Source organism: Aethalodelphis obliquidens, unplaced genomic scaffold, assembly GCF_003676395.1.
Source record: "Aethalodelphis obliquidens isolate GAN/ISIS:26980383/991018 unplaced genomic scaffold, ASM367639v1 scaffold59, whole genome shotgun sequence".
In the NCBI taxonomy this organism is placed as follows: Eukaryota; Metazoa; Chordata; class Mammalia; order Artiodactyla; family Delphinidae; genus Aethalodelphis; species Aethalodelphis obliquidens.
The window spans coordinates 3,308,524-3,374,118 of NW_020838003.1; the positions used below are offsets into that span (position 1 = coordinate 3,308,524).

At 40.1% G+C, this 65,595-nt stretch overlaps 1 protein-coding gene across 1 annotated transcript; it reads right to left on the bottom strand.

Annotated features, from left to right (window-relative positions):
* Window positions 1-20,806: 20,806 nt before the first annotated feature.
* BTC (betacellulin) lies at window positions 20,807-60,331 on the bottom strand. Its single transcript, XM_027087613.1, has 6 exons — window positions 59,969-60,331; window positions 36,712-36,810; window positions 29,703-29,820; window positions 24,237-24,383; window positions 22,358-22,468; window positions 20,807-20,917 (listed from the first exon to the last, which is right to left on the bottom strand). The coding sequence occupies exons 1-5, from the start codon at window positions 60,030-60,032 to the stop codon at window positions 22,360-22,362; spliced, it is 537 nt and encodes a 178-aa protein (XP_026943414.1). The 5' UTR covers window positions 60,033-60,331; the 3' UTR covers window positions 20,807-20,917; window positions 22,358-22,359.
* Between the last annotated feature and the right edge of the window lie 5,264 nt (window positions 60,332-65,595).

The window sequence follows — 65,595 nt, forward strand, 5'->3', positions numbered from 1 at the left end:
GCCACTCTGGAGTGTTTCACTCGGGGACAGAATGAACAAGCAGGGCTTGTGCAAGGCAGGCTCTGCAGTAGCAAGAGGGTAAGGTGACCCCTGGTTCCTACAGAAAATGTGATTGGCTTGTTTTAATAATCCTACAGGCACTGAAGCCTGCCAGTGAGGCATAAGCAGGCCCTGTGCCTGGCCACTGTAATTAGGAGGTCTGTTTGGCCAGTGGACTTCCTCCAGAGGAGGGGCCGGGGCTTGTGGTTAGACGATTCAATGCCCTCCCAGTTTCAGATGTCAAAGCAGCAGAAACATGAAGTCTCAGTTTCAGACCTTAGACCAGGTCTGAAAGGGAAGGGAGTCACAGCAGGTAGTAAGGAAGTTTTGGGTCATTCAGATAATCACATTGAATCAGCTGGTAAGAAAGTTACTCCCTTTTCAGGTCTCATTCAATCTGCAGATTTTGTCAACAAGGAAGTCTGGGGTTAGTGCCAATGTACGTTTACCGCCCCTGTAACACGTGCTAATCTCCCTTTCTGACAATAATTAAGCGAGCACCATACTGGTTCCTTGGGCAGCTAACACTGCCTGGCCAGAATTTGGAAATGTTTTCTTTTCATTGCATTAATATTTGCTGTTTACCTTCCACTTCTAGTAGGTGATACTGATTTTTCAATGATGTGATAGAGGTGCCTTTTAAAATAAATATAAATTTAAAATGCAAGTATTAAAGAAGTATTGAATAAATGATACTATAGACAATAGTACAGATAGAAGTAGAATTATTAAACAAACAAATTATTAACATTTAGGAAATACTTCTGTGGGGCTTGTGAGTTTCCTGGTCCATCCACTCTGGGCACAGTGCTAATGACCCTAATATTTTTTAAAATTGAAGTAAAATATCATGTTAGTTTCTAGTATACAGCAAAGTGACTCAGTTATATATATATATTTTTTTCATATTCTTTTCTATTATGGCTTATTACAAGATATTGAATATAGTGTCCTGAGCTAAACAGGAGGACCTTGCTGTTTATCTATTTATATGTAGTAGTTTGTATCTGTTAATCCCAAATTCCTAATTTATCCTTCCCCCCAACTTTCCCCTTTGGTAACCATAAGTTTGTTTTCTATGTCTGTGAGTCTGTTTCTTTTGTAAATAAGTTCATTTGTATCATATTTTAGATTCTACATATAATTGATATCATATGGTATTTGTCTTTGTCTGACTTGCTGCACTTAATATGATAATCTCTAGGTTCATTCATGTTGCTGCAAATGCCATTATTTCATCCTTTTTTATGACTGAGTAATATTCCATCATGTATACATATCACATCTTCTTTATCCATTCATCTGTTGGTGGACATTTAGGTTGCTTCCATGTCTTGGATATTGTAAATAGTGCTGCAATGAATATTGGGGTGCATGGATCTTTTTGGATAATGGTTTTCTCCAGATATATGCCCAGGAGTGGGATTGCTGGATCCTATGGTAGCTCTATTTTTAGTTTTTTAAGGAACCTCCTTACTGTTCTCCATAGTGGCTCCAATTTACATTCCCACCAACAGTGTAGGAGGGTTCCTTTTTCTCCATACCCTCTCCAGCATTGTTATTTGTAGACTTTTTAATGATGGCCATTTTGATCGGTGTGAGGTGATACTTCATTATAGTTTTGATTTGCATTTCTCTAATAATTTGTTATGTTGAGCATCTTTCATGTGTCTATTGGCCATCTGTATGTAATGACCCTTAATATTAACTGAGTCCATCAATGATGGGCAGCAAAACTATGTGAGAGAGCTATTTTTAATTCCAGACACTCAAAGACTAAAAATCACACAAAAGAAGTTTACTTGAAAAGGCTAGCACCCCTACTATGTGATTAATTACAGCAAATAAACACATACGTGTGTGCACGTGCATGTGCACACACACACACACACACACACACACACTTTTTCTATCTCCCTCTCACAATACACAGAAGTAGTTCAAGTATCTCCCAGAATAGAAATAAAGACTAATTTGGAGTAACAGAGGTCAAGTCTCTGTCCTGGTTCTAATCCTGTTGTCCTTAAGGCTACACTTTTTACTTCTTTGTCATATGTTTTGTGCACTCTTTTCTTTGTTTCTGAAATGCTACAGCACACTACACAGAAAAGAAGTAGAACCTTGCAGCTAGACAGACAGCTAGACAGGGTTCAAATTCTGGCTCTACTAACCATTTGCCAGGTGACATGGGCAAATAACTTAACCTCTCTGCACCTGATCTCCTCATCTATAAAGATTATTTGAAGATATGCTAGAACTAATTCTTGACTAATTCTTGACAAGGGCCTCAGGGACTTACTGTGGTAAGTCCCTGAGAGCTGGCAAATGCAACCAATTGCTTGAAGTTTGGGCTTTAAAGTATATTGCTTCTCTGCCTGGACTTTACATGACAGCAAGTGTTTCACTCCCTGTATTTCTCTTATTTGCTGCTGCAGAAACATGACATCCGAGGGCCCTGTAGAAAGGCATCTCCTCCTTTGGCATTCCCAGCAAAATGCCTCCTAGAAAAATGCCTGTTCAAATTACAGTGGTAATGAGAGGAGTCCTGTCAACCAACCTGGCTATAGATAAGGAAAAGTCTCTCTCCTGAGCTTTTATCCAGGATGAGAAAAGGGCCCAGGGCTAGAAGTTTCTGAAGGGCCCACAAAAAGTTTGAGACTGGGAAAAATATATTGGTACCAACACACAGAAATAAAAAGCTTACTAAATCAAAATTGATAAAAATTAAGTTGAATAGCTACAAAATGTAATACTGTACATTAGTGGGCTGAATAGCGGCCTGCAAAATATCAGATCCTCGTCTCTAGAAGTCTATAAATATTAGCGTATTTAGAAAAAGGATCTTTGCTGATATGATTAAGTTAAGGATTTTGAGATGAGGAGATAATCCTGGGTTATCTGGGTGGGACTTAAATATCATCACTAGTGTCCTTAGAGAGATAGAAGAGTATACACCTAGAGATAGAAGAGTATACACCTAGAGAAAGAAGAGTATACACCAAGAGATAGAAGAGTATACTCCTAGAGATAGAAGAGTATACACCTAGAGATAGAAGAGTATACACCAAGACAGAAGAGTATATACCTAGAGATAGAAAAGTATATTCCTAGAGATAGAAGTGTATACACCTAGAGATAGAAGAGTATACTCCTAGAGATAGAAGAGTATACACCTAGAGATAGAAGAGTATACACCTAGAGATAGAAGAGTATACACTTTGAGATAGAAGAGTACACTCCTAGAGATAGAAGAGTATACTCCTTGAGATAGAAGAGTATACACCTAGAGATAGAAGAGTATACACCTAGAGATAGAAGAGTATACACCTAGAGATACAAGAGTATACACCTAGAGAAAGAAGAGTATACTCCTAGAGATAGAAGAGTATACACCTAGACATAGAAGAGTATATACCTAGTGATAGAAGAGTATACTCCTAGATACATGAGTATACACCTAGAGATAGAAGAGTATACACCTAGAGAAAGAAGAGTATACACCTAGAGATAGAAGAGTATACTCCTAGATATAGAAGAGTATACACCTAGTGATAGAAGAGAATACACCTAGAGATAGAACACTATACACCTAGAGATAGAAGAGTATACACCTAGAGATAGAAGAGTATTCTCATAGGTATATGAGTATACACCTAGAGATAGGAGAGTATACTCCTAGAGATAGAAGAGTATACTCCTAGAGATAGAAGAGTATACACCTAGAAATAGAAGTGCATACTCGTAGAGATAGAAGAGTATACTTCTAGAGTTAGAAGAGTATACACCTAGAGATAGAAGAGTATACACCTATAGATAGCAGAGTATACTCCTAGAGAAGAAACGAAAGTGAAAATTGGGACAACGATTAGAGTAATACAGCCAAAAGCCAAGGAATGCTGGCAGCCTACAGAAGCTGGACGAGTCCAGGAACGGATTCTTCCCTAGAGTTTCCAAAGTGAGCATGACCCTGCCAACACCTTGATTTTAACCCAGTGAAACACATTTTGGACTTTTGGCGTTAGCAACTGTGAGATAATATATTTCTATTATATTAAGCCATCCAGTTTGCTAAGGCAGCTCTAGGAAACTCATATATATGCCAACTTGTCGTACACACCTCATTCTCTTATAAATAATAATAAAGTTTATATCATAAGACCATAAATTCTTAACAGTACTCAACTTTATAAAAATCCTTTTGAGAATTTTATAGCCCAGAACAATATGGCATTTGCAAAGTGGGTATATTTTAATATATTTGGTATGGTGAAGAATGGAGTCTCCTGGGGCTTCCCTGGTGGCGCAGTGTTTGAGAGTCCGCCTGCCGATGCAGGGGACACGGGTTCGTGCCCCGTTCCGGGAGGATCCCACATGCCACGGAGCGGCTGGGCCCGGGGGCCATGGCCGCTGAGCCTGCGCGTCCGGAGCCTGTGCTCCGCAACGGGAGAGGACACAACAGTGAGAGGCCCGTGTACTGAGAAAAAAAAAAGAAAAAGAAAAAAAAGAATGGAGTCTCGAAAAATAAGAGTTCCTAAGAATGTGATCATCTGAAAATGCTCCTGGGTCTGTGGATCCTGAGTTGCTCCCTAATTACTCAGAGACTCTCCAGTGGCATCTTCCAGGATAAGTAACCGGGGTTAAAGACTAATTTACTCTTCCTCCCTCTCAAATATGTAAATAGTGAGATCAAGCACATGACTAGAGAAAAAATAAAAGTACTTTTGATGAGAATAACTTTTTTGCCGAGGCCTACCGGGTTTTTTGTGAAGGGGGGGGGGTTTCGTTTGTTTTTTGCCACTCCGCTCAGCTTGTGGAATCTTAGTTCCATGACCAGGGATTGAACCTGGGCCCTCGGCAGTGAGAGCACAGAGTCCTAACCACTAGACCACCAGGGAATTACCAAGCCTACTATTAATTAGTATTTTTATAAAGACAGTCCAAATTATAAGATGCATTTAGGTCATTAACATTAGAACAGTCCCAGCTTTGTCTGTAACACAGAATGTGTGTTTGCTTTCTGCAAGTTGTTGTTCTCTGAGAAATCTTGGCGATTGGAAGACTTAATGATTTCCCTGAAATAATTAGAAAACAAAATGAAATAACTGAACACAGTAATGCTGGGCAGAACATCCTGCATGAGCAGTCTGTGATCTTGGGTTCACTTGGCTGTGTGGGCTCAGCACAGACTCACCTGCCTAAACACTGTCCTCATCTGTAAACCAAGGGGCTGGCAACCTGACTTCTAAAGATACCTTCATCCTTCTTAAAGTCCAATTCTACTGCATCAGAAAAATGTCAAAATCAGTTTGACATCACCTCTGGCTGGTGATAATGGATGATTTTTCCCTGTCTTATACTTTTTTTGTGCATCTTGAAATTTTCGACGATGAGCAATCTTCCCCTTCAAAATCAGAAAACAGTAAGAATAAAGGGGGTGACTTAAATTGCATTCAATTTGTACGTATGTTCTAAAACGGAAATCTGGGCCCTGGTTTCTTCACTTCGGTGCTTACTTACCATCAAAGCCACCTCCTTTGCCTTGAGTGAGTCCCAGACCTGATCCAAGAGTCACTGTTGAAGAGCCTGGCGGCACAAACTGAGTTCCCCTAACTCTGCAAGACTCCTCTCTGGAATCATTAGGTCTGCGAAGGGCATTTACATTATGGCTTATTAATGTCTCCATCACAGTGAAACCGAGCAAGCCAGCACTGCAAGACAGCTTCTAATATAACCTGCCATTTATACAGCAGCATCTTTTTTAGCTGAGATTAATTTAATTCTTAGTCTCTTTTGACTTGCGAGATGGCCCAAGGAACCTTGTTTTGACTCAGGATGAATTCTAAATAACTATAAATCTTTATTATCCTTACCAAGCCCTTGCATGTGGTCTCCTATTCAGGCAGAGACTAGGTTTGGAAGCTTACCTATGGAGAAATGGCGTTTACCTTTATAAAGAGTTTCAGTTTTATCATCACAAGCACCATTAGGTTCACCCCTGAATATAATTAAGGTGAGGCTCACCCAGCTGATAATTCAACATCCACAGACTCAGCTCTGTGTCCTTTCTATTTCTTGTGAAACACAACCTAGCTAGTCGTGAAACACACCCCCCGTAAACATCTTCAAAAGCTGTCACAGGGCTTCCCTGGTTGGCGCAGTGGTTGAGAGTCTGCCTGCCGATGCAAGGGACGCAGGTTCGTACCCCGGTCCGGGAAGATCCCACATGCCGTGGAGCGGCTGGGCCCGTGAGCCATGGCCGCTGAGCCTGCGCGTCCGGAGCCTGTGCTCCTCAACGGGAGAGGCCACAACAGTGAGAGGCCCGCGTACCGCAAAAAAAAAAAAAAAAAAAAAGCTGTCACAGATCATTGTCTTAAAAAGTACTCTGAAAAGTATCGTTGCCATGGGGATAGATTCTTATCATATCTGTCTTTTCAACTAAAGCCTAACTGGAATATTTTTAGCCGTGGAGAGCAAAGTCTGTTTATTAAAAGTTGTTAATAATTTGTGCAAACAAGTTTCTGTGGGTTTAAAGCAACTGTGAATCACACATATCCATGTTGGCTAGAATTTTTTTTTTCACATCTGAGCTTCTAGATCTTTTCACTACGTGAGTTATTTCCTTGCAGAGCTAATTACTAAAGGAAGCAAGACAGGGTGAGAAGAGAGAGTCAAGCCAAGTGAGAAAAAAAGGAAAAAAAAAAAAGACAGGTTAAGCATTTTTCTTGGGATCAGAGAAATTTCAATCCGTTTTTTTCCTCTTCTCTGAGAAAAACTAATTTCACTGACTTAAGAGAGATGCTTAAGAAGAGAACTGGGTTTCTCAGCAAATCATGATTGGTACCCAGTCCTGCAGCTGCAAAGGGGGCCTTGGACCACCTTGGTGGTTTCCATGATGCACCTGGAAGAGTTTGGAGGACTCCGAGCACATGCCTTAGGGGCAACCTGGGGTCTCCACCCCCCAGGTTTTATTTGTTATATGCATTAACCCACATAAGATTTTGCTAGAAAGAAGTAGGATTTGGGGCAGGGCGTTATTGTTTAAGAAGAATTGAAAAACGGGACTGGTTAATGGTGGCTCTAATAATAAGGTGTATTGTATTGATGTGTTGCCCCATCAATACTTTATATCAACATTCATCACTTCTAGTCCTCCAACAGCTTTGCCGGGGAGACAATATTATTTCCTTCCTATAGAGGAGATCAATGACCACACACACAGTCCCTCTCCCTTCTCATCTTTTAGTCAAAATGTCACAAGCCATTGGTAAGTGAATTACAAGGAAGCCACTTCCATGGCCAGCACGTCTACTTTCCCACATAGTTTCAATATTTTTCTCAATCCGAACTTCTTACGTATTTGCTGCTTCTCTCTCTCAGGAAACTTAGGATACAGAGAAACAGTCCCTAGATTAACTCCCCTCACTAAAGGTAAATCAGTGACCTAAGACAAACCCTGCATACACAGACTCTCCTATTTACTCAACATTCGTTCTTTCCAAAAAGCCTTCTGCCGAGCAGGAACTGGAGATACAGCGGCAGTCAAAACCGAGGCAAGCCCTGTTCTCACGGGGTCTCTGATCTGTGCCCCTGGAGTACTAGCCCCAGTCTTTTCAACATCACATCAAGAGCCTTAATGCTGACTTCCAAGAGCAAAAATGGTCACTTCCAAAGGTCTCCACCATGCTCTCCTCAGCAGGCCCTTTTGTTCTCCTTGCAAAGGGTTGCAACTATTGTGACACTTATTGAGCCATTGTTTGTGTGGTTCAGTCACCAAACAGCCTTGTCCTCCAAAACAGAGTTCAGAAGCAAAACGGAGTTTGAAGTCATTGGATTTGCCAAATCTTGGGAAGGGGACATATGAACCGTGACAGTGACAACATTTCCATCTCCCAGCTGCTTCTCTCACCTCCTGTCTGCCGCACTTCTCTTACCAACGCTCCCTGGAAAACTCCTTCCTCAGTTCAAAACTCCTTCCCAACTCATCCCACTTCTCCTGTCTATGTCCGCTGGATTCTTTATCACAAAAGCCCAAACTACCAGCTTAGCAAGGCAAGAACCTCCCCGGAGACAGGAGAGGCAGGCAAGAGAGAGAGAAAGGTCAGGCACATCCATGAATTAATCACGTCACCACCCCATGATTGTACAGAAGATTCCTGCCCATCTGCCCTAGTGGGACACATTCTGGAGAGAAGCATTTCCATCAGTCTCATCTATATTTTTTTCCTCCTGGGTAATAGACAGACAGATAGATATATAGATATCTATATCTATATCTATATGACATGTATGGATATAATATATAGATAGATATTTATCTATCTATTTATATATTCCAGGAGGAGAAATATATGTTTATATTTAATATATTTTATCAAATATATTAATAATAATAATAATATAATTATCTATAGTTATATTTAAATACCCAAAATGTTTTTCTATATATCTACATCTAGGTCTATATTGCTCTGTATCTCTATATCTAGATCTCTCTCTCTATATATATAAAAATATAGGTATATAAAAATTTATAAAATATGTAGAAATAGATATATATATAGAAAGAGAGAGAAATATGTATCTATAAACATAGATATATGAAGAATCTGCTTCCAAATGTTATTCAAAGATCACTCCTTACACACACAGACACACAGCTCTGGTAAACAACCATGACATGAGATACAACCTCTAGAGATGCCATCTCTTTTCCAGCTTAAAGGCATCATCTGCAGTGCTGAGCACTTCATTTATGAAATGGCCTCCAGTAGATCATAAAATAACAGTTAAAATGTGAATGGCCTGAAAACTCTTCCCCAGTTCTAACAACAAAGAACTCTGAAAGCCACGTCAAAGTTCCAGGATGGAAAGAAATTTTTGTTTAAGATAAATTAATTCACTCTGGGCCCTATTTGTCAGAGGTGGTCCAGATATGACAGATCCATAGTTGTGGCACCTTTAAACCTGGAAGGGTTATTAACAATATTGAAACCAGTCCCCTCAACTTACAGATAAGGAAATGGAAGACAAGAGAAGTAAAGTGTCTTCCTCAAGGTCACACTACTAGTAAGGGGAAAGCCAAGACTCAAATCTAGTCCAGTGATATTTAAACAACCATAAAATGCTACCTCGCAGCTCCAGGCTCATCTAGAATTAGTGTCACCTTTAGTGACAAGGTGGTCTTTCTTTGGCTAGTTGGTTGCATTTTATGAAGCATCCTAAAAAGGATATGAATAGTGTCTCATTATGCATAATAGGCAATATGGCCTAAATTAATGAAACAAAGGTTTTCCCCAGTAACATGCCTATCGTGAGACCTTGCCCACCCCCTTCACTTTCCACGTCTGGATCCTTCTATATCTAGGTGCCTGTATCATAGTAGAAGCCAACTTTACTGATTGTACTCAGATTCAGCTTGGCTAAGTCAAGAGCTAAATGTCAGTTTTAGTATTGGGAGGGAGATGCAAGAGGGAGGGGATATATATACATACAGCTGATTCACTTCGTTGTACAGCAGAAACTAACACAATATTGTAGAGCAATTACACTCCAACAACAAAAATTGTTTTTAATTAAAAAAATTTTTTTAAATAAATAAATGTAGCTTAAACAACAGACCTTCATGTTATTGTATAGCGTCTACTTTTGTAACTCACAAAAGCTATAATCCTGAAGTTCGAATGCAATTGTACCTTGATGTAAAAAATTGAAAACATAAAGGTTAGTCCAAAATTGTCTATTTCACTAAAATCTACTTAAACCAATTACTTTCAATTGTGTCTGTCTCAATGGAACATAGGAAAACAATTTTTAGACCTAGCTCCACCACCCATAATCATGTGAATTGGGACAATCCAATCCTCTATGGTTCCACTTTCTTTTCTGTACATGAAGGGAAAAGAAGACTAGAGTTGATGATCTCTCAGTTCCCTTCTAGCCCTAAAATGCTATGTCTTGAGGTCCTTAACCCTCTATACTCTGCAGGGGAAAAAAGTGAGACTTCGTATGTACTCAAACGCTTAAATGTAAAACTTAACTCTGAGCATACATCCTGAGGATATGAGTGTTTGTCCTATGATAAATGTGCTGTAAATTCCTGTAAATTCCTATACCCCTCTTATCACAAACAGTAGGTAAATTACATGTGTTCAAATAGTATAAGCCACCAGAAAAGAAGAAACAACGTGTGTAGCAGAACAGTTACCTGCCCTCAGGAAAGAGCATGGCAAACGCTCTTCCTCCACTGCTAGGCTCACTGATTCTCAAGGAAAAGCCCTCAGAGGCTCCATCAGCATCTCCTGAAGTTCTCGTTAACATGCAGAATCCTTACATCCCCCGTCCTTCACCTAAAAATCAAATTGGTGGCTGTAGTGGGGAACAGGGGAGGTTGTGTTAGCTCAAGTTGCCATAATAAAATACCACATACCAGGTGGCTTAAACAACAGAAATCTATTTTCTCACCGTTCTGAAGGCTGGGAAGTCCAGGATCAAAGCGCCAGCCAATTTGGTTTCTGGTGAGAGAGAGCTCTCTTCCCAGCTTGCAGATGGTTGCCTTCTCACTGTGTCCTCTCATGACCTTTCCTTCATTTGTGCATGTAGACAGAGATCTCTCTCTCTTTTCCTCTTCTTATAAAACTACCAATCCTATCAGACTAGGAATGCGTCTTATGACTGCATTTATCCTTAATTAGTTACCTCCTGAAAGCCCTATCTCCAAATACAGTCTCGGTCAAAGTTAAGGCTTCAACATACAAATTTGTGGAGGACATAATTAAGTTCAGTTCACAGCAAGGAAGAGTCTGCAGTTTTAACAAATTGTCCAGATTATTCTTTTGCACACTAATATTTGAGAACCACTGGCTAGGCTCCAAGAAGAATTATCTTACCTTCAAACAGCAAAATTTGAGATCACCTATCCTTTCTTATTTTCAGATCATGATGAGTAAAGGAAGCGAAACGAGAAAGAAGAGAGCCAGAGGCGAAGAGAGACAGAGGCAAAGGCAGGACAGAAATAGAGAACACACCAAGTTAAAATGAGCTTTAGCTAGAGCTTGTCATTCAAAAACTTATGAACAAACTAAAGACCCCACAATGATGAGGATAGGTCAAACGGTCACGGGTGTCAAATGAAAGAGCTCCCACGGCCAAACCTAGAACAATTTAAGCAACAAAATAAGCAATAGTGTTAGATTATAACCCAAAGTATGAAATAAATATCCATGAATCCATCCTAATATAAATGGTTAAATAATTTTTAAAATGAATTAATTAATAGGGGGAGAATAGACAAATATCTCATGGAGAAGAATTTCAAATAATTTATGTACATACTCCACCCTCAAGTTAGTGGAGCATAACTTCTCACCCCTTACGTGTAGAATACACATAATGACTTCCTTCCAAAGACTATATTATGGAAAATGTGAAAAGAGGAGTAACTTAACATGAGGAAACCTGGGAAAACATTACCTCAGCCAGATGATCAAGGTCAACATCAGCAGTGATAAGTTACGTTGATGGTATGTACCATGGATACAATGTGATGAAAATGGTACTTTACTTCTGTGTTTTTCACCTAACAACACATGATCCCAGTCTAGTCATGAGAAAAATATCAGACATATCCCAGCTGAGGGACATTCTACAAAATACCTTATTCCTCAAGACTTCCCAGTTCAAAAACAAGGAAAGGCTGAAAAACTGTCACAACCCAGAGAAGCCTAAGGAAACTTGATGATACAATATAATGTGATATCCTGGATGGGAACTTAGGACAAAGAAACAAAAAGAACACTAAGCAAAAGCTATGGCAATCTGAATCAAACATAGATTTTAGTTTATAGTAATATATTAATATTGGTTCATTAATTATAACAGTCATGCCATACTAATATAAGACGTTAATAATCGGAGAAACTGAGTGTGGAGTAAATGAGAATTCTCTGTTCCATCTTCACAATTTCTCTGTGAATCTTTATTTCATTCTAAAAAATAAAGTTTATTTTTAAAAGTGACTTAAATGAATCAGACTCTAAATGTGAAGAAATTTTAAGAATATTTTAATTTATTAATTTTTACCTAATTCTTAAAGAACTCTTTCAATAAGAATAAAGTAAGAATTCTATATCAAAAGGGAAAATTAAAAAGCTTGAGTAACTGCAATGCCTCTTCAACCTCAAAAGCAGAAAAGGATAATAAACTGCAAAAATCAGATAAAAGTATTTCCTTTATAGTAGATGCCATATTGCAAGTGCATTTAAAATTAGCAAGGCATAACATTTATTTCCTTGACATTTGTCTTCCAAAGAGTTCACAGTGCTTGAGTGTCTATTAAAAAATGATTCATGTGAAATTTTTATCAAACCAAATTTACTGTGAAATTGCTGCCCAGATAAGACTTTATTTTGATCTTATTGAGTTATTTCCTTATTATTGAGCCCTTAGTTAGAGCTTCCAAATATAGCAAATGCCTGAGAAAGTAAATTTTTTAATTACAATTACAATACACTAATGGAATTACATATTGTCTTCCTTTGCCCAGTTACGGCACACAATAGACATCTAGTAAATATTATTGATTGAAAGAAAGAAATTACTTCTGATTGTTTCATTCAGTACACTAAGTTTGTCTCTTGACTATCTCATGGGTGTGATCATCAGTTGGTTTGTTAGCTTAGATTTCTTCTAAATGCATCATCTCACAGCATGATCCTCACTGGAATACCTGATTATTATAGATAGAGATCTCTGTACATTCTGGATTAGCATAGTTTTGTGTGTGTGTGTGTGTTCGTTAAATCCAGAAGTTGGAGAGAAAAGCTGCTACAGCGTGTAAATTTCCCTGCGTTGTCTTACAACTGCTACTCACTTAATGCTATATAATTAAAGATAGAAATGGAACTCCCTCCTCTCTACTGTCTATATGTGCAAATCCAACCAACATCAGTGAGCTTTTCCTGCATAGCAAACCAACTCAAAGCTTAATGATTTAATACAACAACCATTTCATTTAACTCATGATTCTGTGGGTTATCGGAGCTCAGTGAGGACTTTCTTCACATCAAATTTTATCCTACAGGAAGTTAATCCAGGCTTTTTCACATGGAGGATTCCCAAACAAGAAAGAACAAATTTAATGAACAAGAATTTTTCAAGCCTCTGTTTTCTAGAGCCCCATTGGCCAAAGCAAGTCCCATAGGTAAATCTACATGTAAGGGTGGAGAACAGATTCCACCTCTTGATAGAAGGAACTGCTGAATAGTGTGGCCATTTTGTTTTCATCTATCACAGTCCATTCCCAATGCAAAATACACTGAACTCCCCATAACTGTTCCCAAAGTCTGATCCAACACAGTATCAGTCTCAGGATCTAATACCTTGCAATTTGTATCCTGTTCAAATGTAGATGAAATTCTCGAGTGTGGCATCTTCGGTGCACATTTCCTTCATTCAGAGACCTTTAAACTTACAAGAAGATAACTGCTTTTGACACACCTAACATGCAATGAAAAAACAGGTACGAAATAACCATAACAGGACTCTCATTCACAAATGGAAGAAACAGGACAACACAGCAGTCACTTTTCCATAGCAATTCTGAAATCCAGCTGAGTATACATCGTCAGATATCCCTCCTGTGAGGAAAAGGAATGATCCCTGGTTAGAAGGCAACTCTGCTCCCAGGGAGTGGTTACTTTGTCCATTGTTTATGTCTCTTGTTTCCATTCCCTACACCCTTTCCTCCATCACTTGAGATGTCCTTCATTCTCCATATGAAATTACACATTTGCAACTAAGCAGATTTCTCAGACTGCTTCCTTCCTACTTATAAAAATTTGGGGACTGAGATAATTTTTTTTATTTTGAACTATCTCTGTCCATTTTAGTCCAAATTTGTCTAGTATAGGGTCTCAGCAAAGACTACTAGAAGAAACAATGTTTACATTGAGACTTGAAGAATGATGAGAATTTTAACCAGCAAAGGAGAGGGTGAGCAGTAAAAGGAGAATATTATAAGCAAAAGAAATAATTTCTGCCTGTGAATCATAGGACCACAGGCAAGTTCCTTGAGCTCACATTCTGAACCTAATTCCTTCTCTGCACCCAGTTAATAGTACCAATACCATAGAGTTCTTATAGGTATGAGAACAAACAGGAACAAATTAGATTTTATTTGTAAAGTGCTTAATACTGTATCTAGGAAATTAGTAAGCACTAGTAAGTACTTCATAAATATTTTCTAGTGATGATAAAAGTCTGGAGCCAGACTTCCTGCATTAGATCCTGGATTTGCCACTTAACAAGGTGTGTGATCTTGGGCAAGACATTCACCTTGTGTCCTCCAGCTTCCTCTGCAGGAAAACACTAAGTACTTGTGCGTAAGGGTGTTGGGAGCATTCCATGAGTTCCTATGTGAAGCATTAGAACAATTCCTGACACATAATATATACTATATGAATGCTGGCTTATCTTAGGAATAAAGAAAACCTGCAGGAGTCCAATTAGGCATTTAGAAATTATTCTATGACTTATAAGAAAACTGAGACTAGAAAAGCATAAGTACCTGCCCGAGTTCATTTAGCTAACAAATTCCATGGTCTGAAACTCAAATATGCAATTTCTGGTTCCAGCCTCACCGCATGATGCTTCCCTAAGCTCCAATGAAACTTGCCTTCATGGAACCTCAAGAAACAGCCCTTGGCTACTTGACATAGTAATATTACCATTGATAATATTATCCCTTGGTCTTTTCAGTGAAGATGAATTTCCTGAGAAGTTTCTGAGCTGTGGAGAAATAGGTAGGAATTCTCGTCACTCTGAATGACTTGTGTCAGAATATTTTAACCATAGCACTAAGCAAATTATGCTCATTAACAGGAAAGGAGTCTCAGATTTGAATATGAACGATAAGATGTACAGAGAAAAATGCACTGGTCCTTGAAGCACTCTTCATCTTTTAAAAACAAAATGAGAGCATTTCAACTTACAGAATAAAGTGTCAAGATACCCTAGGTAATTAGAGCCTCCAGTGTCAAAATGCTGATGGGAAAATATCACCATAAAGCTGAGATGCACACCCAGGTCTATCTGACTCCAAATCCCTTTTCCTGTCCACCACACCACTACCACCAACGCATGCTGCCACCAGAGGTCATTTGCAATCGCTCTTTTATGAGCTCCTGGGAAGGGGAAAAAGGAAGTAGAGGAAGGGCTGGTGAAAAAGCACTAAACTGCACAGAAACTAAAGGTTTAGGGATGGCTTTAGGATTCACCTGGTATATCTCTGAAAGGCAACAATGGTTCACACTTTCATAGACCAAAGAATTTTGTTTTTTGAAAAACAATGGCACTGAGGCCAAACAAATCCTTAATATTCAACCTTATCTCTCTATTCTCTTTTGGTTTGGTTTCCATGGCAACCTATATTTATTGGGCAATTCTGTGTGTATTTGCTGAAGACAGGTGATTGCTTTTGCTCAATTTAGGGGGGGAAACAGTCTAGAGGGAGGTCATTTAGAAGAATATTTTTATTTTGTGGGAACTCTTAGTCTTTAAAAATAACAGTTAATTTCTTAAACTTTGTGGTAGGCATTATCTGAAAGATGAGTGAAATTAAAATCGATTATAAGAAGAAGCGGAGAAGGAGGAAGAAGGGGAGAGAGAGAAAAAGAGAGAGTAGATGAGAGGAGGATGTGAGGGAAGGAGGAAGGGAATAAACACAAGTGTGGTGTGGGGATAGTCTCAGAGGACCCTGGCTAAATTCTAGCCATTTCCACTGCTTGCCTTCATACTCCGAGGGTGTCTTGTCTCCTCTCTCCATCTCTCTCATCCTTCTGCACCCTGCCTTCTACCCCTGTCACTACAGTGAAGCGGAAGAGAGAGACTGGCAGGCTTGCAGGAAGCCAGGTGCCAAAGCCACCACCACCACCTGGACGTCAGCTCCACAGATCTAGAAACACTACTTTCCCACATCACTTGCCTCCAATTCTGTTTCTCTGTCCAGAGGCTTTCTCCAACATAGCAGAGGATTTCTCTACCTGTGAGTAGGACAACCCAAATGTATAGGGCATTTAACCCTCAACCAATGAGGGGCAGATGTCTGTAAATAGAAAGTCCATCTTGACACAAGGCTTGGTGGGACACTTCTGAGGGGCATTCCACATGGTTCCTCAGTGGATCCAAGTGGGATTAATCCCACTGTCCACAGCAGTAATTCTCTCACTAACATGCCCTTCTGGAGCTTCTCATGCTTCTCTGCCTCATTTTCCCCTCTTGCTGTTACTTGTATATCCTGGAACTGTTTCCCAAATAAATAGCTGTTCCCATGTGCTCATCTCAAAGTCTGCTTTCAGGTGAAGGGAAAATAAAACACTCGGGTATCCCTGTCCTGACATTAGCTCTCTGTGAAATAATATGAATAATTCAATTCAATTAATAGTAATAATTATAATATTAATAATTAAAGCCAAAGAAAGTTGACGTTTTTGAGGGTTGCCACTGCCCTGACGCCTCATTCTGAGTTCCATCAGGGAAACGGAACCTCCCTGGGCTTCCACGTAGAAGAGTTCTTACTAAAATCCAGCATATGACAAATTGTCATCCAGCTTGGATCACAGAGCTTCAAAATACTTTATTATTCTGCACACACCTCACAAGAATAATTACACTTTCTGTAGCAAGCAACACTGAGTTCCGTGTTTGTGAAGAATTCTGTTTCCTTGACTTCTTTTAAATAAGCTGAAGAAAGAGATAAAGGAAAACACCTACTGAAGTACCTCTGTTGTGCTTTTTTTCTGGTAACTTAAACCTGAGTAAGTATAAGAAAAAAATGGAGGAAAAAGTCTTTAAAAATATGTTTGGCTAACATTTCTTCTATAATACAAGTACTGACTGTAATTGTTGCTTAAAGTTTCCTAGGTATCCACATTCTGAAATTTCCAATAGCATAAACATAATTTATCTCTTGGAATTCATTGCTGATACAGTTTTTGGAGTTGTATCGTTTATTTAGTTTCCTAATGTAGAATTTCAGACACCAGTAGCTGACAGGTCCTGAGGACGAGTGAGCTTACAGAAGTGTCAACTAGATGTTATTATAAGATACACATTCTCAGGGTCCAGTAACACTAACAGACAGACAAGAATAGACTATTCGCATGTTATGTTCCGGCATCAACACTCAGCTGCCAAAGTTGATCACATGGGAACAGGTTTTCTTTGCAGAGAAAAATGCCTTGAAGCATAGAAAATTATTTGAAGAAGAACAGATGCCCAAATATAGCACTCATATTCATCAACCACAACAAAAAAATGTATAAACCAAGATTCCTACACCAAAGAAACATAGTTATACTCTTTTTTGCTGACAGTCATTATTAAAATATGTAAATTATTTGGTGGTCAAAAGAAATCTGCTCTTCCTACCATATACTGAGTTCTGTGAATGCTCATCTTGAGTTTCATGCTGCAAGACAGTGGTATAGGTTGAAAGTCTAATGACAATGTCCTCTGGATAACATGAATTCTTGGATAAGCCTTGCTTTAAATTCAGTGCTATGAAAGAGTATATCCACTACAACGTAAGCTGGTGACCATGCGGTCACTATTTGTCCACTGATGAGGTCCCAGAACTGAGGTACTTGGCACTTAGTAGGTACTTAATAAATATTTTTGAGTGAATGAATGACAGCAATGCCCCAATATATTTAGGCTCTCATAATATAGTATTGCAAAATATACTAAAACGAAGGTCTCATTAAGGCCATAGTTTGGTCTTAAAACCATGAGCGCTGAAATATGTCCTGGACTTCCTTCACAGAATTTTGCACAAACCAGGGCCTTATCCAAATAGCAAGTTATTTGACCCAGAACAATTTACTCTACTCTCTATGTAACCTGCCAAGTCCATGGGCAATAATGCAGAGTGGAAAATGTAGAAGCCCAAATAATCACTTCAGGAAAGAAAATAAAAGCTCTCCTCCATCTCAGCCCATCGCTTAATAATATAACAGTATTGGAAACGGGAACATCTCACCTCACATGCCCAAATATTTTACCCTGTCATGCACAGGACATTCTGGAACAAGGTACGAAGCCTTGGTTCCATCCCTTCTCACATTCCCTTGTAGCAACACCCACTAGCCCCTCCACTGCTAGAGCTTTCCAAGAAATTCTGTAGAATTTGACAAGGATCCGAGAAATACCTGGCTTTACCCAGGATTTGGGCAGAGACCTTTATTTCTCAGAGCCAGTCATCGGATGTAATTTCCTTCAGGAGCCTTTCCTGATTCCTTCTAAGCTGGCTAAGTCACCCTCCTCTCTGGGATTTTAACATAATGTTTCATAAAGGATGTCATTTCTGCTTTAAGCAACTGTTGTCCACAACCTCATGATGCACCAGAGTTGGTCAGGATCTTGGTTCCAGGTTACAGAAATCCAAATAGAATTAGCTTAAGTCAAATGAGGAATTTATCATAAAGATACCAGCAGGTCTCGTGGAGGCTGCACACGGGAATGGAATGAATCTAAACTTTTGAGAATGCACGGGATACGAACTCAGACTATCGGGAAACTCACCTCTCACCTCTGTTCTTCTCTCACCAGCCTCTTTTGCTTTTCTGGTCCACACGGAGCAAAATATGACTGCCAAAAGTGTCAAAATGCACGTCTGTACACCCCACGAACCCAAAGAAGAGTAACTTTATTTCGAGTTCCCAGTTTCCCTGGGAATGACTCCAATTGGCCCAATTTCATCAAGTGCCCGCCTTAGACCAACCAAACGCAGCTGGAGGTGGGAGCTGAGGTTAAAAAATATGGCCAGGCTGTTGGGCAGACAATCTCATAGGTGTCTACCACACCTCCAAATTCTTTAGTTTCGAAGGAAAACACGTGGTCAGAGTAGACTATTTCAAACGTATTAATGATAGTTGCTATAATATATAAGGTTTTTTAAGGCAATAATGTTCAAATTTATTTCTATTAATAATTCATGGTAACAATAGAAAATTCCTAAGTGAACACATTTGCTTTGTTTTAAAAATAAATTTATTTTATTACATGATAATACTGACAGTTTACATAAACAAGGTCATTTAACATAGGCAAAACAATTACAAAATACATTTTGAAAAGATACGAAAATCTCTGAAGTACTTTCTTGGTAGTTCGATCTACCAAATTTCAAGAGACACCATTAATATTGTAGCATCAAAAGAAAATTCCCAAGCTTGAATTGTCTTGAGAGAATCCACTGGTCAACCAACCTCTGTTTGTTTCAAGCACTCTTACTATCAGTGAAGACTGAGAAAGAGAAAGAGCGTGACGGAGCTCAGAGGAGGCTTTTGAAAATAAAGTGTATACGACATGGATTGGTTGAAACTGATCCTATTTCAAGAGTGGTCACTCTCAGGAGAAAAAATGGATTTAGAAAATGATCAGTTGTCTCAGTTAGCTCTCATGGATATTTGAGCTATTTCTGTGTTCTACGTAAGCACAGCCTCAGTCTCACTTGAAACGTGACACGTGATAAAAGGTAATAGACAACTTCACCTTTTCTCTGAATTCTCTGATTCACTTTGGGTGTGGAGCCTACACTGCAAAGTAAAATTTACAAAGATTCTGGAAAAGCTGCTTTTCTGACAGGCACAACAGCCAAAGTGTAGCCATTTGAGGACATCTCATCATTTTTTATAAAAATGTAGGAAATTCCATATTCTATGGAATATTGGCTCAATGTGCATTCTGCTGTTTCAGGTTTAAAAAGAATCTTTATTAACCGTAATCTGGAGTTGAAGGAGCATTTGGCAAGATGATCCCAAGTAATAGATGACTATGGTCATAATTTGATGGCACCAAAATTCACCTGAGAGCAATCACGGGTACTGTTTGCTTGGAAGAACAAATGAGGGTATGGTCACAGCCAGTGTCTGCTTGGGCTCTGCTGTACTGTCACTGACCATTTACCCCGGGATACATAGCCTCTTCCAGTGCTATTATCTATCCTTTAGCAAGCATAGACACTTACCTGGGGCTTAAAGACTTCAGGCATTTACTTCCCATCTCTGCTCATTACCCTAGCTATGGGGCAAATCTGTTTGCTTTAGAAATGTAAGAATGTGTGCATATCACTGAGAATTTATAAAGGAGCAAAGAAGCATAATGAAAGTCAAGACTACGGAAAGCATGATGGTAACAATAACATATATCCAGGACTCTGCATTCTGAGTTTCTGCAGGAAAATGCACCAGTGTCTCAGAGTCATGGCAAAACACAGTTTAGGGTGAAGTCTTGGGTTATATTGTGAGTTAGGTTGCAACAACTCCAATGAAAAAACAATGATGGTTAAGAGCACAAACTTTGAACTTGGGTAAATCTTGGTTCCAGTTTCAGCTCTACCTATTCCTAACTCTGTAAAACTGGGTTAGATTATTTAACTTCTTAGGGCTTGTTTCTATACATGAGAAATGAGGATCATAGATCCTTAAAAGAATTAAGGAAACAATGTATTTCAAACTCTTAGCACATAGTAAGTTTGGGATAAATAGTAGCTTTATTATTAATTCAATTCCTCGGATCTAAACTCCTTCCTACTCTTCTTTTTTGTTTGACTAGTAATCCCGGTGACAAAACTTAAGTGGAAGTTTATTAAAATTTCCCTTCTTAACTGGGTGCTTTTCCCAAATACTATATAATAATAAAATTACTTATTATTATTATTATAAAAACAACAGTAAACAACACAAATTAACATTACAAACAAAAAGTAAATACATTATTTAAAATTCATTTCGCTAGCTGTTTTCCTGAGACACAGTCTGTCCATTTTCAAATGAGTAAGGTATTTTGTAGTTTGCCACCAGCCTGGAGGTACCTTCATAGACTGCAGGAAAAAGGAAAAAAAGAGCAAGCCATTGAAAAGAAATGTACTATGTAATTACAAAAAATATCTAGAGCCAGCATTTTTGTTTTCAATTCATTCGTGTCATTCTGGTAATAAGTTAGGAGAATATTATAATTTCTTGGTAAGCATTTACTATACCCTATTACTCTGCTGGGCGTTCCTGGGAAAGGAGATTCTTTGCACTGTGGGGCGAGCTATAGAAAGTCATCTTTCTCGCTTGCTGGATGGGAACAAGAAAGTATGTGGCCTTGATTGCTACCGGCCTCTTCTATGACCTAAGAGGAGTTAGCCAAAGATGAAGCCAACTCTTCAACTGGTGAACAGAAGGACAGAAATAATTGTTCTCTGCATGGGAACTCTGGTACAAGCAAGTGTGAATGCTACCTTCCCTCTGGACTGCCAGTGCGTGTGAGCCAATACACTTCCTTTATTTTAAACCAGTTTGGTTGTGCTTGATGCCCTACAGACAAAACTACCCCGTCTGACTGAGCTAGTTATGCTCCGTCTGCCCCCTTGAGTCTTCCTCTGTGCTGCTGCTCCGCGCTCCGGGGTGGGGCTGACCTACAGATTGCATCACAAGGGCTCCCTTTTCCTCTGGATTCTCATTGAGTTTGGCTAGTGGGAGGCACCTGCCAAAGATCTGAAGGCAAGAGGAGAGAAGGTTTGGGGGCATTTTTCTCCACTTCCTGCCTCCTTCATTGTTTAGGTGCCGGCTGTGGCTATTTCCATCCACAGCTACAGCTCCTGCCTGGTGGGGTCTTCCAGCACAGCCAGATTCTCAAGGCCAAGGTACCTCTTCCCCAGCATTACAGCCTCCTGCAATTGCTAGACTCTGGGAGCCTCAACGTTCCTATGGGTACCCTCACCCCTGCACTCCCAGCCCCTTCATCGAAATGTCTTTTTTTGGATCATCCGAGAGGATTTGTGATTCCTGCTGAAATCCCAAATGATAGAATATTTAAAAGAGCTTAGAACAGTGCTTGGCATGTGGTAAATGCTCAATAAATGCAGTCATTAAAATATTGCTTTTGTTATTTCCTTTCAGTGTGAGATGTCTAAACTAAAATTCTTCTCTCTTGTGATATATTGGAAAAATATATCAAGTATCTTATAATATTTTATAAGAATATAAAATAACGACCACAGCCATGCAGAACTAGAAAGCAGACTGATCTCAGTACATTAGAAAAAGTATATAAAAGTCCACATTCTATCTCTGTGGTAGAGTGACATCCAAAAGGAAGATATGAGAAAGTCTTTTATTTGGCTTCAGATTCTATGAAAAAAAAAAAGTCAATTTATTTTTAGATGTTTTTAAACATAATCAAATCCCAAACAATGATTTACTTGATGCAGTTAAGCCCTACTTCACCAGGTAAATGTCACGTGTTCCCCATCTACCAAGTTTATCACACTTACCATTAAGCAATACTAGTCTCTTGAATGTCATCATTTATAGGAGTTATATCTTTACCTAGAGTTTCCATTTCTTCTTCCTTCTTTATTCTTTCTCGATGTTTCCGAAGAGGACTTGGAAAACAAAGTGTTAGAAATTAGTGTGGTCCTATTAGTTAATGCAATCACAAAATTAATCAAGAGAGCCCATGATCTTATTTCTAGACTGTTAAAAATGTATAGGTTCCTTTTTTAAAAAAATAAAATTTAGGTTCTCGCTTTATCCATCCCTTTCTCTAGGCTCACATGATAGCTACAATAGCATCAGTGTGGATAGGGTGTAGTTATAGATACATAGGAAAAATATGGTACCTAACTGTTGATAGATCTTGGTGAGCACAAGAAACGTTTTCAGGCCAAGCCATTTTACAAAATAGACTGATAAGTATTGTTTAATGTGTAAATAAGAAATAGTACAAAATGGAAACAGACAAAAGAAAACCAAGAGAGTGAGGGTAGCCTCTGGATATGTTAATTAAGTTTCTAGATATACTAATTAAGAAGTGTGTTAGATATTCTGGGCTGCAGTCCAGTTTTCTTAAAGTAAAATTAATGTAATAAAATAGGGCATTTCCCAGCTCTGCCCCAAACTTGGCCTTATAAAAAGTCCTTTTTGCCATCAAGTAGGTAAAATCTTGAAAAATACCTTCCAATTTTATACCTAGGAGGAATCCTACAGATTATTTGGTTTAATCCTCTGTCTTACAGAAAATAAAATCAGAGTTTAAAGAGGTTAAGAAACTTGTCCAAGGTCTCAAAGATGTCTAATGACGGAGCTGGGACAAAAATCACTCTGGACTGCCGATAGCTGTGCTAATGCCTTTCTACCCAGAATGCTGCAAAGAAAGGAATCATGCAACACCCTCCTCTAGTAAATACCACAGCCCGAGGGTAAATGTAACAATTTAGGAGGCTTCTCAGGACAAGAAGGTAGCATTTTAGAAAATGCCTTTTTAGCATGCTATGTGGGAGTCCTGGCCTGATAAAAAATTTGATGAGTTTCCAAAACTAACTTAAGAATTATACCAAGCCATTCTGTCTCAGAGAAAAAACAAGGTTTTTCTTAATTACCAACGATGAGGTAAATAATGAAAAGTAAAGACAGGAGGAACAGTGCAGTCATCTTTCATAAATAAAATTCATTATTTTAATGGGACCAAGAAAAAAATATTGTTGTTTGTTTCCATCTTTCAAAGTTGTTGTGTCATGGTACAGTTTAAGAAAATAAAAGTATTGTTTGGCCTATTAATAAACCCACATAGAATATGATGGACTTTAGGACTAAATAATTGACTTACACTGGGATATAACTGATCTATAGCATTGTATTCATTTCAGGTATGACTTGATATTTGTTTATATTACAAAACGATCACCACAGTAAGTTTAGTTAACATCCATCACCACGCATAGTTACAAAAGTTTCCTTTCTTGTGATGAGAATTTGAAGATCTCTCTCTAAGCAACTCTCAAATATACAATACTGTATTATTAACTATACTCACCATTAGTACATTACATCCCCATGACCTATTTATCTTACAACGAGGAGTCTGTATATTTAGGTCCCCTTCATTCATTTTGCCCACCTCCTTTTTTTTTTAATTAGGAGATTTATATAAATTTTATTTTAAATTACAATAATTATGCTCAGGAAATGACAACAAGTATATGTCCTGTGTTTATTATAAATGCTTCTAAATAAATGATGGCAAACTGTGAAAAGTGATTTAAATCAAAGCAGAAAGGAGAGAGAAAAGGTAGGAAGGAGGGAAGGAAGGAAAGAAGATAGGAAAGATAAAGGTTTTCCGATTCCCTTAAAATTAAATTTAAAAGAACTTACTGACAGCATGTGCAGATGCCGACCACCAAAATGATAAAAATTACCATAACTGCTATCAAACAGATCACCAAAATCTGCCCTCTATCTCCTCTTAGGTAAAACAAGTCAACTCTCTCGCATCTCGCCCCAGCGTAGCCTTCATCACAGCTATAAAAGTGAAACAAGAAGAGGGCAACAAGGTCAAAAGTGAAAGACTTTTAAGAATCTTTACTGTTTCTTTTTTGAAGAAACTAACACTGTATTCATTACTTGGAATTAATAAAGGGTGTAGTTCCTTAAAAAATGTTAAGTTGTAAAACCACGGTGTTCATGAGAAATTTCATTCTTTGCTGAAAACCTGTCATCCCTTGAACATCATTAATAATACGCCTAATGTCAATAAACAGGGATGATAACAATTTACTAAAATCTGTCTTGAAAGGAAGGGGGTGATAAAATTCCCTACACAGCACTCCCAAGTGTTTAAATACCCCCAGAACAGGGAATTCAAAAAGCCCCAGGATTTCCCATTTCATCATAGGACAATACAAAGCGTTTCAGTGTGCCCAAATTCTCCTATTATAAATTATTTTTAAAGTATATGGTCTTATATGATCAAACATGGAACACATAGAAAGCTCCATAAATGTTATTCTACAGGATTTCTCTCCCCCCAACCCCTAGCCCCCTGGCCTCTCTTTTTAACTTCCATGCATCCGTTCTGGTTCTACTGTGTTCAGGAGTAACAGCTAGGTAACTCTTCCCTTCACCACCTTCCCAACTGCATCCCCTCAAAATACAATAGGTCTCATCCTCTCCAGTTGCTTTATCTGACCCTCTGAGGCCACATATTCAGAACTGTACACCATGCCCTCCACTCTCCTCTAAATGCCCCTTTTTCCTATGGCCCAAGTAAAGTGCCGTGACCAGAAATCAACAGACTCTCCAAATGGCACTATTCCCCCTCTCATTCTTCCAACTCCGTCAACAGTCCTGAATTCACCTCAACTTAGCATATGCCCCACTTCTGAAGGTGCAGATACAGAGCCATTTGACCAAGCCGAGATTTGTCCAAGCAACACTCAACCCCCTACAGCTCAGTGATTTAGGGACCATTCATAGTATTCTCTGAATTGTGTAAGATGCATAAAAGCTGACTAAGAAGTTTGTCTGAGGCTACTTTAAAACCAAAATTATGTGTTGCAACATCAACACCTTTGCACTAACAAATATTCTCCCTTTTTCTTCTCCTCAGACTCATTCGAAACACGAAGAGATACTGGTCATATACATAATTATTGAAATCTCGGAAAGGTGAAGCTCTACTTCTTACAAAGATTCCTGTGCAACCTCATTTTTGGTTGTGTTTGTTTGTTTGTTTCTTTTATGAAAGGATCTATTGCCAGGCCACTCGACAGTTTATGTTTGATAAGAGCTAAGGCAGTTAATTCCCACAAAGCTTTATTTCTCAAGTAAGGAGATCCCTTACTGGCTGGCAATATTGTAGCTGATACAATGCTTAAAAAAAAAAAAAAAGCCTCGCTCAGTCACAACCATCAATTGAAAGGTGAGGCTCAAGGCAAGCAAAGGAGAAAAAACACCTAATGCCATCTATTGCAAAATGACCCCAGGATGTATGAGGGAAAATTGCTTCCTGCAAGATAGCTAGGCTGTTCATTGCAAGGTCAAAATAACAGGAAGAGAGCTTAGAAATATCTTGAAATATCAAAAATCTTTTGCACATAGGACTGGAACTGGGGGGAAAAATCACTTTTAATTGCATGTGTGGGAGGGAGGTCTTTAGAGTTCTGTTTTTTTTTTTAAGGTTATAATTAAAATCTACAAATAGAGTCTCTTCCAATTAGCAGAAACGTTTCTCTAACAAATTTACTAAATACAGCATTTTTAAACAAATAACTGTGCCCATAAAGTACATAGCAATTACTTGCTGCTTTTAGAATGTTTTTCTAATTATAAGTTCTGGGTTCAGTTGCTCACCCATGCTTTAAATGAATTTCTCAGTAAGCAGTCCTTCCTGTAAGTTATAACCCAATGAAGCCATGTAGCTGGTCAGACTCTTACACAGCCAGTTACAGTGGCTCTCACATTGTTTCACTGCTCATCAAATTAATAACATATCAGCTGATGGTCATTTCAATGGGAGAGGAAGAGGCAAAGGGTGAAAGATGCTAGTAGATGTTTAATAAATGCTGAGCAATGAATAAGTGAGTTTTTATTTAATAAACATCTTACAAATTAAAATTAAAAATAACATTTAAAGATGCTATGACCCTTGAGGACTCTGAAAAATCAGGATTTGGGATCGCTATTCAGAAATAATCACCAGACACTGTTCTAATAGATGTATAAGTATTAACTTAATTGATCCTTATAACGACCTTTGAAGTAGGTGCTATTATGAACCCCCTTTGACAGGTGGAGAAACGGAAGTAAAGAGAAAATAAGTGAGTGGGGTTGGATTCAAATACAGGAAGTCTGGCTCCCCAGTACATGCACCCACCCACATGTAACACTACCTAAATGAATTGTGCCATGTAAGTAAATCAAAGTTATGTACCTGGAAACAAACCATCTCCATTCCACAAAAATACTGAGAAGACTAAGAAGGCACTTGAGTTATTTGAAACACACTTTGGTTTTTTATGTAAAGACAGGAGTCCACAAACTCCTATGATCCCAAGCAAAAGGAGATAGTTATGGTTTCCCAAGATAGCGTAATCACCAATTACAAGACCCCTTTGCTTGATCTGTGCCACACCAAGTCACCTAAAAGGTCAGGCCGAAGATGTATACTTCCCATTCACTTGAATGGTACAATTTATGGGACATTTACTCTGTGCTGGGTATCACAATAAGTACTTTTGCCTGATGTATTATTTTGCTTAATTTTCAACACTTGAAAGGAAGATGTTATCTTCTTTTATAGATGATAAAACACTCAGGGGCTTCCCTGGTGGCGCAGTGGTTAAGAATCCGCCTGCCAATGCAGGGGACACGGGTTCGAGCCCTGGTCTGGGAAGATCCTACATACCGTGGACCAACTAAGCCCGTGCGCAACAACTACAGAGCCTGCACTCTAGAGCCTGCATGCCACAACTACTGACCCCTCCTGCCACAAGCACTGAAGCCCATGCGCCTAGAGCCCGTGCTCGGCAACAAGAGAAGCCACCGCAATGAGAAGCCCGCACACCGCAACGAAGAGTAGCCCCTGCTCGCAGCAACTAGAGAAAGCCCGTACGCAGGATCCAAGACCCAATGTGGCCAAAAATAAATGTAAATTAAATAAATAAATTTATTTTTAAAAAAAAAACATTCAGGAAAGGTGACTGACCCATTGTTAATACTGCTTATAACTGGCGGAAACAAAATCTTGACTTAGGTCTGTCTTACTCCAAAACCTGAGTCCTGATTCGCGTGTTCTTCCTCCTCCCCTTGATTTTTGTGTCATTCCACCACTAAGAAGGTGCTCCTGGTTCAGGTGAAGGTCTTGGATTTGACATCTAGCACAGCACTAGATGAACCATGACAGAGGGACTTGTTCGTTTATTCGTCAGACATTTCTTGCACACCTAGTAAATTCTAGGCACTGTGCTTGGCACTGGAATATGAAAATGAATAAGCCATCCTCCCTGGCGTCTAGGAGCCCACAGCCACAGAAGGGATGTCCAGAGAAATCAACAGTGATGCTCCAGGGGAAAAAAGCTTTCACAGAAGTGTGACTGAATCACAGAGGAAGGACATCGAACTCAAATCAACGCAGGGGTCCAGGAGGAGCTGATGTTTGAGTTGTATCTTAAAGTGTCAGTAAGAATAAACTTTCAGACTATGAGAAGAGCTTGTCTAATAAGCCATGCAAAGGAATGTAGGATTATGGAAGAACATTGGGGAATGTGGTGAGAGACATAGCTAGAAAGTCAAGCCAGCATCAGAGAAGCTAGGGAGAAAATGGGTTTTAACCTCTGACTGAGGGGAACAGGCTGTGTATTGATCTCAGGCAGGTAGATTACACCCTGTGGTTTTCATTCTAGAAGGCAGCAATATTAAAGAACAGTACATCTACAGACATAGGGACCAGTTAAAGAAATGTACTGGGTTAAAGGGCATTACTCTTTTAAAAATTCATGATATTCTCCCAAGTCAGTGAGCAATTAAATGAATTTTTCAAAAAAAATCAACTCCTGGACTTCCCTGGTAGTGCAGTGGTTAAGAATCTGCCTGCCAATGCGGGGGACACGGGTTCGAGCCCTGGTCTGGGAAGATACCACATGCCGTGGAGCAGCTAAGCCCTGCACCACAACTACTGGGCCTGGGCTCTACAGCCTTTGAGCCACAACTACTGAGTCTGTGCGCCTAGAGCCCGTGCTCTGCAACAAGAGAAGCCATGACAGTGAGAAGACTGTGCACCACAATGAAGAGTAGCCCCTGCTCGCCACAACTAGACAAAGCCCGCACGTAGCAACAAAGACCCAACGCAGCCAAAGATAAATAAATACATTTATAAAAAAACAAAAATCAGCTCTATCTTTCCCAACACACGCACAAGCACATTTTCCTTATTTCCTAACATTAGTCTTTTTTCTTATTCCCCTCTAAGTATTATCTGTGTATATTGATTTTTTAATTAAATTTAATTATAATCAAACTTTGAAGTCCATGACTCTTCAATGTTCCACTATATCAGGGCTTGGAATCACTGTTCTGAGATACTTGTGAAAAAAAAAAAAAAGAGAATCCTGGGGCAACTACACAGAAGAACATCAGCGCTCTATGACTTTAGGTCAAAAATATACTTAAGAAATCATCTTGCTCCTCTGCGAGGTAGGGTCTCAGACAGCACTTTACAGAGACATCTTTAGAAGAAAATAAATATTTAAGATATGCAAAAAATTTGTTTGTGCCTGAGTAAAATTAAACTTGGACTCAATCTACCAAGAGTTGGAAAGAGAACGTTCCTCCCAGTTCCCTGCGGTACTAAACAGGCTTTGTGAATCTCTAAAAATAGGACTGATCTCCATGCACTTAATTGACACCTGCAAAAGTAGCTTGTAATTTGGCAGAAATTCTTTCATATTTACATTCACCATGAACCACCTAACACACGCCAGAAGACTGTGTTTGCATTCGAGTGCAACAAACCCCTGGGAGTTTATTTGAGCTGAAAAGCATCCTTAACACTGGACAGAAACAGTTTTGCTTGCGCAAGGCAGCAGAAGACACAGCCCTGCCTGGAAGGCGATCTGGACTCTCGCATGCTCATATTTCAGCAGGAAAGTGTGCGTCAGTTTCTCCATAAGTAGCTGTCCAACGGGGGCCCCTAAACAAGTGGCGCAGGGAGGGGAGGGGGTAGGACCAGGGGGAACTGCATCCCAACAGATGGCTGGATTAGCTCAGACTTTCCAGTCCTGTCACCCCCCAAACCGGCACCAGTCTGTACCCCTTTGCTTGTCGGCTCAGCGCTTCACTTACACGCAGGAGGGCGTCTGCTCGGCCACCACGAAGCGACATCTCCCTTTAATGCAGTAATGCTTGTACTGTTTGGGGCAACGAGAGAAGTGGCCTCTTCGCTTTGGTTGTGTGGTCGTAGCTGAAGAATGAGAAATGATTCAATAAATCAACTCACTTTAAATATACGTTTGTAAGTAGAATCATATTCCTAACTCTGCTGCCAGTTTTGCTGTGGAATATATTCCAATGTCTCATTTCTCCTTCTCCCCACACTGGCATGTGTCGGACTTTTGTGACCCGAAACTAGCCCTAGAGATTGGCTAATGGGGATTGTGACAGGAACGTCTCGTATTTTAACTAAGATTTCTGTCCAAACTACCTCTCAGAAACGTTAGTGTTGTTTAAAGCGTAAAGCATAATTGTGGTAAGAGAGAAGCCTCTTCTTTCCATGAAGATTGTCAGAGACATGGGGCTGATGGCATTGAAAAGAGAGGAGGGTTTTTGCCTTTCTTTTTCTTTTTTTAACTTAAACACAGCCCTTAGTGCCAGATGCTGGTCTGTAGCCTTACAGAGAGAGTCATCCCTCGGTATCTGAGGGGGATTGGTTCCAGGACCCCAGGTGACACCAAGATCCGCAGATGCTCAAGTCCCTTGTATTAAATGGCATTTGCAGTCGGTCCTCGGTATCCCCCAGTTGGGATCCGCGGTTGGTTGAATCTGCGGATGCAGAACCCGCAGATTCGGAGGGAGGGCTGTATTTACTCATTTCATACTCAGAAGAGGCTTGTGAGGGAAGCACTGTTCTAACTGCTGTTTATGGATGAGCAAAGCACAACTCAAAGAGGCTAAATCACTTTCCCAGATCATGCAGCTAATATGTGGCAGACCTGGGACTCAAACCCAGGCAGTCCTGTCCCAGAGTCCACGCTTCTGCCTGCTCCACTCTGGTGCTCCGTCAGGCAGGTAGCTGTCATCTGCTCTCAGCCTGCGGCACCCAGAAGTCCTGCTTCTCTGAATGGGAGATTATCCCTCTCATCTGACCCCTGGAGGGTTTCTCTTGCCCTGAAGGAGGAAAACACTGTAAGCTTCATATCCAGGATTTCACTCCTACACTGACTTCCTTGTCTTACCTTTCAGAATCTTAATTGCCTAAGTTTTCAAAGTTAATTTTTCACCAGGGGGTGTAATATGGAGGGATTTCTCCATCGTTTACGTGTAGAAAGTTTCAAGAAACAAGGATTGTCAAGAGAAACAGTAAAGAAATACTAACTAGCTGTTCCATGTGTTGATTCGCAACAGACACCTGCCCACACCCAGAGGAAACTGCTAACTAGCCAGCTCCAGCCCAGGGTCGGCCTTTCCATAGTCATGGTGTGACCAACAGCTTGCAGGATTCAGACACCTGTGGACCCAGAAAGCCTACAGTGGTCACTTCAGAGCGCATTTCACACTAGGCTTGGCATGGCACCTGGCACCCCAATGACGTTACACGATCCCTTTATAAATAGCAGTGACTACTAAACTTCTTAATTAATATTATGAGATGAGTATATATACATACATATACCTATATAAAAAAAGTACCCAGGGTCACCAGAGAGGAGAATTGCAAAGGACTCTGGATGATCTATACACAGCAAATTTCTGTGATGCCAGGTCACAGAGTTTTGGAGGGTGACAGAATGTTGTTGAGGCACTGGTTGACCTGGTTTTGGTTGGTGACTTGATTACCAGCCATGCGGACTGCCTGTACGTGCCAGACATTTGCTCCCACGCATGCCAATCAATGGGACTCTTAGTGAAATTTCTCCCAGAAAGAATTGCAAAGTGTCTCAAAGGCAAAGATCTGTGTACTTTGGCAAATAAATTGGTCAAATGAAGGTCATCTTCCATCCATCAAGTACTTCCTCTTTCCATAGCCCTGTAGTAGGCATTGGAAAACATCAAAGAAATAAGGGATATCCTATCTAACTATCTACATTGGTACAATAGAACAAATTTAAGTCAATAAAAAGCAACAAACCAGTAAAAACAACCATAGTAACCATGGAAACATGGAAACAGTGGAAAAAATACTGGCTTAGGAGGAAGGAAATTAGTGTTTCAGCTCTGCCTTTCATGAGCCCTATGGGTCCAGGCAAGCTAATTAAGCTGTCTGAGCCTCAGTTTCATCATCTGGAAATTGAAGATGATAACATCTACCTTAAAGGGCTGTTGAGAGGCTCAAATAAAAAATACATGTGGAAATTCCTAGCAAAGTACCCGGGACAATAAAGTCCCGGTAAATGAGTTGATTCTAGAATCTTGAAAATCCTGACAATTCTAAGAGAAATCTTGTGCCAGTACAAAGAGGGCTTATCTAATTAAAGAAAATTTCTAGGAAACGTAGACTTTTTTAGGAGGAGGTGAGCAAGCAGTTGAGTTGTGGATAATGTCAAGAGCAAAAGCTCGGGGTTGGGAATATGCCAGCCTTATGCAGGAGGTGGGTGGTAGATTTAATGGATATGGAAGAGGCCTGAAGGAGAGTAGCCAAGGATGGCTGTGAATGGAAGTCAGAGACCACAAATGTCAGTGGGCTGAAGTGTTTACCCTTGAAATACAAGGTGGGAGAGAGCTGAAGAAGGTTCTTATGGATTAAATTACATGAAATACGTAAAACCTAAACTGTGAAGTGTTTTATCAATGTATTAGACAGGAAAGTGCACAACGGATTAAAGTAGGAAGATACCAAAGGGGAAAAGAGGAATCCAAGGCATATCCAAGCCATGCAGACATACAGGATATAGGCCTGGGGCAGGGAAATGGAGGGCAAGGAGATGAATTTAAGAATAGATAATCAATAAGGACCTACTGTATAGCACAGGGAACTCTACTCAATACACTGTAATAACCTGTATGGGAAAAGAATCTGAAAAAGAATAGATATATGTATACCTGAATCACTTTGCTGTACACCTGAAACTAACACAACACTGTAAATCAACTATACTCCCATAAAGAAGCGGTAAGACTTACTGACAGATCTCCTTGCTCCAGAAAGGTCTTTTCTACTTTGCAAAGCACACCTGACTTTAAATATAAGCCATATGGCTCTGTATCCTGAACTTTACTAATTCCTCTGGCTGTCACGCCCCTTTAAACATAGCCAGTCTTTTAATAAACACCATACAGAGCAAGATACCAGAGAGCGCCTTAACCAGCAGCTGCTGGATGCAGTGATTTGATCAGCCTTGGTTCATCCAAGCAACACAAATCCATGCCAGGGAAATGTTTGCCAGGCCCTGTTTTGATTGCTCACAGAGTTCTCTCCTTTGCAAATAAGCATGCCCTTAAATATTCCCAGCATTATTTGGATTAAAAAACCCTTCCATGCCACCAAGCAGAAAATGTCCTAAGATTTCTCTCTGGAACTTTAAAACCTGGAAGAAAACTTAATCACACATACCGAGTCCCCCCCCCCAAAAAAAAACCCAAATGGGATCCTCTCTCTTTCTCATGGTAATGAGAAGGCTTATCAGCATTCCCCCTTTTGAAATGCACCTAAAATTCCAGTTGCTTTCATCTAATATTCATCAAGACCACATTATCTGAAAATTGAACAGCTGTGAAATCTAACATTTTCTGACTATCATGAGACCTGATGACATAGGGCAGGGGATGGCAAAATCTACCCTTCCATTCCAGAGGTGTTTACCAAGAAAAAGGAAAAGTTAATCTTATGACAAAAGAATGATTAGTCCCATGTATTGTGTTTCTCTTTTGAGAAGTAAATGGTATGGTCTTGAAAATGTAACAGCCGTGAAGATTTCCCTGATACTGGGGGTGGTGGAACTTAACTGATCTTTTCCCCTCCCACCTTATTCTTTTCCAACCCACATTCCTCAAACCAGAACGTTCCTCCGGGAGTGAGTTTGTCCCACAAAATTGCTGGAGAAAATTACATGTACCAGAGGACCAGATCGCAACACAATCTTATAAGCAGATGGGCACCACAGGTAACATATCATAAACTCTTCATGAGACACTGTATTTCAGAGATTCTACAACCAATTAAATAAGAAAATACCAGGGCTACTGCAGGTCAGTGATGTCAAAATTTGATTCTAAGAGTTAGTAAAAGGGATCAGGAAAAAGAATAGCTTTCACTGATAGTATGGGCAGATAGATAGGAAGTGGTCACCTTCTTAGGGTCATATGAATAATTAGATGACATGTGATGGATTCCCTTGGGCCAAACTAAAGTGGAGGAATACAGCAGACACCCAAATAACCTCGTTTAAATATGGAATTTTCCTCAATTTGATGGATGCTTTGATTAAACAGTGTGATTCCTTAGTCTTTCTGTACATGGTTCTTATCCTCAAGCCAAAACGGGCTTTGTGATGCCTTTGTGATTAAAACTCTTCACAATTGATACATTAGGTTTACTTTTCGGAAAACCTTCCCTTATTTATTCCAATAATGCTCATGAAAAATCTATTTAATGATTTTGCAAATGATATTAATATCAGCAACTCTTCTGAAATCAACTCTAAAGGTAATATACAATTACTATGACAATGCTTTTTTGGTAAATCTCATTACAATGTTTATAACCTCTTGTATCTCTAAACCTTTAGTTAGATACATAGTTCAATCTCTGTGTAAGAGATTTAAAAAGGGATACTAAATTTTGAGATAGAAGTCCCTCAACTGTTATCAAGGAGAGAGAGGAAGGAAAACAAATACCTATAAATTCATCTTCTCACGCAGATATCTGACCTAAAAAATAGGGGGAACAACCAGTGCACAGAAGAGTTCAAGTGGTCACAGCAGAGTCTGGAGAAACATTTGCTCCTATTCTATGAAGTACAGCCTGAGGCTTTAATGTTCTAAGCATCTTCCCAATAAGGGTTTCTTCATTTTACAACCTTCTTAAGCCAGGAGGGGAGGAAGAAAGTTTTATACTTTTTAAGTTAATTTTCCTTCTTATCTTGCCAACTATCTCTGTGGGACAGGGGAATGTAAATTCATGATGCTCTTGAAAAAGTGCAAAATTGGAAAATGTTTTGTAATTGAGGATTCCCATTTATCTTCCATTCAATGCAGTTTCCTGTAAAACTGTGAATTGGTCTGTTTCTCCAGGAAAAGAAAAATAAATCTCACAGATGTACTTATTACCTTCCTGGTTTACTAGGATATGCTTACACGGGGGGCCAATCAGGTCTGATCAGCATGTCTTTTAACCAGAAGGACTGTGCCAACCATTCCTGAGCTTACAGGAGTAAACCTTCACTTAGAGCTGCCCTTTTCATTCCAGCCCTTTAAAGGAAGAAAAAAGAATCCAGTATTGAGATTTGAGTGTATTTCATGTATCTAAAATTATTCATGGCTAGGAGACAAAGAAGAATCGACAGGGAAAAAATTGTATTTCCTTTTGTTTTTCAAGAGTGCGTGTGGAAAAAAAAAAAAAAGAATGCATGTGATACCTCCTTTGCTCATTCTCCCCTGCTGGTTTGACCTCAGCTCCCCTAACCTCTAAATTCTGCAATGCATTGAGGCTCGATGCTTTCTCATCTCTTTTCCTCTCTCCTCTTAAAGTTTCAGTTCTGTAAGATAAATAATTTCTAGAGATCTACTATACAACATCAGTTGTCATAATTAATAATATTGTGCTGTACACTTAAAATTTTGTTAAAAGGGCGGATCCCATGTTAAATGTTTTTACTACAATAAAAAAATATAAAAATACATTTAGGAGGATGATGAGGAAGATTTTTTTTAACACTGTCAATCATCAGATTATGGAATAATCTCCCAAAGGAAATGTGAAAATGTTGTCATTTAAGACATTTGAAACCAGACTTAAGAAAAGCACACAAACACATAAAGTTGGCTTTGTCCTTCTCACTACATGGGTGACAAGACCTGCACAAGCGTGACCTAACACAGCGATGGACTCCACAGACTGTGGGCACTCTCCGGACCACCCACTAGTGGGAGGGAAAGAAAGATGAAGGTTGGGCTGGAACTGATGACTCACATCAGGATGACTTGCTCAGCGTGTTCCTGGCTCAGTTACAACATTCCCAGGGTGCTAGGAAAGGAGCACTTACACCACGTCACCATACTCCCAGCTCAGAGAAGTTTCCAGGGAATACAAGAGGCTCTTCTCCACTCTGCCCTACTTTTGGAATTGGCCTGTGTTGTGTTTTGTTTTGTTTTAAAATAAGAAACAACTCCTGTAGAACACCAGACTATGCAATTTATAAAGGACAGACAGACCTTAGACCAGGAGTCAGCCAACTATGGCCCCAATGCCGAATCTGGCCCACGGCCTGTTTCTCTAAATAAAGGTTTATTGGAAGACATCCAAGGCCATTCATTTGCATAGGTCTATGGCTGCTTTCATAGTTCAATGGCAGAGCAGAATAGTTGCAACAAAGACCGCGTGACCCACAAAACCTAAATTCTTATTATCTGACTCTTTACTAAGGCTGATCCCTGCCTCAGACTACTAAATGTGAGAATGCTAATTCAGGAATCTTCAAGGTAAAATATGTTTTAAAATTGTTGCCTTCTTCCCTCTTCTAAGTTATAAAATAGAAAAAAATATTTTTTTAATTTGAATAGAATATGCCAGCTTTCTACGAATCTAGTCCAAGACATCACATGCTGGAGACTGAAGCACACACACATCTACAATGCCCCAAATAGTATAATGATGAAGAATGGAAGCACCAGAATGAGAAAGACCTGAGCGTGAATCCCAGATTTGTGATATATCAGCTGTGTGACCTTCGGCACGTTACGTATTCTTTCTAGCTTCACCTTGAAATAAAGTAAAAAATATTATCCAGCTCATAGGGTTCTTGCAAGGAATGAATGAATTACTATATGTAAAGCCCAGAGCCTGGTACATTAACATGTGCTCAAAACTACCTAGTTTTATGATTATTATATTATCAACAACTTAAAATTTAGGGGGGTCAAGTTTCTGAGGTTGAATATAAAGCTGATAAAAACAAATGCATCGCTTGTTATGCATTACCTGGGCAATTTTCTCCACGATCTCCACAGAGAAGGCCATCATTCTCAGGACTCCTGGTTGAATTCCCATCTGCCACGACACAGTGGAGGATCACTAGACCTTCAATTTTAAAACAGAACCAAAACAAACATGAAAACTCGTTCAATGAAAATGTGCTCAATGTGAAAGGTTCTATCAAAGTCATGACGATTTATGAAAATAACAAGGCTTTCCATTTCCAAGTCATTCTCCCGCAGCAAGGGAGGGCTACACAGGCCAGCGTGTCTCATTTTTTAAGCTCAGGGCTCAAGACAGAATTTTCAGGCCAGTAGCACTTACATCTGACAAGCCCTGGCCCCTTAAATGAGGAGACTTGACCATAGTTGTGATGGAGCCTTATCCTACAAGCAGAAGAACAGAGGGAGTTCTCAGCCAGCGGATGAATACACTGATGAATTTCCAGGGAGAAGGGATGATGAACCTGCGTAGCAATGTATTTTCTCCATGCCACACGGACCCAGTGTTTTTCAGGTATAAACTGTTGAGTGTGCTTCTTTCTGGGGAGATGCAAACTAGATATTCAATTCATAGGAATTATTTAAAATTTTCAAATTCCTCCAGCTAAGTACCTCTGTCTCTAACAAGGACAGGCTTCATAGAAAGGCATGGGGAAGAGAGGAACACTGTGTTGAGGTTAGGACAGCTTAGAATACAAAGTGTAGACCTTGCGAGGGTCCTGATTCAAACAAAGCAACAGTAAAAGTCACTTATGAGATAATTAAGGAAATCTGACATTGTCTGGACATTAGAGAATATGAAGAAATTGTTATAGTTTCAAGTGTGATAATGATATTGTGGTTTGGATACAAAAAACAGAGTCCATATCTCTTAGAGATATGTATTTAAATACTTATTAAGGAAATTAATGAATTTCTGATTTGCTTTAAAATAATCCAACCAGGGAAGAGGGCTGTGAGGTAGTGAGGGAAAGGCATAGATGAAACAAGATTGGCCACATATTGGTAACTACTGAAGCCGGGTGGTAGGTATATCAAGGGTCACTCTGCTGTTCTCTCTACTTTTATATATATTTTTAAGTATCTATAATAAGAAGTTGGAGAGGGGAGGGCAGTGGAGGAGAGATAAGACGGCTTGGTAGTTAACTTTTCCTGAGTTCACAACCTGCTTTTTCCACTTGACAGCCAATGCACATTGGGCAAGTTTTATAACCTCTCAGTTTCCTCATCAGCAAAGTGGAGATGATTATTATCTCTTCTTCAGAGCATTGTGAGGATTCATCCAGGTAAGTGTGCAAAGCACTTAATACACTGCTGGCACATAATCGATGTTCAATTAAATTCTCATTATTATGTAACTGGTAGGAACAGAGTAACCTGCCCACGGATTGTATTGACATTTTTACATCTAGCCAAGGTTCTAAACTACACATGTCCTCCGGTACAATTCAGTTCAACCAATATCCACGAGCACCCAGAAACACACAGGTGGATAGGACATGCTGTACCCTCAAACTGCTCCAAAGCTACTAAGGCAGGTAAAGAGCCAACCAAGTAACCAAAACACGAAGTGATAGTATTGTACCGGAGAACAATAGTATCCAGAAAGGTCAAAGGCCAAAAGGTCTTCAAAAAGAGTTTTTCAAAACAGAAATTCTTTTCTATCTCTATTGAATTCGAAAAAAAATTTTTTTTTAAAAAAAGAGGTGGTAACTAGCATTGGAAACAGTGAAGAGAAATAGAAACTCATATCCATTGGGGATGGGTAAATTAGTATTACTTTTCTGGAGGACAATTTAGCACTATGTGTACTAAAAGCTAAAAGCTTAAAATTGTACATGCACTTAAATCCAGTAATTTCATTTCTAGTAAGTTTTCCTAAGGAAATAATTTAACATACATAAAAAGATTTCGCTACAAAATTTCTCCACGTGACATGGGTTATAAAAAATTAGAAATTACCTAAATATCTAACAATAGAGAATTGATTAAATATAGGGAATACTCCCATGCAATAAAATGCTATTCCGCCATAGAAAATGATTTTCAAACATTTCAAAATATTCCTCAGTAAGAGAAGCAGGCTACAGAAAAGTGATGTAGTGGGATCTGAGTGTTTGCATCTGTTTGTGATAAGTATAAAAATATCCATACAGATAAATAGTCCAAAAAGTTGGGTATGTAAGTAGGTAGAGAGTTGCCCACAATGGTTAGAAGAAGACTTTTTCCTTAATTTTCTTTATTTGCACTTTCTTATTTTTCTATCTGAATATTCTGTTGATTGCAACAAGAAAAAAGGAATAGCTCAAAATTTTAAAAAAACAACAACAAAAATTTGGCAACCAAATTTCCAGATTTTTCCTATCTTTTATGCCAATACCTGGCTCCCTCCTTTCACACTTAGAAGAAACCAGAAACAATCATTTATGACTTCTCAAGCACAGGAATTGTATATTAATCAGTTTGGTAATCCTGGAATCTAACACAGAATACAATGGATATTCAACAAATGTTGAAAGATTGACCAATCTTAGGTCAACCTATAAACAAACAAACAAACTAAACAATCAATTTCTAGTGGAAAATTTTAACCGTCTTCTTTTTTACTATAAAAACAGATTTAAATCATTTTTAAAATCCCATACATGGGCTTTCTTCATGGGCAGATTCAAGAGGCTTTCATTCTGCAGTTGATCTGTTCTGATGATGGAAATTGAAAAATAAACTAAATCTCATAGAGATTCAACATCTGCAAACTGAAGATGACAATATCTCTGCCTCAGGGCTATTGTAAAACCTAAGTTGAGTAACATAAGAAAAGGCACACACAGGGCTTGGCACATAGTATACAATTTTTACCCTTCTTCTGCTCCTTCCCACTATCACTTATGATTTAACACATCATTCTTTATTTCCACATAACAGAGCAAGTCCTGATTCCATCGAAACCCTGCCTGGCCCTCCAAACATTCTGGCAGGCTGAGCCCAGGCTCTCTTCTGCTAAGGCTCACTCCACATGCTGGCATCAGCTGGCAAAGGAATTCCACTGGGTAGAGCCCCTGTGGAGGACCCCTTGCGGTAGAGACATTCTCAGGCCAACCGGACGCCAAGCTCAAGGCTCTGGGACAGGGTCCACAGTCCCTCCTACTCCCACTAATAATCTTCATCAGCTGGTGCTTATGAACCAAATCGAGCTTGAGCCTGAAGAACCATTTACTTTGTCTGCATAGTTTTAAAAAATGGAATCATGACAGTTCATATCAAGCCTAGATTTTCCTGTTTCTATTTGAAAAGCAGAAGGTCTGGCAACACAGATCTGAAACACCTTCATGGCAACAGCTGGCTAGAGCCTAGTAGCACGTGACCACTTTAAATGCCACAGACCCCATCGGGCTTGCTGCGTTCATTTATTTTAACTGTGTAGACCCTGACAGGCATTTGAGTGAGTGATCTGTATGGAGCGACTCAGAAATCAGAGAAATGCTCACAAAACCATCCACCCAATATTGAAGGCTGCTTCAAAGACAAAGGCCACTCCTGTTCCATCCATAACTCAACAGATATTTATTAAACATTTTGTGTTTGGCACTGGTGCACAGCACTGAAGGTTCAAAGATAACATATTATCACTAACCTCAAGGAGCTCACATTTTGACAAGGAAGATAGACACACAGATCTATAAGGTATAGTGTGATGAGTACGAAAGAGGTAATACAGGAATAACACAGAGCAGAGAATCAACTCTGCCTGGCAGCAAAGACTCACTGAGAAGGCGGGAATTATGGTGAGTTTTTAATGAGTAATAAATGATTTTTTAAAACATCAATTAATAACTTCTAGAAAATGAAAATTGTGTAAGCAAGTAATTATGTTATAATGTACTATGACATAATTATAGTACATTATTTGTTTCAGCAGTGGACAATATTTATAGGGTAATAATAATGTAAATACTGATAATTTAACAAAATTTGTCATAAAATCAGGACCAGTAATTAGCCAACACAGACCATGTGGGGAAAGTGGTTGTGATTAATCATAATCTGTGCTGTGCTAGTTCTTAAGTGTTTTGAGTATCACCCCTATAGTAACTATACTAGAATTAGAAGAGAATCTCAATAGGTAAAAGTCTAAACTTGACAAGTCAAGAAATAGCATTATAAGCATACTGTTTAGCAATACAGAGATAAACACAGAAGAGGCACCTGAAGGAGTCAAAAGTGGTTGATTCTAGGGTGGTGAAGAGGCAGGAAGGCAGGTACAAAGATCTGCTATTCATCATTATAAACTTCTTAGTACTATTTGATTTTTTAAAATTTGTGTATATTTATTACTTTATTAAAAACAGAATTAATTTTTAAGAAAAGGATAAATAAAATTGTAATGAACCAGGGCATTCTAAATAAAAGGCACAACTTATAAAAAGACATGGCATGAATAACTTGTCTAGTTCGCTTGGAGGGTGATTGGGGCTTGTGATGGAAGAGGAGACTGGAGGGCTGGTAGGTCACAAATGGCCTAAGAGCCATGTTAGTTACTTTGAGTTCTGTTATGTCGCTAAAATGGGGTCATTGAAAAGTTTTAAGTGAGAAGCAACATGACCATCTTCTTTTCTTTCAGTTTGTAAAGTTTGCTTTAATACAAATACAGGTGATTTCAGACACACCTAAATGAGGCGCTAGCACACAAATCTGTATGGAGAAGAAGAAATGAATGCGAGAGAAATTCACAAAGTGAAATACAAAAAAAAGACTTGGTGACTAATGGGCTAGAGTGGGAGATAAGGAAAAGGGAGTCTAGGATGACTCCGGAGTTTGTAACTAGAGTGAATGTCTGGATTGTGGTACCAATCACAAATATAAGGTATACGAGAAGACAAACAGGTTGAGGATTACTGTAGACTGAATTTCTTGTTGAAACCTAATCCCTAATGGGATGTGACGGGCCTTTGGGAGGTGATTAGGTTGTGAGGGTGGGATCAGAACCCTTGTAAAAGACACCTCACAGAGCTCCCTTGCCCCTTCTGCCATGTGAGGACACAGCAGAAGGATGGCTGTCTATGAACCAGGAAGCAGGCTCTCACCAGACATTGAATCTACTAGACCCTTCATCTGGAACTTATCAGCCTCCAGCACTGTGAAAAATAAATGTTTGTTGTTTACCAGCCAATGTTGTTACAAGTCTATGTTATTTTATTAAAGCAGCCCAAACTGACTAAGACAGGCATGGAAAAAAAAATCAGTTTCAGACACTCTGAATTTGAGATGACTGTGTCTCATTTAGAGACAGTAAATGGATATTAGATCTGGAGCTGTGGAGTGAAGTCATAGCTACGAGTTCTACATTTAGGAGTTATGAGAAATAAACTGGTACTTAACGCCACACATATTGATCTGTTAGAAAGAGCCATGTGAAAAGAGAAAGCTGATTATGGATAGAGTACTGAAAAAACTCAATATAATAGAGGGGCAGAAAGAGAAGAGTCCTCAAGGGATCAAGAAGAGCCACAGGGCTTCCCTGGTGGCGCAGTGGTTGAGAGTCCCCCTGCCGATGCAGTGGACACGGGTTCGTGCCCCGGTCCGGGAAGATCCCACATGCCGCGGAGCGTCTGGGCCTGTGAGCCGTGGCCGCTGAGCCTGCGAGTCCGGAGCCTTGTGCTCCGCAAAGGGAGAGGCCACAACAGTGAGAGGCCCGCATACCACAAAAAAAAAAAAAAAAAAGAGCCACAGAACTAAGAAGAGAGGTTTTCTAGAAGCATTTGGTCAACTGTATAAAAACTGATGGAGAATTAAAGATAAGAACTGAAATACATGCAGTAGATTTGACAACCAAAAAGCACTAGCAGTTTCTTGCTAAAGAAATAGTAACGGTATGAAAGCTGTGCAAATAATTGGAGATTACTCTTCACAGATGTTGAACTGAGAAAGGGAGGGGGGTTAAGATTAGTCAATATGTACAGAAAAAAAGAGAGTTATTTTGCTTTTGTTTTATTATGAAAGATCATTGACAGGAAGATGCCAAAGGTACAGGAGAGAGGCAAAGGATGAATTAATGACAGAGCAGAGAGGTTGGACAGTTTAGCCCAAAAGGCAGGGCCACTTCTGCAAGTGCGATGTAGTTCTTTGCAGTCAAAGTTAGTAATTCTGGCAAGTATAACTCTATTTTGAGTGAATGGAAAGTCTTTGGAAAATAAGAGCTTAAATGTATTTTACATTCAATACATCTGACCTCATTGCTCAAGGAAATCCAAGTTCTGGTTAAAATGAGTGGGAAACATCTAACGTGTTTCTCAACTTCCGCATTACTGGCATTTGGACTGGATAAGTCTTTGCTGTGGGATGCTGTGCATTGTACTATGACTAGCAGTATCCCTGGCTTTTACCCACAAAATGCCAGTAGCATCCCCCTCCCTTCCTCCACCTACCACTGAGATGTTACAATCAAAACTGTCCCCAGACCTTGCCAAGTGCTTCCTTGGGGGAGAAATTACATTGGTTGAGAACCATTGCAATTCTCTCCAAACTTAGATATGGAAAACATAAGATCTTCATTTAAAAGAGTCACAAATTATATTAAATTTCAGAATTAGTAAGAACCTTAGAGGTATTCAAATCTCCTACCAACCCTCAGCTCCCCTAAAAACATCCCCTGGGAGAGTTCACCTTTAAAATTTCAGCACAGAGACTTCACTCCCTTCTAAGGCATCACATTTCAATGAGACCATTCATCCATTCTTTCACTCACAATCATTCATTCATTCAAAAAAAATTAAGCACCTATTTCTAAAGCTCTATAAATGCTTCTTTATGTTGAACTGGTTTTTGCCTTCCCATAGTTTTACTCTGCTCATTGGAATCACCTAGAATAAGTCTAATCTCTCTTTCTCGTGACTGATCCTCGTATATTTGAAGCCAGAGATCAAGTCTTCCTGAAAGGATTTCTCCTCCTCAGGCTAAACATCCTGGTTCCTCCAACCGTATTTTACCTGACATCATCAAGACCTCTCATAAGCCTTGACATCCTCCTTAAAAACAAGGTTAAAATACAGGGCCATTTTACATGGTTTGGCAAAGACAGAATAGAGTGGGGCTCTCACCTCTCACATTGCGGGCACCATATTCCTGATACTGCAGCTGCATAGCATATCAGCCCTTTTTAACTATTCCATTAAATACAGGGGTTTTATTCTGCTTAGAATAAATAGAAGCTCTTAAACCACTTATACTGTCGGAAAGCAGTGTATTCGTGGCTTTTTTGTTCTTTTTGGTTTTGCTCTGTTTTGTTTCATTTTAATCTGAGAAACGATTTTGTACTTGCCCATTTTAAATGTTACTGTGTTAAATTTTACCTGTCATCCAAATATTTCACAATCTCTTTGTTTTCTTACTCTTTCATTCCGCCTATTACCCATGCCTCCCTGCTGCACATGACCTGCAGAATTCGCAGATGCATTCAAGGAATAAAACCAAAATAAAACAAAATAATGTTAGATTAGCTGCATTTGCTAAGTGACTGGATATTGAGTTCCTATTTCTGGGGTTGTTTTTTTTTTTTTCTTTTTTTTTTTAGTGGAACATTTTATTTTATTTTATTATTTTGTAATAGATCTTTATTGGAGCATAATTGCTTCACAATACTGTGTTAGTTTCTGTTACACAACAAAGTGAATCAGCCATATGCATACACATGTCCCCATATTCTCTGGGGTTGGTTTTTAAATACCAACTCCACTCATAAAATGAAAGACAAAAAGGAAAAGAAACCCAATTCTACTTTAGTGAGTCAAAGCTCCATTTACTTTTATGCACTTTGAGATTCTCAAATTAAAAATTACAGAATGTATTAAAAGTATTATCCCCATCAGCCGTCACGGAGAATGAAGTCATTGGGAACAATACAAGCATTCAGAGAGACACAGCTTGACAAGGAGCATGACCCACTGTCTCAAAGTTACTGCTAACGCTGAGGTAAGTCATACACCAGCTGGATCAACTACTTAAAAAGATCAAATGTGACCAACCTAAACAGTCATATATGCTGTATTTGCCTCATCTCTGAGCTGAACTTTCCATTTTTAGAGCCAAGTACATTTTATATTTTTTAAGTAAACATAACATTATCTCAAAATGACCATACAGTATATTCTGATAACTTAGGATATCTTCTTAGATACCCTAATTTCTACTTGTGTTTACAAGTAGAAATCCAGTGATTTCCTATGATGTCACATCAATCTTATTTTAGGAATCAAACCACACTCCATGTCCCATTAGACAATTCAACTGTAAATCAACAGAGAATGTGTCAATTTATGAATATAAGCTGAAATTAGAAGAATATTTCACAGTCAGATCTCTGATATTTCATTTATATTAGAGGGAAGCAGTATAGATTAATAGGAAAAAGATATGAAGTCAAATGGAGCTGTACTTGAATCCTGAATGTACCTTTTAATCACCAGCTTTGTGATAAGATTAAGTTACTCAGCATTGAACTTCAGGGTCCCCATCTGTAAACTGAGGCCCATGATATATAACTTACATGGTAACGATTTAACTATCTGTTTAAAGAAAGTGCAAAAAGTAAATTATGAATTATTAACCCCGGTAATGCCTGGCACAAGGTAGGCACTCAACAGAATAGCAGCTCTAAGAGAACAGAAGTAAAAAAGAATTCTTATTACTCATATAGATTCTCAACTCTCATTAATGAATATTGACAAATTTCTACATTTATGATGTGATTTGACTTGTGTATAAAATATGCTTATGAAACAAACTAAAAAGATAAATACATACATACTATACTTCTATAGTACACTTATACATATGTGTTCAATGAGGAAAATCTGTATGTTGGTCTTTCCACATGCTGCTTTTCTCCAGTGTTTTTAAAAAGATATTTGACATTAATGCACCTCAACTGCTTAATAGAAATATGCCATCTTCTGCATGTATGGTTCTTTGTATTTTCAGCACAGTTCTGCCAGTACTCAGCATGGTGTTTATGTCAGAGGGGAGTTACTGATTCAGTTGGTTAGTTAAGTGATTCAGTGATACAAATATAACAGATAAAGTCAGATCTTAGATGATACTATTTAACAGTCAAATGGATTATATTTGATTAGAGATCTAATTTTAATTTCTGAAAAATAAAGTTAACAAAATTTTAAAATTTAAATCAACGTTAGGAGTAAAAACTATAAGCATCTGGGGAATTTCCCAATGTATCTTTATTGTCAAAAAGAAAATCAGAATCTTGAGTGTGCATACTATACACAAAAAGTATTTTCTATGTCCAAAAAGAGGACATGTCTAGAAGGGAGTTGAAAAAATATATTAAGTGGTGGAAATGCTGTTTAACATTGAGCTTATGGGTGGCTGAGTAAAAAAGTGTGAAATAGATTAAGTTTGACATTGATGTTCTCCTTCATCATTTTTTAACTCCTTTTCTGTCTTTTTTGTTGTTGTCTTTTCCCCTCCTATAAACCAGTATCCTCCTACTGCTTTAACATTTCCCCTAATAGAACATAATTTCTTCATAGATTTCCCTTTCTAAATGTATTTACCTTCAAAGCAGACCTGCAAGGAGAGAAATTGCTTAACTCAAGAGAAATACTCTAGAATCAAGTGCGTCAACCTGGGTCTTCTGGAAAGCAGAGCCTGAGACACAGATTAAGGGGTTATCACTTTATTGGGGAGGTACAAGCTCTGGGCCATGAGAATGAGAAAAAGGGACGCAAGCAGAGAAGGAGGCAAAGCAATGCAATGTGTGTACCCATCATGCTGGGTGCAGCTCCAGAGTGAGCCACAAAGACACCGAAATGAGTGACACATTCACTCATCCAAGGGCCATGTAAAAGGTTCAGAAAGGAACTGCGTCTTGAAGCTGCTCACAGAAGAAAGAATGAAGGAGGAATTTCTCTGCCCCAGTCACTTCCATCACCCATTTTCTTTTGGACAAAATTTTCCCCACTGGGTGCTGCCTCCCCCAATCTCTGGCCCCTTGGTGAGTGAGAGGCCAGAACACATGCCCTGGGACACGGCCTCGAAGTCCCAAAAGAGGGGCAAGCTGGTATGAGTGGAGAGCTGATCAAGGGACAGGGGAGGTAGTTGAAAGGCCCTTAAGAAGTGCACGATTCTGTGTCCCAGTACAGTGAGGATTTGGGGCACCAGGACACCTTGGGGGAGCCTTGTTCCAGGACAAGGAGGGATTTTTCTAAGGTCTCTCAAATCACACCACCTGGAGGACTGCCAATTCTATAAAACTGAAAGACAGGTTTCCAGATTTTCAGAGCCAGGAGGGGAGGCCAAGACAAGGGTAGAGAAAAAATAAGAGGGTCTTCACAAATAGTTTATGTCCATTCAAAATCAGGGGAGTAGAATATGACCTCCTTCCTCCGCCTCCAAAAAACATTGTATTCCAAATGGTATAAACAATATCTTGGTGTTTAAGAAGGGCTTAGAATGATGGATAACATTTTTTTAACTCATAAAAGAACTCCACACTCTTATATTTTTAAAGCCCAGAGAGGGAAGTAATTTAACAACCTGTCATACATAAATTAACTCACATATCTGAAAGTTGTCAACACCACGATAATGCCTTTGCCAGTAAATCCACCATTTTATTTTTGCCATGACCGTTATTAAATCTGTGACAACAATGACTAAATTGAATGGGAACCCTATAGCAACCTAGAGCTAGTTTCTTAGAAACCATCAGTTGTCAAAACTTGACGTTTTGAATTCTATCCCTTTATGATAAGGCCGGACCAGACAGTCAGACATTGTAGCGTTTTAAATGAAAATCTCTGGGATCACTGAATTTCCATAATAGTTCAAAGAGAGGAGGCAAAAGGAACCATGGAAAAAGAACAATTTGTTATCAAGGAGGATTATCTGAGTGCAAAGTGAGGAGGAATAGTGGAGTTGGCTTCTGGATCCAGCGATAACACAGCCTCTGACCCATGAGGAAACAGTCATCAAGCTTTAATAATGGTAAAGAAAAGAACATAGGGTGTCAGAGTAGATGCTCTCCCAACCTGAAAAAGCCCCAGAATTTAGGCCCTTAAAATGAGTTAGGATAACTCAAGCCAACTTAACTTTAACCCATTATTATCTTTATTGATCAAACCATTTGCAGAGACCAGAAACATCAATCAATCAGTATCAGACAGTACAATTGCCAGGTATAAAGAAAATAAATTCTAATAGAATTCCAAAAAGAGGCAATGTTAAGCTGAAGAAATTATAGCGAAAACTTTCACAAAAGAAGTTGGAAGCTAAACTGGACCGAAGGCAATGACGTAGAAATGAGCTGAGTGTGTTTTGGGGGACAATGAGTAAAGATGTCCAGCTGGAGTGAAGAATTATACAGAGAAGTATCAAGAAACAAGGGCCTGGGAGATCAGCTCGGTGCTTTGTGACCACCTGGAGGGGTGGGATAGGGAGGGTGGGAGGGAGGGAGACACAAGAGGGAAGAGATATGGGAACATATGTATATGTATAACTGATTCACTTTGTTATAAAGCAGAAACTAGCACACCATTGTAAAGCAATTATACTCCAATAAGGATTAAAAAAAAAAAAAAAACAAGGGCCTTCTTGATGTGTGTGGTGTGACTGTGAAATAATTCAATTGATTTTTCTTGTGTGACCTATGAAAATGACTCATTAAGAAATAGTCACACCACGTTTCCAGTTGAAACTTCAATGTCTGTTCACCACATCCTGAATAAAGCAGCTGACTAATCTAGAAATCAAGAAGTATTTAATAGTGGTGAATGCTGTTGGGTAGAAATCGTTAAGAAAGAACGGGGTGCATTTCTTTTGCTACCCTTCTGCGAAGGCAAATGGAAAGTGTATCGTTTCACCTGGCATCTAAATCACATTTTGTTCTTCTTACCCTCTATTACAGGATAATTATCATTTATCTAAAAACAAGTGGAGAATCTTCTCACAGAAGTTTCCTATCATAGGATGTTAGAAATTTGCAATGTTAGAAATTTGTCTCCTGAAATAATAACATTTGAAATTTTTGCAAAATAATTAATCAATTATAGTTATGCTAGGGTTTTTCCCCATCACAACAGGATCCCAGGTCATAACTATTATCTTAATAGTTGGTAAAATATAAAGAGTGCAGCATCTTTAAGGCAAAAACTGAGCTTGGGGCAAGGGATTGATACTATGTCCCAAGATGTCCTCTCATCACATCATATGAGGGGTACATGATATCTACATGGCATTATTGGTGATGTTAACCTTGATATTTCTATTCAGGAAAAGACATGGTGGAATACAGTTTGGGCCGGGCGGGAGTGAAGTCACTCAAGTGATTTTCTTTTTCAAAAGTCTTTACCATTAGCTCCCCAGGTCTCCATCTGTCCTGCGCCTTCTCCTTGCAGAGAAGTCAGCTGACAGTACCAACCTCCAAAGTACCCCCAAAGTGAAGTAACATTATAGTAGCGTCTATAATTCATGGAGTCATAAGAACCTTTGGTGGTCATTTGGTCCAACTCCTACCTCACCTAGGAATCACCTCTACACAGCTTCCTGTGAATGCAATCCAGACCACAGACATGCCCAGGCATGGGAAGATCACCGCATCCCAAGGCAGCTGATTCCATTTTTTCAGAGCTCTACTTGGGAGAAAATTTCCTAAATTAATGTGAGAGCTGTCTTCCAGGAATGTTAGTTCATTAATCCAAGTTGTATACTCTGAACTACACAGAGGAAACCTTTGCTGGGTCACCTTTTCAACGATTTGAAATTGACTCTCATAACCAAAACTTTCTCTTTTCTACCCACCACCCTGACCTCTATCTTTCTATCCTTTCAGTTATGTGTGTGTGTGTGTGTGTGTGTGTGTGCGTGTGTGTGTCTTTGGCTTCCCCATCAATCTCCTGTCTCTTGTCTTTCCAGAGCATCAATGATTTCCTCAGAGCTCACTCACCAGTGACCTCCTCCGGAGCCTCAGCCTCGTCCATCTCCACAGTATTTGATATGGTTGAACTTCCCAAATCTTCCATCTAAAAATCACCCTCCTCTTGGCTTCTTGACTTATCCTTCCCTTTTCACTCAACTCTGCCAGTTACTTTTCTGACACCTACACCATATATGGGTGTCATCAACACTCTACTTTCAGTCCTCTTTTTCTTCTGATCATTTTTATTGTGGTAAAATATATACAACATAAAACTTACTATCTTAATCATTTATAAATATACCGTTCAATGATATTAAGTACATTTATATTGTTGTACAACCATAACCACCTGATCTCCAGAATTCTTTTTATCTCACAAAACTGAAACTCCATACCCACTAACTCCCCATTTCCCGCTCCCCCAATCCCTGGCAACCACCATTCTACTTTCTATCTATGATGTTGCCTTGGTCTTCTTTTTTATAATGCCATTTGATCTCACGAAATACCCATAGACTTAGTGTTGGAACAAATATGTAGTGAGGGTTTACTGTGTGCTAGGCACTGTGCTTGAGCCTGAAATTATAATCAGCTAAATGATTCATTTATATTTTCAGCCCTATTTTCTAACCAGATGATTGTCCAAACTGGGTGGCCATTAAAATTTCCTGTAGAGTCTTTTTTGTAATATTTTTTTAATTTTGTAATAATTTTAGATTTACAGAAAAGTTGCAAAGTACACAGCATTCCTGTGCACCCCTCACCCACTTTCATTTCCTCTAATATTATCATCTTTCACTACCGTGGTACATTTATCAAAATTAAGAACCAGCATTGGTAGATTACTATTGACTAAACTCAAGACTACATTCTGACTTCATCAATTTTCCATTAATGTCCTTTTCATGTGTCAAAACTCTTAGGAATTTGGCATCTTTGATGACATTTACCCTGACCACTTGGTTAAGGGATTTTTACACTGTAAGGTTATTTATTTTTTTTCCTTTTCATACTCTATTCTCTGGAAGCAAGTCACCAAATCCAGCCTACACTCAACGAGGTCAAGGAATTAAGCTCTACCTCTTAGAGGGGGGAGTATCCACCTCTATTATTTGTAGTTATTCCAGAAGGAAAATTTGTTTCTTCTCCTGAAAAGTCTTTAAAAATTTAGATTCATAGGGACATGTCAACCAGACTTTAGTAGGTCTGGGGAGAGGCCTAATAATCTGTATTTTTTGCTTTTCTTGGAAGAACAATCAGACCTGGGGTCCACTGCTCTAATTTGAAGTCAACGTCCATGTTTCCAAATGCTCGTAAGACTTTTGAATGTCTCAAAAGCATTTCACATCCTCACCAGAAAAAGGAAGTTCTCTTTCACATATGGTACCATAAATTCTTGTTCTCTCCCAGGTTAACAGTGTTGGAAACAGCTTTAATACTTTTTTTGTTACTTAGACAAGTCATTCATATAAATTGTTGCTTAGAAATATTTATTGAATTTATTCCTTGCTCTCCATTGCCTGGTCCAGGCTTTCTGGGCTAGGTAAAACCAATCTTAAAACCACTGCACTCCCTGTATGATTCCCCTATTGAAAATATCACAGTAGCTACCCATTAACCATTATTATTGCACTCCCGAGAAGGAGTCCTTCTAACATGAGTTAGGGACAAAATGATGCCCTTAATGGTAGAGAATGGAGCTGTCATAGAATAAAGTGAGGTCTTCTGTGAGAAAAATAAAGTTCATTCCCATTTAGTTTCCTCTCTCTCTAAGTGTTATGTGGTCATGAGCCAGTTCCCTGAATCTGGCCTCTTGGATAAGTCTCTTTCTCCAGGTGACACTGCTACTCTAAGATGGGTGTGGGACTACCCTCTGGTTATGAGCCACCTTCAGCCTTAGAAAACCTAGCAGTACATGGTTAGGAACCTTGAAGCAAACCACTCAGGTCAGCCTCTGATCTGTACTTAGCTCTTCACCAAGCTATAGGGCTGCCAGTAAAAATGGAGTCTAGACATTTCCACAGAATTAAAACAGGCTCCTCAGGTAGGAGACCATATAATATTTTAAAATAAGGTCTTGACATATAATTAAAAGCATACATTTATGTAAATTAGAAAACCTCCTAGCTCCAATTCCTAGGAAATCCGGCAAAGATGTCACTGCATTAAGAATCCAGGATCCTGGGGGAGGGTGTAGGTTACGCTGCCTGTGGGATAGGGGTGTTGGTGGCCAGGGATGAGTTGTTTTCTCCAGCAAACCCTTCAGGACCAAAGAGCCGAAGGCATGACAACCAGGACACTCATCGGCAAAAAAAATAAAAAATTTTAAAATTTCAGTATCCTGCCTAATGTCCTCCTTCTGAAAAACAAGTCCTTATCCAGTCAATATTTCCCTCAATACTACACAAAATCAACTCTTTGTTCTATGCTTTGAGTCTGCTCACTCTCTGCTTCACCAAAACAAGAAAAAAAGTAATTAATTTATCCACCTTCTAATTTTTCTCCCATTTTTTTTCCTCTACCACCATCGTGGAAAAACTAACTCAGTTCCCTGTTTCCTTGGTGATATCTTTTTCACAATCACTTCAGCCCATAATAAATTCTCCTTCTCTGAGATGTTTAGTCTGTACTAGGTAATTTAAACTCCGTTAAGTATTGAACTACTTACTATACGATGTTTCATTTCTGATGAACATTTATACCCAATATAATACAAACTCTTTTTGGAAAGACAGTGACTTGGACAGCTCTCCTTAATGCTAAACACAGTATTAGACACACTTTATAATAGTATTAGACACACTTTAAAATAGTACAAATACTTAGCTATGTCTTCCTCATTATTACATGTTTTAGAAATAAAGACTGTACTTCCCAACAAGCGACCCAACACTATGCCACACTGGTTCGGGATAAATTCTTGCTTTTGGATAAGTTCCCATTTTGCCGATGGTGGTAGTCAATATCTCAATGTCATAAGCAAATCTCATTCTATCAGGTCAGCCTACTCCGGAATAGGAGGTACAGCCGCCATCTCAGTGAGGAACTGTCTAAAATAAGTCATTGTTAGCAAATTCGAAGACATTAAAGAAGGAATATAAACAGATGCTGGAAAACAGTTCTAGTTTCTGATTGTGGCAGCTAGGAAAGCATGCGCATGGGCACATGCTGAAATTACAAGGTTTACATCAAGATCTTTGCGACGCGCTATGAGAAGCTACGGGTCTAGGAGAACTTCCCCGGCTGGTTGCATTCAGACTTTTTTTTTTTTTTTTTTTTTTTTTTTTTTTTTGAGGTACGTGGGCGTCTCACTGTCGTGGCCTCTCCCGTTGCAGAGCACAGGCTCCGGACGCGCAGGCTCAGCGGCCATGGCTCACGGGCCCAGCCGCTCCGCAGCATGTGGGATCCTCCCGGACCGGGGCACGAACCTGTGTCCCCTGCATCGGCAGGCGGACTCTCAACCACTGCGCCACCAGAGAGGCCCCAGATTTATTCTTTGAACAAATATATATTGAGCACCTACTATGCACAATAATCCTCTAGGCACTGGGAATATAGCTGTGAACAAATCAGACAAAAACCCCTGCCATCGTGGTACTTACATTCTAATGGAACTGTTTAAAGAACTGTTGAAAGCATGGTTATCATGGAGGCAGATTTCTATTTTTTTTTTTTCCTTTGCTTGCTTCCAGTGGTGAATATTACAGCAATTTCCTTTGATCAAAGTACAAACACACTCCGGCTGGCTTAAATGAACACAATGATTCTATTTCTCCTTTTTAGACATACCTATGAAATACTTTCAAAGTTATCTACATATTCACAAAGTTAAGAATATTCATAAATATTGAGCATTTTCTAGCCAACTATTCTACTAAAATCTTTTCCTGCATTATCCCATTTTATGCTCAAAACACACCTGTGTCCCTAGATGATAGGTACTATTATCATTATTATCATTCTATACATAAGAAAATGCAGCACAGGGAGATTAAGTAACTTTCTCAATGTTACAAGACAATTATTATGGAAAAACTGAATATTTATGCATGGCTGTCTGCTCCTTAAAATCTAAACAAAATTATTTTGTCATTAGACAACTTTTCTAAAACAACTTGTTTATTTTCCATTTGTCTGACATTTAGAAATGAACTTTGACATTGCATCATCATTCATTCTTCCAAAATGACAGTTTATTTCTTTTTAGTTAAGACAATCATTTGCATAACCCCAATAAATGAGACAACCCCATTTTGATGAGATTAAAAGTATTAAAATTATCTTGTAATATTTCATTTTTCTCTGCTAGTGAAGGCTCACTTTTTATCTGATTCACCTTAAGATGTTGGGTTTGGGTATCAATGTCAGGAAAGTGCTGGAAAGCTTTTCACTGCATAAAACTAGGATCAAAATTGGCAGTTGAAGAAGAATCTATAGACCTTTTTTTTTAGAAACAGATAAGCACTTTGCTTTTGCAGTGGCATTTCTTACATTTGTTCCTTCCTATCAAAGCCAGCCAAAAGAGAACTCTTGAGAATTTTTATCTATTGCCTATTTCATAACTAGTGGGAGCTGGAATTTGAGAAATAAAGGCAAGGGGAAGTTTTTCCACCAGTTGGTAGACCCTGATTACATTTCAGAAGTACCCAGAATTTAAAACTCCAAATTTTTTAAATTAATGATTTCTTCCGTGCTTTCCAATTATCCATTATAACAGCTCATGTTAATCCAGAACTTAACTATGCTCCAGACACAGTTTAAGTGCTTTATGTAGTAACTCACTTAGTCCACATAATAGTCTTGGTTCTATTGCTGTCAGCTTTTACAGATGAAGAAACTGAGGCCAAGAGGGTTTAAGAGATTTGTCCAAGATTAAGGAGTTGGTAAATCGCAGCAACAGGGGAGTCATGCCTAGATGGTCTGGCTCAGAGTCTACACTCTTGACTACAACATCACGGTGATGCAGGATATGCTCTTTTTACTGCTCAGGAATAGGCCTACAGGTCCAATCAGGGGGAATGTAAAGCTAGGTCACCTCTCTCCATTTGCCCTAAGGAGCGTGCCCTAAGTGTCATAGTGTTGCAAGCAGTCCAGGAAAGTGCAGGAGTCACCCACAGGTTCAGGTTCATTTAAGGATAGGGTCAGAGTAGGATGGCCAAAGTGATTCTAGGCACAGACCAAAGGAAAACACCTGGTCTGATCAATGCCAACTGTTCACTACCAGCTGGGATGGCCTGGGCCTGGGATATGAGTAGGCAGGTTTGCTGGCTGGGATGAAGAGCCAAGCGTCCAAGAACATGAGGCATAGCCAGTGCCTGGGGTGCCACAGATGTATGGGTAGGCAGCAGAGAAAGCAAAGACGGTAGGAGACTGCTAGAATGAACTTAAATGCTTTTAAAATAAGTCAGGAGAACTGGGTTCCTCTTAAATACAGTGATATGTCATTGTACTATACTTTAGTGTCCTATCTCCCACTGTCTCCCCCATTCAAATATGGGGGAGAACCAAATATATGAACCAAATATATGAGAGATAGGTAGCATTACCGAACATGAGAAACAGAAGTAGACTTACTACTTGCCAAACAAAAGTCCGTCTGTGAAAGGATCTCTATCAAGATGGGAAGCAAGTCCCAAGTAAGAAGAGATGAAGAAACACGTCCTTCTACATCATCTCTGAGTAGTGGGCATGTTTTGCCAACAAGAAATAGAACTGTTTTCTTTACTGAACATACTGTCCCTTTAATGCCTGGGCATTGTCACAAACAGTCACTTGCATTCACTCATTCAATTAACTAATATGTTTTCAGCTCCCACTATGTGCCAGGAACTCTTTATACATCTCAACATCTCAAACATAAGGCTAATGGAATGAGAAAATCCATGGTGTTGCAAAGAGAGAAATGCTATATTAGTAACTCATCCTGTTATACAACCAACGGAGACAATTTGAAATAAGAAGGCTGAACACAAACATTGTTATACATTTTGTCACTGTTTCGGAATCAGTGCTTCTGGTCTACAGGTCAGGTAAATAATATACTACATATCCTCAAAAAATGTCAAGAATGAATAAAAGTACTTCTTCGCTATTTGACTTGATCTTGCTGATAATCGAAGTAGGTTACTACCTAACTGATGTAAATTAAGATTAAATACCCAATCTCTCTCCAACCATCTAAAAAATCTCCTCATTTCTTTAAAATCTAGCAATTATAGTTTCATTTGGGCTACCAAGATTCCTCTTTTAAGACACAGATATGGCTGGGCAAACTGCATCATCAGCAGTACAAAGCATAGTCGTTTTAATCAGATGACTTTCCTCTTGAATTTTACTTTGGCGGACTCTTGACCAACTGGAATATGGATTCTTTGTGGATCCAGGGGTTCGTGTGCAGTTTTAGAAGTGTATCAGGATCGTGGCTTAAGCCTAAACTGCATGCAGCCCAGATTCTGGCTTATTTGGACCCTCCTGGGAAGACACTAATTCTAGAGGAGAAGTTGACACGCATGGTTCATGGATTAGAAGAGTGACCCGGACAACAGTTTGGTGCTGTTTCTCTGACTGTCCCCTCAGCCTCCTAGTGACATTCATGAGTTGATTACTATTAGAGGGTGAGAAAAAAACAAGATGAGGCTTTCCCACTGGGCTCTCCATGGATTTCAGGAGCACAGGGTACTGGGGTGAGCAGTCTCAACAGAGATGGGGCAGTGCCAGGGGTGTGGACAGACACATGCACTCTCTGTCCTGGGCACCTTGGACCTCAGCACAGATATCTGCAGGCCAAGCCTCAGCAGGGCCACCTTCAGTGGGCACTACAAAGCTTGTCTGCATTACTGGGATCTTTCTTGCAGAATTATTTGGGAATTTCCACACAACAACTGAGAATGGAGCAATAGCAAAATTTGATTTGTAACACTTGTTAATATGCAAGTGTGGCCTGCGAAACCTGGAATTTTTGAAGAGGAAAAAAACTCCTAATGCTCTTCTAAGCCCCAAAGCATATCTGAAGAGGCACATTCTAAAATCTTCACTGTGTGGGGCTTCAGCTACTTCCTTTGTACAATGAGAATTTTACCTGCTGCCGCCTACTTGCTTTGCAACTTGAAACCTAGATATTACATCATGAATACATTCATATTCTCAAGAAGAACTTAAAAAACCAACTTACATATATCAATGGTTTGGATTTTAATAAGGAGGGGAACATATTTTTGACCTTAAAACTCGCTCATTTTTTTAAAAAGAAACGTTTTCTTCCCTTTTTCACTAGTTATGATTTTAGCTTTAGTTTGTTATAGCAATTGGATGAGAGGGAGAAATTTAAAAACAGAATAAATAGGGAGTCCAATTTCTTCAAGATTAAAAAAAAAACTTTAAACAAATTTATTGCCCCTTTACCGTATTTATCAAACAAGCAAGCATCCATGGCTCTCTTTGTGAAGGTAAAGTTTACAGGAAACAAAGACCCATTACAAGTAAATGGAAGTTAAATATTATTGTAAAAAAATTTTCTCTTAAATTCCCAGTAGAAATGTTCATTAAAGATCAGCAGAATGTCAAGTTGGTAAGCACCTTAGTCTCATCTAAAGCAACTCGTTTATTTTATAAATGAGAAAAACAATGCCCAGAGAATTGTAACTTACAGACATCTCAAGTCACAGAATGGCAGAAGCTGGAACCAGGTCTCAACGTCTGCTCAGTACCAGCTCTCAAGGCACTTTCACTGTGACATACATACACACGCACGCGCACACACACCTAGAATATCACACAGCCGTTGCTCACATTCTTTTCAAGAAGTAAATAAGATAACATGTGACTTAAATTAGGAATGAGACTTAAAAGTAAATAGGACCATTTAATGGAAACACTGAGGTCAACAAATTACATCCTTTGGCATTTTGCAAGGAGTGGAGCCTCTTAGGGAGTCTAGAGACTGAATTCAATTCCCTAAACCAAACATTCAATAAGGCAGTTGCACACTTAGGTTACCCTGAGTTACAACAGCACTGGGTTAGAATTCTGTTTTGTTTTTTTTCATTTCTGCCTTTTGACAAGTTTTGAGAAAAAAATAAAGTACCGTGTGATGGTAAATAAGGAAGAATGTCCATCAACCTGAAATAGTCACTTCTACCACAACACTTCTGCTGGTACATCACCCTAATCTTGTCCTGTATTAGCTTGTGCCTGGATTATACCTGAGACAATCAGGTCCTCTGGCCCTCTCCCCTCCTCCCACACTGCACCCCACTGCCAGGTTTATCTCCTCAAATCATTGCTTGTATTATATCACTCTGTATTCAAGGCCTATGATGGTGTGTGATTAACTGTTTATTAATTTATATCAAAATATTTTAACCTGGCTTTTTTGGCTCTTCATAATTTGTCTGCCTCTCATCAGTTCTACTTTCTGGCAGGCTGACTGCCTGTCTCCCCAGGAAATTAATCTCATTCCCATCACCAACCCTTTACTAAATGCTTTTACTGCCTTTCGTCCCCCTCTCTCCCCTACTACTGATATTTCAAATCCTGCCAAGTTTCAATCCTACCCACTCAGGTCCTCCATGCAATCTCCCCACTGCTCCATCCCTCCCTGTTGAGCTCTCCTTTCGCCGGTTTCATGACTTTTTCTCCTATTGTTTTATATCTGTTAGTCCTGCATTCCCAACTTCAACGTAACATCTTTTAGGGCAAGAATCATGTCTTAGGACTCTCTTGAGCCCTCCTCCCACCCCCATTCCCATATACTCTGGCATCTTGCTGACTGTAGCAGATTTTCAGTAAACACTTTGACAGTAGGACAGACCAGATCAAATGGAGGAAGAGAATGCCAGCTTCATCCAAGAGATGCTGGCAAAGCATAGTACTGTCTCTAGGCCTAACTCTCAGGCCCATTGCCCTTCTTCAGGCTCCACATCACTCCAAACTGTTTCTGACCTCTTCCTCTGCGGGGTTTGTAAATCAGTCCTTTCTCTCTAACCATGATCTAAGTCTGATCCACTTCTGACCAAGGTCATGACACCTTTAAGGCACCTCTCTTATTCCAAGGACACAGCCAAATGGAGGTTTCCATTTAGATCCCACCTCTTTTCCTCCATAAGAGAAAGCCTGGCCCTTTCCAGGCTGGAAGGTAGTGTCCTCATCACATAGACACTTCAGCTGTGGAGACGCCCCTCCTCTCGCATTGATGCCCCAAGCCCAGATGTCCCTACCCCTCATCCCAGCTAGGACTACAAAATATTGCCAGTTTCCCTTCCCTCTGCCTGCACCCCACACAAATGATCATGATGCAGAGGGGATGTCTGGCGGTAGTAGGATTTTCCCACTTAAGTATCTACCTGCTACCTTCCCATACTAGAGAGTGAGGGGAACACTGCTTCCAGCAGTATAAACTTGCCCCAGCATCCGAAGTTCCAGCTCTTTCTCTGCCAGCACTGACTCCCAAGGAGGTGAGGAGAGCCTCCGGGAGGGCCAGGCATCCTACCACTTCTCCCACTAGCCACTGTCCCCTCACACCAGGTGACTGACCACACCCAGTAGTCCTTAACCTAACCACCCAAGTTTCACCTTCGAAGTGAAGAAAAGTTTTCTCTCTGCAACTTCTCCTTAAAACAGGAAATAATATACTCCAAGTAAAGCAGCTATGTGTTTCATCAATACTGCCCTCAGTAAAAATATGTCATCTCCCTTTCCTTTTGTTTCCCTATCAGGAACAGGAGATCCAGGTCTCAAAAGTTGAATCTTTTCTCCCTCCTCCTGCCCCTCTCAACTTCGCCAGCAAGAAAGGGGTGGAATAATTCATTTTCGGGCCTTCCTCAGCTCTCGACTCTCCGGGGTCGTCCCCTTCCTCTCCCTGGCACGCGCCCAGGCAAACTGCTCTCCACCCTGCTCCGCACTCCCGGAGGCCCGCATCTCAAGCCAGGGAGTTCCCTTTCCTCTTCTTCCCAGGGGATGTCTTTTCGGTCTAGTCTCCCAGGCTCCCACTGTGGTGGATTTCCCAAAATCCTCCACCTGCCACACCTCCTCGCTCGCGGGCACCGCGCCGCAACGCCCAAGAGCACCGGCGCCCAGGCCCTCCGCTCTGCGCCCGCCCACGGGATCCCTTCCGCCCTCGGACCGCCCCCTGCGCCCAGGGCCGCCGCAACAGGTGCAGCCCCAGGTGCCCAAGTGCCGGATTCTTAACCTCGTGCTACCCCAGTCGTCCAAGTTCTTCGACCCGCCCCTGCCAACCCCAGGGCCCCCTCGGGTCCAAATGCCAGCGCGGAAGGCTCGCCCTCCCTGCGACTCCACCCTAGACTTTCCTCCTGGGTCTCCAGCGACCACTTACCCAGGGCGAGGGCCAGGAGCAGTGGCAGGGAGCTGGCGCCGCTGCCCGGGACGGCCCGGGCCATCAACCCCGCTGCCGGGCCTAGCAGCCCCGAGACGAGTCTCCCGCCTCCTCCTGCGCCCCCTTCCCGGGCCACGGGCGCCCGACGGGGTGCCTGGAAACGAATCCCGGAGCTAGCAGGAAGCAAAACTACTCCCCAGGCTGCCACCCGGCTACCGGGTGGGCGGACACCCCGGGCGGGCGGCCGACCGGCTACGCGAGTGTCGCCGGGAAGAGGGAGCCTCCTATTTATCCGCGCTCTTTCTGCACACACCCCATCGACGAGGCGCAGGACTTCGTCGTGGTGGCCTCCACGCCGTTCCCACCCAAGTTACCCCACACCCACACAACGGGACACTTGCGGGCTGCCCTCGGGTCAGCTCACCCACGCCCCCTGCTGGGTCGCACCTGAAGGTTCATTTCCCTCCCCTTGGGGAGTCGAGGAGGTGGGGAGGGAGCGGAGAGAGAGCACGTGCAGGGGCCCGAGGTGCGGGGCCTGCGGGCCGCCGTGGAGCAAGCCGGCTCTAAACTCCCTCCCCGAGCCCACTGAGCGAGAACGGCAGACCCGGACTGCTCTGGAATTCCAGCTCCCCTCATTTCAGCCAATTGCTGGTGTCCTGGAGGGACCAGAGCCAACACTCACTGTGGTTAACCTCAGGCATTTGACAATTACCAAGCTTCTCTTTTCCATACGTAATTTGTTGAATATCTGGGAGTGTGGGCTCACCAAGAGCTACTTTAAGGATGTCACTTATATTTTTTTATTTCTCCATTTACTCGTCTATCCATTGTATTTTCATTTATTTATTTAATTCATCAACTCTGTTGGATCTATAAGAATAAGGAGAATCCTTTTTGCCTGGGGCTTCCCAAGCACTATCTCTACCTCAACACGTCTCTTCTTTGAGGAGATGTGGAATCTGATGGTTCTGCACCAAGCATTTCCTGGAACACAAAGGCATCCGCACAGCTTTCAAAGACAGAAAGTAGCATCCAGTTTTACCTTACATGATTTGTCTCCAAAATAACTAAAGGGTACAGCAGTTTTCTTACTGATCTATATTCCTCTTGCTTGATCAATATGTGTAATCATGCCTCCTCAGTACAGAAGTTGTATTTCTGTAGCATCCGAAAGTCCAATAAACATTCATTTACATAAGAAATGCAGTTCAGATGTCTTCCCTTTCCTCCCCATTGTTTAAATTAAACAAATTAGTATGTGCTTTTCTTCAACAAGTGACATTTCATTTCAAAACCAATTCACGTTATTTTAGCGCACCAGGCAACCAATATACCCAGAGGAATAAAAATCAGTTGGTAATTTCCAGAATCCCATTCTAGCACCCACATGACAGCTCAGAAAGCATCTATGAGAAGACAGACATGAGGTTTAGAGAGTTCAAGGTTGTGAGATAGGTGGTTACTGCACCCCAGATAAAAAGGGCAAGAGCACACGAAGCCAAGGGGATTTGACATCATCTCCCTCCTTTCCATCTCCATCCTTCCCTTTTCTTTTCTGATATTGTCTCCTTCCCTCAGGATCAGGGCCCCAGGTGAAGGCATCTTTCACTCTGAGACGGCACCCTAGCCAACAACTGTCCTGGTATCCTCAACAGAACATTATTATTTTTATTTTCCTTCTCCATAAATATTAATAAAAAATAAAGCAAACCTAGCAAAAAATACCAGATGTTTGTCGAATATTGTAAAGTGCCAAGACTTGGTGTAAATGTTCACCATTCATGCCATTCAAAGGGTAAATTAACTGTTTCAGGCCACTGGAGTATGAAATAGGGTACTTGAATATATTAAATAAGCCGGATAAATTAATAACCTTCCCTAGGGCTTTATTTACTGCCAGAAGTAAAATAAATACTCCAGAGAATATGTCTTCCAAATTTCCTGGCACCGAAGCTTCAATCTTCAGCAAGAAAGAGGTGGAATATTCATTTTCGGGCCTTCCTCAGCTCTCGTCTCTCCGGGATCGTCCCCTTCCTCTCTCTAGCACGCGCCCAGGCAAACTGCTCTTCAAGATCAAGCAACGTTCTCTTTCCTTTCTTTCTTCCTACCCTCCTTACTGCCTGCGTTCCTTCCTTCTTTCTCTCCCTTCTTCTCTTCCTCCTCCTTCTTTTTTCTCTCTCAATTCATTCACTAAGGGGGAAAGCCAATCTGGGTTCCAACCACTAACTTTGGAAGAGTAGGAGGCAAGAATTGACTTTCATGAGGCCTCATTCGTGTAACTGAGGTGTGTCTCAATGCTTTAGATTATAAACTGAGCTGTTACTAAGAGATGAATGGGTCAAATCTGTAACAGAGTCACAAGGTAGAACTTATATTCCCAGAATCCCCAAGCCAAGGATTGCTTGAATCGTGTCTTTCCTGTGCCAGCTTTAAGCCGATAAAACCAGCCCTCCTGAACCTGGTATGAGGCTTAAGTGGATGCCTTTGGAGGCCTTTAAGCATCCATGTTTTCTCTTCTCACACAGAGCAGCCTCCAGCAGGGACACTCCTCCCCCTCCACTGGACAGGACAAAACAAGCTTGTGGTTATTTGTGGGGCACAACACCTAAACAGACACACATGTGGTGGTAGAAAGGAAAATTCTAGAATGTATCCATTCAAGGTCAGCATGTAATCTCCAAATTATGACTTTAAGGTATTCAGTAGCATAGGAAGATTTCCTAGTAGTCAGTAACATTATTTAATTCAATAAGAGTAGATGAATAAAAAGAAATATGAATGGTGAATATAATGTTTTTATAGTAATGATAAACATTATGCATTGTAGATTACTAAAAATTAGTAGTATATATAGAGGGTTTTCAAATGTTCTTAAAACTATTGAATTAGCCTCTATGGAAAACCAGTGATAAAGCAATGCTCAAAAGCTGTATTCAGGTGATTTTGCTTTACACCCTAGTTTTTCTGGGGAAAGGGGATTATTAGTGACTTTTTTTTTTCTTACATATTTTATCATACCTTCTTCTTCAGTCCTTCAGGTATCCATTTTTTATACGTAAGCCTCAATCTGTTTGACTTGCTATCTTTTTCAACGGCAGCTTAATATTGATACAAGTTTAGTAAATCTCAAATATAATCACCTATGTGATATCTATCAGTTTCAGCTCTCTGTTATGACCTTTTCCTGTGACCATATTCATACATACCTGATAAAGATACTTCTGATTTTTTAAAAAACCTGGGCTTTTGTGCAGGCCCTAGTTGTAGACTAAGTAGGCAAGCACTTAAGTGGCATAATTTTAATGTTGTAGTACAGCCAGGCCCTAGACATCCCTCCCTAACACACCTGGCACAGTGGCTTCATCCCTTCCTACATGGTCATAGTTTCCCATCAGTGTCAACACTCCTCCATGTGGGACCACAGAGTAGTATACTATGTACAATTGGTTCTGGAGTTTTTTTAGTCTGTTCAAATTGGACTTTGTCACTGAATGCCTGGATCACAAATTACTCATCTCCCTGAGCCTCAGTTTTCTCATCTATAAAATGTGATGGTAATGATTGGCACAGTTTTTATGATTCACAATGATATATATCTCTAAGGCAAAAATCTGGCATATTAGAAATTATTCAGTGTATTATGGTTATTATATTATTTTACAATCTATTTATAGGTTACATAAGGGAAAAGAGTAGGGACTAGCTTCCTTCATTAACCCTCTCTTACTAATATTCCTAGTGGAGGGAAGGAAAGAGCACAGAGCAAATCTCTGATGGGAGGGCTTCCCCAGCAGCGCATTGGTTAAGAATCCACCTACCAATGCAGGCGACACGGGTTCGAGCCCTGGTCCGGGAAGATCCCACATGCTGTAGAGCAACTAAGCCCATGCGCCACAACTACTGAGCCCTCGTGCCACCGCTACTGAAGCCCACGCGCCTAGAGCCTGTGCTCCACAGCAAGAGACGTCACCACAATGAGAAGCCTGTGCACCACAACGAAGAGTAGCGCCCGCTCACCACAACTAGAGAAAGCCCGCGCGCAGCAACAAAGACCTAACGCAGCCAAAAATCAATAAATAAAATAATAATTTTTTTTTTTTAAATCTCTGATGAGAAAGTAACAGTGAGCCTAAAATTGCATGAATTTGGGCACTGTCTATGCCTCTGGCAATCCCTTAGACCCCTCTGACCTTCTTTCATCTGGTGGCTTCAAACTTATCCCAGGATTTGGTGCAACTGTAGCAATCATTTTAACAGAACATCAGAAAGAAGCAGAGTTGTTGGAAGAGGAGGTGGCAACACCTCTGAGGGAATCTCAGGTCCTGAGGGCAGACTTTAGGAAGCATAGTAGAAAGCATTAGGGGTAAAAAAAAGGAAGGGAGATAGGGAAATAGAAGTAATGTTACTACAGGAAAACTTGCAAACAACTTGCCAGATAGAGAATATTCTCCTAACCCATACAATGGCAAAATGTCACCCCTGCAATTTTTTTCTGCTCTTGTCCCTGTATTCTAGTTCATCAAACATACTGAATACTTACCTTGCACCACGCATTGTATTAGGAGGTGCTGGTATTACCCAAATGAACACATCTGAGATGAGAACATTTTGCCTGTAGCATCTTTCACCCCACTGTGGACACACTTATTGTGGACAAAGTGAGTGTTCCTGTCCCCTCCCCACTATCCCATAAGTCCCCCTCACAGGTAGGGGAGGAAGTTTTTCTGTTACGTTTACATGAGTTCCTCAACCCACTGCCAGAATAATAATAACAATGAACACATTGATGCTTACTGTGTAGCAGGCACCATTCTCAGCACTTACGTACACTAACTTTTTAAATGCTCACCAAATATAATGTGAATTATGTATCATTGTTATTCTCATTTCACAGTGAGGACATTGAAACACGGAAGTTAAATAAGTTGCCCAAAGTCACGTAGCTGATATATGGAAGAGCTATGCTGTGTATGCTCAAGTTCTGAATCCCGGGCACACTCTTCAAATCCAATGACCTAGTAGGAAATCGTTGCCATTGACTCTGTGCAGCTCAAGTAGTCATAGCGAGTGTAGTCAATCCTCTGGCCACCTGCTGGAAGTCTCATTTGAGAACAACAGTGTATCTAATGAGTTCTTCACTTGACTTCCTGAAAAATTGCTTCCCTTCACCATATAGAGGAAGAGATGAGGGGATTGCTGCATTGGACTGTAATTCTAACTCACAAGGTGAGATTGGCTGTAAAGTTAAAAACAAAATGAAACGTAGGAGATAAATGACTATGCAACCCTAGAATTAGTTCTGGCCATGTAAGGGGAAGACTGGAATCGGCTACGCAGCGTCAGCTGAAAGAAGGCATCACAGAGAAAAACGGGCATGCTAAGAGGGCTTAAGAAGCTAAAAAAGGGTGAATTTTCAACAGAGTTTAAAACTCTCAAAAAAGGGCTTCCCTGGTGGCGCAGTGGTTGAGAGTCCACCTGCCGACGCAGGGGACACGGGTTCGTGCTCTGGTCTGGGAGGATCCCACATGCCGTGGAGCGGCTGGGCCCGTGAGCCATGGCCGCTGAGCCTGCGCGTCCGGAGCCTGTGCTCCGCAACGGGAGCGGCCACAACAGTGAGAGGCCCGCCT

What these genes read in the sequence shown, in the direction of transcription:
- BTC (XM_027087613.1), bottom strand. Translation starts at nt 60,032, where the DNA reads ATGGCCCGGGCCGTCCCGGGCAGCGGCGCCAGCTCCCTGCCACTGCTC. An exon ending in GCTCCTGGCCCTCGCCCTGG is followed by an intron (nt 36,811 to 59,968) that starts GTAAGTGGTCGC and finishes TTAAAATTGAAG; the next exon opens with GTCTAGTGATCCTCCACTGT. An exon ending in GAGCAGACGCCCTCCTGCGT is followed by an intron (nt 24,384 to 29,702) that starts GTAAGTGAAGCG and finishes TCACTTTTATAG; the next exon opens with CTGTGATGAAGGCTACGCTG.